Raw genomic sequence first — 72,089 nt, 5'->3', positions numbered from 1 at the left:
TCCACCTAAGACTATAATATGCTGAGAAAATTTTTGTGAAATGTCTTCCAAATTTTCTCACAGTTGTTCTGCCACTAATGCTGCTGAGTCGGGAGGTCGGAAAAAGGATCCAATTATTAACCTAGCTCGGTTGTTGAGTGTAACCTCCACCCATAATAATTCACAGAAACTATCTACTTCTACTTCACTACAGGATAAACTACTGCTAACAGCGACAAACACGCCACCAGCGGTTGCATATGATCTATCCTTTCTAAACACCGTCTGTGCCTTTGTAAAAATTTCGGCTGAATTTATCTCTGACTTCAGCCAGCTTTCTGTACCTATAACGATTTCAGCTTCGGTGCTTTCTATCAGCGCTTGAAGTTCCGGTACTTTAGCAATGCAGCTTCGGCAGTTTACAATTACAATACCGATTGATGCTTGGTCCCCGCATGTCCTGACTTTTCCCCACACCCTTTGAGGCTGTTGCCCTTTATGTACTTGCCCGAGGCCATCTAACCTAAAAAACCGCCCAGTCCACGCCACACAACCCCTGTTACCCATGTAGCCGCTTGCTGCAAGTAGTGGACTCCTGACCTATCCAGCGGAACCCGAAACCTCACCACCCTATGGCGCAAGTCGAGGAATCTGCAGCCCACACGGTCGCAGAACCGTCTCAGCCTCTGATTCAGACCCTCCACTCGGATCTGTACCAAAGGTCCGCAGTCAGTCCTGTCGACGATGCTGCAGATGGTGAGCTCTGCTTTCATCCCGCTAGCGAGACTGGCAGTCTTCACCAAATCATATAGCCACTGGAAGCCAGAGAGTATTTCCTCCGATCCATAGCGACACGCATCATTGGTACCGACATGAGCGATAACCTGCAGATGGATGCACCCTGTACCCTTCATGGCATCTGGAAGGACCCTTTCCACATCTGGAATGATTCCCCTCGGTATGCACACGGAGTGCACATTGGTTTTCTTCCCCTCTCTTGCTGCTATATCTCTAAGGGGCCCCATTACGCTCCTGACATTGGAGCTCCCAACTACCAGTAAGCCCACCCTCTGCGACTGTCCGGATCTTGCAGACTGAGGGGCAACTTCTGGAACAGGACAAGCAGCCATCTCCGGCCGGGATCAGTATCAGCCGGAGACAGAGCCTGAAACCGGTTCGTCAGACAAACTGGAGAGGCCTTCCGTTCAGCCCTCCGGAATGTCTTTCGCCCCCTGCCACACCTCGAGACGGCTTCCCACTCTACCACAGGTGAGGGATCAGCCTCAATGTGGGCAGTATCCTGGGCAGCCACAGTCGTAGTCCGATCGGGGGATGCGTGTAACGAGCTGACCGTCCCCGACAAACTCCCATCCAGACCCCCACAGTGATGCCCTTTGGCAACAGCCTCAAGCTGTGTGACCGAAGCGAACACTGCCTGAAGCTGGGAGCGAAGGGATGCCAACTCAGCCTGCATCCGAACACAGCAGTTGCAGTTATAAGAGTGCATAACGTCATTTTCGATATATCCATTAACTACTGCTATCTGTTTTAAGCTACACTACTGTTCATTAAAACTGCTACACCAACAAGAAATGCAGATGATAAACGGGTATTCATGGGACAAATATATTATACTAGAACTGACATGTCATTAAATTTTCACGCAATTTGAGTGCCTAGATCCTGAGAAATCAATACCCAAAACAACCACTTCTGGCCGTAATAACGGCCTTGATACACCTGAGCATTGAGTCAAACAGAGCTTGGATGGCTTGTACTGGTAGGTACAGCTGCCCATGCAACCTCAACACGTTACCACAGTTCATCAAGAGTAGAGACAGGCGTATTGTGACGAGCCAGTTGCTCGGCCACCATTGACCAAACGTTTTCAGTTGGGGAGAGACGTGGAGAATGTGATGGCCAGGGCAGCAGTCGAACATTTTCAGTAGACAGAAAGGCCGTACAGGACCTGCAACATGCGTACGTGCATTATCCTGGTGAAACGTTGGGTTTCGCGGGGATCGAATGAAGGGTAAAGCCACGTGTCGTAACACATCTGAAATTTAACGTCCAAAGTGCCGTCACTGCGAACAAGAGGCAACCGATACGTGTAACCAATTGCATCCCATACCATCACGACAAATGATATGCCAGTAACTCGATCACGATTATACGCTTCCAATGTGCGTGCATCGCGATGTCGCCAAACACGGATGCGACCATCATGATGCTGTAAACAGAACCTGGATTCAATCGAAAAAATGACGTTTTGTCATTCGTACACCCAGGTTCGTCGTTCAGTAGACCATCGCAGGCGCTCCTGTCTGTGATGCAGCGTCAAGCGTAACCGCAGCAATGGTCTCCGAGCTGATAGTCCATGCTGCAGCAAACGTCGTCGAACTGTTCGTGCAGATGGTTGTTGTCTTGCAAACGTCCCCGTCTGTTGACTCAGGGATCGAGACGTAGCTGCACGACCCGTTATAGCCATGCGGATAAGATGCCTGTCATCTCGACTGCTAGTGATACGAGGCCGTTGGGATCCAGCACGGCGTTCCGTGTTACCCTCCTGAACCCACCAATTCCATATTCTGCTAACAGTCATTGGATCTCGACGAACGCAAGCAGCAATTCGCGATACGATGAGCCGCAGTCGCGAAAGGCTACAATCCCATCTTTATCAAAGTCGGAAACGTGATGGTACGGATTTCTCCTCCTTACACGAGGCATCACAACAACTTTTCACCAGGCAACGCCGGTCAACTGCTGTTTGTGTATGAGAAATCGGTTGGAAACTTCCTCATGACAGCACGTTGTAGGTATCGCCACCGGCGCCAATCTTGTGTGAATGCTCTGAAAAGCTAATCATTTGCATATCATAGCATGTTCTTGCTGTCGGTTAAATTCCGCGTCTGTAGCACGTCATCTTCGTGGTGTAGCAGTTTTAATAGCCAGTATTCTATTTAATTCGTTGCATATTTCCCCTACTGAGACTAAAAGTAAAGGAAGTGATCAATAAATCGTAGAAGTATCGAAGAACTTCTGTAGTGTCGAGCCGGCCGCGGTGGCCGTGCGGTTCTAGGCACTTCAGTCCGGGGCCGCGTGACTGCTACGGTCGCAGGTTCGAATCCTGCCTCGGGCATGGATGTGTGTGATGTCATTAGCTTAGTTAGGTTTAAGTAGTTTTAAGTTCTAGGGTACTGATGACCTCAGATGTTAAGTCCCATAGTGCTCAGAGCCATTTGAACCATTTGAACCATCTGTAGTGTCGCAGAATAGTAAAGAGTTGGAAACGTGGAATATTGTCAAGGTTTCGTTGCCTATGCCGAGAGCCAGAGGCAGTACGTTAGCCAAGAGGTAGGAGGATTGCAGATATAACAGAATGTGTCGTCCTGCAGGGGCAATTTGCCTGGTTACACACAACAGGCGAGAGAGAACTGCTTAGTACGCGGGTTTGTATTAGACGGAGACTTTCGTAGACTGTAAGATAGAGGCAGAGCGTCAGCTGTACTGCATTTCACAACTTCGCGTAAGTCTGTCGTAACAACACGTAATTCTGTCGCAAGAACACCTAAGGGGCGAGTACGACAGATGAATCAGCAGTATAAGTGGAACGGACGCATTCATTAAAAACGAGCATACTGTCAGGATGTCGCTCGTGCTTCCTTAAAATACGCCAGCTTTGATAGCAACAAGGCACTCGCAGTTTTACTTGCAGTTAGATGTGCACTGGGTCACTGCGTAGCACTCAGCTCAGTGACCGACATGTTAATTCTTATTAAGGAGATGTGGCAATAAGTGAGGCACATCCAGCAGCAGACGTGAGGGGACAGTACCAGCACTGGTCCTCTCTGTTGCCACTGTCAATCATTAACCCAGGATTAGCAGGCTGGCCGTTGTGGCCATGCGGTTCTAGGCGCATCAGCCTTAGTTAGGTTTAAGTAGTTCTAGGGGACTGTTGACCACAGATGTTAAGTCCCATAGTACTCTGAGCCATTTGAACCATTTGAACCAATAGCAGACATCGCGGCAGTCTCGCTCTCCGCCAACGCTGACCACATCAGTGAGCCGTCGTCGAGATTGTGCGAGGGTAGGCCCTGTGCATCCGCCATCACAACCGGGTGACCCGACGACGCTGGGGGACTGCAGCCCGTTCGGCCCGTCAACCGCGGACGAGCCACCAGAAGCAGCAGGGAAGAAGACGGGGTGGGAAAGAGTACACTCCGCACTACGAGAACGCCTCTCATGCCGACAGCGTCAGGACTCCAACCCACAGCCTCCACGCGCAGCAGCTTGCTGTCCGCAGCCGAGCCGGGTGCCCAGCCGGGAGCCATCACCCACGCGCGGCCGAAGTAAGGGCATTCCTCCGTTACGTCACAGCACGTGGAGCTGCGCTAGCAAGACTGCACGGCCCGGATCTGGTGTCATCGCTCCAAGTCAGGGAGGACTCGGGGAAGGTCGTTGATATCACCAAGCATCATAGTACTCGGCAGGAATAAAGGCGTTATGAATTAATAATGTTTCTTTGGCGTTTATGACTCTTCTACAGTCATTTCCTAGCATCCTGACAACTGGAGAGGTCACCGCTCGGTCTCCAGTCCACCGTAGGCGAGCGGGACCACCGAGGGGCCTACACTTCTTGTATTTTGATGGTCGGCAACAAGTGAGATTCCTATATTTTGCGAATTTATGCATGTTCCTGAATTTTGTAATAGTAAGATCCCAATAATCAATAGAACTTCCCTCTTCTAGTTCTGTTGCAAAATCTATTTCCAAATGAATGTCGTTTATCATTTGTGAAAAACATGGTGTAAATTAAAATAGTTCCATTTTTTCCTTTATTATTATTTTTATTCCCCACTAATGGGCTTGATAGAGTCCATTAAAACGTATCTTCGGCCAAAAGCTATATCAGTACAAGAATTTCGTCCACATACCGTTTGTAATAGTTGACTTTGTCTTTAACTTGTGTAAATTTCTAGCAAAAGATACATTTTAAATCATTTATGAAAAATCTGCCATCGTTCAAACATCACGATTCCCTGTAACTAAGCCATCTTACTGATATTAATGCCGAGAAAACTATAACGCAGTGGAAATTCCAAGGGCTGGTAGTTTTTCCATTATTGTTGTTTTAATTCCCACGAAGCAGCAGGATGGAGGCGACTGAAATTGATTTTCGGCCAGAAGATGACAAATTGAAAAGATGCTTGGAAATACATCAAAACAGATGCCAAACAGTGATGATGGACAGCATTTGTGATTTTTATATAGTAGCAGATGGCAAACATGAGGGGAAAAACTGCACTGATTGACGATATTACTATATAGATGATTTATAATGCACTTAAAATAAAATTGCTGATCATAAAGTGAATGATATTGTGTAATTGTGATGTTGGTGACACATGAAAGCTGTCATGGCTCTGACGCAGACGGTATGAGTATCAATATATGGCCCTGTGGAACACCAGGAATCGACACAGGTAAGCATTGTGGAGTAAGTAGGAGGAAGGGACTTGAAAGTCTCTTCAGATTTGCTGCTCGATCCTAAAATCAACTTGACTCGATATTTCGGCGATCCAACTGTTCGGCATCTTCAGGAAATGCTGCTTCTGCTGATGAGTCCCGCTGAGAAGGGGATTGGAAGCAAGGTGACAGGTGGAGCGTTGTGGCTGGGGTTGGGAAGAGGGGTATACCACGGGACAGATTTCATCGTCAGAGCATCGAGTTGGTTGATATTCCGGCAGGAGAGGATGTTTATGGCGTGAAGGTGCAAGGCAGGTGGATTATTAATGTAGTAGCGCAGGAGGGTACCTAGACAGGTGATTGGTGGGTAGAAAATTCGGTAACTGGTCTGGGCCTTACGATTAACGCATGGGACCCGAAGGTCGTCCAGGAAGAGTAGGATGCCTGGGAAGAGGATGAGTTGGTACAGTTGTGAGTTGGGGTAGGTAGGCACATGTGCAAGGTGAAGCAGATTGCATGTTTTTCCTGGAGTTTGAGGGGAGGTCCAAACAACTTTAGCGTAGGTGAGGACGGGGCGAAAGGAGATTTATGGGTGAGAACAGGAATAGAAAGATACTGAGATCAGGACCTGCCTGTTAGTAATTTTAGTCGGTTACTGAATTTGTGCAGGATAGAAAGCGGATGTGCATTCCATGTTAGTTATCAGTCAGTTTTTCTCGAAAATACTTTACAATGTTAATCAAGTAGATGGATTGGTTGTGGACAGAGAGATGGAATTGCGAAAGGATTTATAAACGACACCTGTATGGTGCGAAAATAGGCAGTTGAAAATAGATAATAAGTAAAGAAAAGTGTGATGTTATCCACATGACTGCTAAAAGCAGTCCGTTAAACTTCGGTTACACGTTATTTCAGTTAAATCTAAAGGGCGTAAATTCAACAAAATACTTAAATTGGAAAGAACACATAGGGGAAGGAGAACCAAAGACTGAGATTTATTGGCAGAACGCTTAGAAGAATGAACATATCTACTTAACAGCCTGCCTTAACGGAATACGACGAGAAGGCTCAAAGAAAAGCTGCACATTTTGTATGATCCAGAAATAGGGAAGAGGGTGTCACGGAAATTATACAGAATTTGGGCTGAACATCATTAAAACAGAGGTGTTTCTCGTTGCGGTGGATTTTATCACGAAATTTCAGTCCCCACCTTTCTCCTTCGCATTCGAAAATATTTTGTTGACGCCGACTTACGTAGTGACAAACGATCGTCATAATAAAATAAGGGAATGCAGAACATGCACGTAAGGGTATATACGTGTCCGTATCTCCCTCGGGCTGTTCGAGAGTGGAAGAAAGGAAAATTATTGTGAAGGTGGTTCGATGAAATCACTGCCAGGGATTTAAGTGTGATTTGCAGATTATCTTTATGGGTGTAGATGTAGATGGAAACGAATGCTTCGAGTGCTCAGAAAATTGGGTGTCTAGGTTTTTCAGTGGATTTACGAGTACTTGAAGTTCATACGTATTACACAAATCTGCCATCAGATTCAAGTGTTGTTGGAGGGAAACATGGGAGAGTTAAATGGTGTAGTGAGTGGCTAAATAATCAGTGCTGTCTGCATATTGGAGGAAGTGTGTTGATGATGGCGGTTTGCGAATGTTTAAAGTATACAGGTCGTAAAAGAGGGGTGACATAAAAGAGTTTTGAGTTACCCCTGCCATGGGGTGAAGTATTCAGCAGCAGGTGTGGTTTATTGTGACATATGGAGGACTTTGATGCACACATAGGTATGTAGCTTGAAGAGGAGCCCAGAGTGCCACACTTGGTCAAGACTTCATGGATGTGAAGGAAGACACATTTGGTGAGTTTTTGTTTATTGAGGTCATGGTACATAACTTGGATAAGGTAATGAAGTTGGCCGTCGATGTAATAGTTGGGGCGAAATACGCTTTTCGTATTTGAGCTCTATAATCTCTATTGCTTCTGCAGTGCTAACCTTGCCGTGTTGAAATAAGTTAGGCTAATAACGTCAATAGTTTCCTCCTCATTACACTTTATTGTATTTTCTTAATCTCTTTTACATGTATTCGTGCTACACACTATAGTTTTTATAGTATCAGTATAGATAATGATACAGCGGTGTAATATTAGACATACGTTAAAAAAATTCGTTACAAATGATCAATGAGTCATGTTTAGTATCGACGTATTTCGTAAAATGTCTGTAATGTTTCTTTTATTTTTTACTGAGTTCTTGAGCAGTAGTTTTACTTTCACATATCGGGTTAAATTCTCCCGACGTCGTTTCGTAACCAGTTAGTTGCACCTCTTCTTTTGTGAGACCGTGTCTCGTGTTAGTACTACTTAGTAAGAAGTTCCAAAAAAATTTTATACTCTTTTGAACTATTTTAGTGCATATATGAGCACCGGTACATAACAGCTGAAATACTTGTCCATATGGTTGATAAATCAGCTCTTGCTTGTTATCCAGAAAAAAGCTTTTTTTTGAAAAGTGCCACAACGTTAATACGAATATAAAGTTCGTGATACTTCATATGATATCACGTCTTTAACGTGCAATAAGGCAAAATGTAATGTAATTTGAATAATAACTATTCCATGGCTAGGAATATTTACGCTCAAAGCTCTTATAGCGTCTTTTTGGATTTAATAAATGTGAAGATTCAAATATTATTATTTGTTTTCTTTTCTTGCATACTTCTTCCTGACAGCACTTTTAGTGTTCGCCAAACAGAATCACATAATTGTAGACAGCATTCAGCAGGCGCTGTACTTCCGAACGATACACTAAGTGTACTCAAGCCTCCCCACCCCCTCCTATCTGCAGTAGATGTATTGGCGTTTTTATGGATTACGGCAGGTATGTCTATGAATATATATATATATTTACACACACTTACAGAATGACTGCAGTAACTGGTGTCTTACATTTCTGAAAATATCCCTGTCTTTAAATTTTCTCTTCATCTGGTCCAGGGGTAGAGAAATGTTGTATTAGAGACTATTTCGCTGGAAGTATGTGCCTGTTAAAAATCTCTTATGAATGAGGTACTAGAAACAAAAGTTAAAAATGAAGTAAAATACAGATTGGAAAGTGCTAATATTTTCGAGTGTACATTGACATTTCTGAAAGATTCCAACCCCAAATATTCATCACACACATTCTACACAGGGTGTTTAATATAATGTTTATATCATATAAATCTCTTTATTTTAATTCGTAAAGAGTATTGTGGGTTATTGTTGTTCGCGCAATGTTCCCAGATCCCACTGTTGAGCGCAATCTCTCCGCCTACAGTTTATTTGCCTGTATGATGCCAACGGCTACTAACAGTGAACAGTTTACATGGCTTGCTGCCTTATCAACATTAGGAGGGAATATTCCATCCTAAGACGTACGACGTCTTGTGTGGAGTTAGTGAGCCGAAGTGCACCTAAAACATAGCAGAATTATGACTGGTAAGTACTCAAATTACCCTCTTCTAATCAGCTTCATCCGTGTTCAAAAAGCCTCTTAGGACGCGCGTTCGATCGTCATTAGTATGCCGATTACAAGTTTTGAATGACATCTCACTTTTGACTTGATGTTGCACCACATCATTCAAGACATACGCTTTTGTACACGGCATTTGCTTATAACCTATGATCACTTACAACTTTCCTGGCTCATAAACATTGTTTTCATTACAATATACTATACAAAATAAAACATTTACAATAAAGACAGTATTTTCAACACATTCAGGTGCTGGTTTCCCTTTAAAAGTAGACACGCAGAAGAAGTACTAAAATTCTACATCTCACCCCTACAGGCACCAACCCAGTGGTCACATCTGCATGCAGTGTACTGATTGTGGATTCCACAGAAGAATTAACAGACCCATTTGTATCTATTGTATTTACTACAGAGCATACAAAATCCTACGAAGTTCAGTATAAGAGACTACATACTACAAAATTTAGAAAGAATAGAGAGAATTACAGCTTACATTGGAGAATGAATCTATGTTAACATGAAGTCAAATAATATTATCAACCAGGGCTTACCTGACTGTCAACACTTCACACATCCAGGCTCTTCAGCGTCCCCCTGTACTCATGCGATGATTTAATGATTTACATTTGATAAATACGATACATTTTGGTAGTATCAGCACATCAATTAACGTTTCGTAGGCATGATATGCGACATGAGTAATTTCTTGCATCTTTTACATGTGCACATCAGTAGTTAGTTTCTTAATACCTGATTGTCCATATAGGACAAGTTTTTAAACGCAAATGTTTTTCCTGCTATGGGTAACTACTTCTGTTTTAAGTACCAATTCCTTTAGTGTAGTGTCCGGAACGCTACTGATTCATGCGATTTTTGGCTTGTTCACCATTTTCCGCAAAAATAACTAAGACATCTATGCATAATCACTTGTCATAACATTGTACAAGATTCATGTATAAGGGTGTACTTGTATTTATGAATACGTCAAGGTATGTAAGGTTTGAAGTACAGGAATGAAGGCTATGGTAAAATATTCTTTCTCCCTTTAGTTGCGTTCATATTTGTTTTTCCTTTGATACATGAATATTCCGATACACTGCTATTTTGCAATATTATTTTACCATTCACAAAACACTTTTAAACAAAATACTTATAACCACATTGCCAGGAGGGCCCATTATCGGTGTATTTGCCTTAATCACACACTCCCCTAATATAAAGTGGCAAGTGTAAGGCATTATTTCCATCACTTACATTATTAAATATATACTCATACTTAATTAATTATTTAGAGTCTTGTTACCTACAGATCAGCCAGATATATAGACATTCATAGTCATTTGTACGTAGGATTCCTAGTGAAAGAATGCCTGCCAGCAAAATAATGTATTTATCTTGCATTCATTTGGATTAGAAGTATTTAAGTTAGCTTTATATTTCTCGCCTGTCGTCAGCTGAGTGTATCTTTAGTTTAATAATCTATGCAGTTTCTGCTACACACAGCACCCCTAATCATTGGATTTAGAGCATAGTATTATACATCGTTCTCCTCTCAGCGTCTTTTATATTTCGTATAATACAGTGCATTATAGTTATATGTGTTGTATTTACTTAGTTTCAGTGTAGCTATTAACTTAGACTTACAGTGTGCACACTGTATATACTTAGATGTAGTTATTTTATGGGCTGCTGCCTTGTACAAAGCTGTATGTATTTGTAGATTGTTATGGTATATACCTGCATATCCTCACAGATACTCGTATACATCTCGTTGCTAAGTTAATATGTCTTACATATTTTCCTCTTTTACTGAATGGTATCCTCTGTATATAGCCCAAAATAAGCCACATAATTAATATAAATCTATAGCCTCTTATAAAATGTCTCCAACTCTTATAATGGAATAATGCAGTGGTTTTCCTTATACATTTCTTTTATTTAGCACCCACCCCCAGATAATGTGATATCATAGTGAAGTAATGAATTCCATACATACCTTTTCAAGTACGTTCAATAGTAGTGATGAAAAACAGATATCGTGCCATCTTTCAGGACCATGCTTATAATTTAAATGTTTCACCTACCATTTTCATATTTACGCACTTTTACCTTTTCTCCCAGACTTCATGTGTCCACTTGTTCACTGGACAAACTTCTTCATATCTTGGAAGGGTACAGTCCTTTGATCTTTCCTGCTTTAGGAAATGCTAACAAATAGCACTATCAAGTAAAGCCCTGCATGTAATATTTCCCACGTTTTACTCATTCTTTTAACTTTAATAGATTTCAGATGTGCCCACAACAATACCTGATCTCCTGTGTGGAAGATACAAGTTTAATCTAAATTACTGTCGTACTTGGCCTTCCCTTTTTGCACTTGTTCATTCAAAATAACTGCAGCATGTCCTACTTTCCCTTTAAGTGAAGTTTCCTGTACTGGTACACATGGCAAGGATTTTAACCATCTCTGAAGTTCATTTTTCGCAAACATTTCTTCAGTGGCTGTAAATCTCATAGATGGGTGTAATCAATTATTAACAATGTGATGAAATGCAGCAGTGTAGTCTACCCCTTCCGTTTGTTTGTTTAGTACATAATTCCTAATGATGGTATTAAGGTCTGCAAACATATGTGGTACTGGACGTTGTTCTGGATGGAAACAGACCACTGCAATGTTTTTTACTTGTTGTTCATTGAGAAATTCTTCCATTCACAATTTATAAGATACGATGCATTGTTGATTAATATTGTCTTAGGTTAACCTATTCCAGGAAAATAGTCTTAAATTCTCCTAATAATCACGTTAGCTACAATGGTTCTTGAAGCAGACACGCATGTGTATTTTGAAAAGACATTGTACATAGCAATAAGGTGCTTCACAGCTTCCCTTCCTCAAACATAGGGTCTAGTTGTGTCAAGTCACATAAATTATTATGATTCAGTTGTAATGATAAGACGTGACTCCTTCATGCGGGATACATTAGAGTGTTGCTATTGTGACATATGATACACTTTTTTAACACTCTTTGTACCTAGCGGCGCAAATTTGGGGAGTAAGAATACGACATAATCTTCTCACTGCACTCCTTTATTCCATAATGACTCCACATGTGTTGTGTAAACCTAATAAAATCCGTTGCATTATTTTCTGGTATACAGATGCAGGAGTTTGATTCCAGCGCTCGCTGATAAAATAGCACGTCCTTGTATATTGTGCAGTATTTATCTAGTTTTCTTCCTTGCTGTTCAGTTTCTCTTTTATTTTCCTCCAATGACGATCCTTTTCGAATAAAATGCCCAATTTTTGATATGGTGTAAAGTAATATGATTTATAGTTCTCGTTCTTTGTATGAGACTGTGTTTACAAGATTCGTATGCTGATTTAAAGTTCCAGATTCGTATCGCATTGCTTCTACATAGTCTATCATTGATTGTATCAGCGGCGATAAACTCTCACTGTTATCGTCAATTCTAGGCTTAAATTTAATTGTCTTGTTTTAAAATTTTTGAGAACAGCTGGTCTATCCTCGTTCAAAACAATCGCTTTCTAATTTCATTGTGAATTTACGTGAGAAATGGGTTATTTCTGAGGACTTTTGGATGCTTAAAAACTATATTTTTGAAAGTTACGGGCACGGGCGTTTGGATATGTATCTTATGTCGTAGCATATCAGCGTTTGTGATTCACAGTTACCGGCGAGACAACATCACTGCTCAATTTCATTGTGTATCAACGCAAAGAACGTGTGTTTTGATAATTTTTCAGAAGCTAACATTGTTCATTGGGTGATCTATGAGTAATCTGTAGTAAATCGGCGTTTGTGATTTAGTTACTGTATCAGATATTGTAACTAACATATTGTGTCACATCTAGATTTTTATTAAAGAGAAGTATCCCTGTATGTTACCTACATTTGTCGTAAATTAACTCTGTTTTCAAGTTTGAAAACAATAACTAACCTCAAAATGTTTCAGGAAACTAGTAATTTTGAGCACTGATTTTTGTGTTGTCATATTAGAAATATTGTTTTGTTCTTTTGTGTATTGTTGTCAATTCTTATAAGGAATTCTCAATTTTTTAGCTCAACGTATTAATAGATTATCAACCAGCTAAATTTAAAGTTATTTGTTCACTGCCGTGTGATACACAGCATCAGCTGAAATGAAACCCCACTGTGGAGGCTGCTCTCAAACACAGGATGAGATGTTTGACGTTAGAAGAGTTGGAGAGATATTGCCAAAAGTCATACTTTTTTCGAAAATGAGTATTTGCGCTATGACATTCTTAGATACCATCCTCATCTTGGATTGAAGAAGTTCCATCTTTCTCCAACAAAAACATGATTCAAATGGCTCTGAGCACTACGGGACTTAAAATCTGTGGTCATCAGTCCCCTAGAACTAAGAACTACTTAAACCTAAGTAACCTAAGGACATCACACACATCGATACCCGAGGCACGATTCGAAGTTGCGACCGTTGCGGTCACGCGGTTCCAGACTGAAGCGCCTAGAATCGCACAGCCACACAGTCCGGATTTCTCCAACAGGTGGCAAATGATGACATAGTGTAGTTCTATACTCTGCCACTTGTTGTCTTTCTCAGAAGATACTTAGTCACAAGTCACATCACGATGGCTGAATGTTCACATACATCTGAAGGTGCTTTGCCCATTCTAGGCATATCTGGCAGTACCAGCACTTTAAATGAGGATTCTGTCCATCAGGCAACAGTACTAGCTCAGAAGATGTTTCAGTTAGTATACAAAAATATTTCTTTCTGGTGATCATTGTTCAGTGGCTTGTGAGTTTGTTTCTCGTTACATTGCTCTCAGAGTTGATCGTCGTCTTTTGCGTTAATGAGAAATCTTTAGAGTCCAATTTTAATAACCTCTGATTGCTGTAACAATATAGTTTTCATGGCAACAAACTTATAAGAATATTTTTGTTGTCAATGCCATTTCAGCGACATATAATGATTTGTGTGGCTTGTGACTATATCTCACGGAAGTTTTGTGACTATTGTTTTATTCATATTACAGCTTGGAATAAGCAGAGAAAATAAGGTATCGCTCCATAAATCAAGCTCTTCAACAAATAACAAACGTAATATTGATCAGTGGAAACAAATTAAGACCAAATGTCGACGTAACGCCGGTCAGCAGTATGTATCTTTTAAAACTAACAAGACCATTCAGGCAGCATCTTTGGGAAATCCTTGTAGTTGTTCAAATAAGTGCTGTACGAAACTGCTCGGAGAAGTAGTGAATATTTGCCACTCGATTTGTGACATAGGAAATCTTATACCCAAAATACTTACCTAATGTGTTGTATGAAAATGGAACCAGAAAAGCGAAGGTTCATTCCACTTTTCTTAAACACGAATGGACTAATTGTCACAAATTTACTGTATCTTTTTCTGCTTCACATTTCTTTTTTTCACAAATACCCTAATAAGACTACAAAGTAAATTTCACCTACTGCTGTGACATTTTAATAAAACGTGAAAGTAAACGGAATGGAAGTCATGATTTGCAAGCAAGTATTCCTAAGGGTTCGTGGCTTACAAAACCACACAAGAAGAGTGAGGAATTTTCAGCAGCAAATGAAGATGGGTCGCACAGTTCAAAAAAAGTGTAAGAGGTTTGTATATTACATTTTACTATAACGTATCCATTTTAACCAAATAAAATAATGTTGGAGTATAACGATAACACGAAATAATGTATTGACTAATGTGCTCTTCTCTTTCAGGCAGACATGTCAATCACCCACATAAATTACAAGACGAAGCTGTGCAAGGTGCCAGACACTTCCTCAATGCTATATGAAAATATAACAGTCACTACAGCAGGCAGCAGAGCCGCAACAAGGTATATTTTGGATGTGATCTCACAATTTCATCCTTACTTCAGGACAAATACCCTGAATACTGCAAGGTAAAGGGTTTCCCTACTGTATGACAATGAAAATTCAGGACAATTCTCGTGTCTGAATTTAACGTAGGCCGATATGTGACACCTGTTCAACATGTGATGCCTTTCAAACAGCAATGAGTAACCCAGAATTATGTGCAAAAGAAATTACACAAAGGGAAAAACAACAAGAGTGGCATCTAAGAAGGGCTGATAGGGATCAAAATGTGATCGTGTCAGTAACTTCTCTGGCTAAAGAGAATGTTAAAGAGCACCACGTAATAGCAGCGGAAATGCAAAAATGTTTCCCACGCCAAACCCAGCAGTTGCCCAGCGTTCTACAAGAGAAAAATATGGACGTATAACTACGGTATCCACAATTGTGGGTCAACAAAGGATGCTTGTTTCTGTGGAGTGAGAAGGACGGAGGAAGGGGTCCAGATGAAGTTGGGAGCTGCTTGTTAGAATACTTGAAGATAACTAACAATTCTGCAAAGCGTCTCCAGGTAATCACAGATAACTTTGAGGGCCATGCAAAGAATTGGTCTCTTATTGCCTTGGAAAGGACTCTCGTTGCCACCAAACGATATGAATCTGTGCAGCATTTTTTTCCTGTGATAGGTCATAATACTCTTCCTTGGGATTATGATTTTAATCGCGTTGAAATTTATGCAACAGATGTCCAGTAGTATACACGCCAGATGAATGGTCAGAAGTAGTAAAATCTCCTTGTCCAAAACATTTTATTGCGACGAAAATGCACAGACAAGACTTCAGAAGCTTGGGCGATTTGAAGTAATTAATCTCGATACCCACTCTATTCAGATCTGAGATCCCATTCGTTTTAGTGAAGCGACACAATTTAAGTTTGAGTATAAAGATCTCTTCACACTAAGTGTGAAGCACTGCTACTAAGTTATAGGAACCTTCATGTTAGTGGATCTACGTAGCAAGAGGAAAGAAAGATCTACTGAACCAGATCTATTTCAGCTGCCAATAAAATATAGAAAGCTATTTCAAATTAATGTGGAAAAAGACTGATGACATACCGTGTTTATGGCATACATACCTGAAGCAGATCAAAGATTATCCCGATCATGTGCTGGAAATAATGTGAACGATGGTGACGTAGAACCTCCTTGATTTCACATTTACAGTGTAAAATGAAGTATTAGACTGACTTGTCTGATATGTATGTGTGAAAGTGAAAGCGCAAAAATTGTTAAAAGTTACTAGTTGTTATATAATTTTCCAAATAAAACCGTAAAAACGTATTTTGTGTTCTAAATTATTTTCAAAGAGAGACACAGTCATAAGCCATTTTCGACCATATAAAAGTTAAAATGACTCTGAAATTAATATCACATGACAGAAGGAAGATCGTGTACTTTACTCAATGTTTGCAATGTATTAAAGTATAATTGAAAGAAAAAGGGAAGTGTCTATTTTGTCTTCAACATTTTTTTGCTTCCATGAAACTTTAAAGTCGCTGTATGTCAAAACTAGTTGAATGTGGCTTAGGACTATATCTCTCCGATCCCTTCATTTATAAGCAGCTAGAAATTACCCTGGTTAATGTCAAACGATTGGCAAGTGCTCAAAACTGGTGTGTTTGTAGAGCACCTGAGAGTCGTGTATTTGTGATACCAATACCAAGGTATCTCAAATACTACCCTGTCCGGTGCAGAAAGTACAGGGTACGTCGTTAATCCCCCGTCTGACTGCAAGTGCATATGGTAGATCTAAGCATCTTGTAATGAAACAAGTATACGTCACACAGTGTAGGAATTGTTCCATTTCATTTCGTAGAAGTTATCTCTGTATTCTCTGTCATAACTTAAGACAGTTGTAAAAAGCTGTATAAAGCAAGCGGTGAGATGATAGAGCGCTGAGGACTCGTATGCCATCCTACGGCAGCAGGGTAAAGTAAGGCAGCTCGCCGCAAAGTACGTAACCAACAATCTGTTACAGTGTTTTAAATGCATAGCTGTAAGTAGTGTTTTCTTTTTGTTAATTTCTATATATCTTAGTTTTAAAAATGTTATGGAACTGCTGTAACGACTCATGGCCTTAGGCTTAAGTAAAGATCTAAAGGGACCTCCCCGCAGAAGGGTAAGGCTGGAGAAACATTGCGACAGGAAGCTTCAGAGTTCGCGAGTCGGAAGGGTTGTGAAGTAGCGTGTGGTGCGATGCCCACGAACTGTATTGCGTGTTGATTAAAACGAGCGCAATCACTGTTAAACGGTCTTGGATGGACTGGAAATTATTGCTACACTTAATTCTACAGCATTAAGCAGCTATTTTTCAACCAAACAGAAGTGGACGTGGTATTACGAGAGTCAGTGGGATGTCGTTGTTTGCTGTGAATGAGGCAGACATAATGTTGCAGCATTACCCACTGGACCGGCCAAATTTTACTATGGGAATAAAGACTTGGAAGCCACTGTGTAAAAACTGCTAAAACATCCAATGGAAGCAAAATATCGTCAGAGACTGCAATACGTTGCTCAACACCACAAAAGTACTGAAGTATTTATTTCTATGGTGAAGTTCAGTATATTCTATTTTTAATAGTGACTAACATATTGTAAAAGCCACAATTCGTCGTCCTCTTGTAAGTAATACAAGTTAAGTGTTTAAAAGCAACAATGTTTATCACATTGTCATTATTTCAGTACATGTGTAGTGTGTCCTTTTCACATACTGTGATATTTACTCAGCAATATTTTCAGATTATAAGCTCGTTATATGCAGGTCTAAATTAATTGATGAAAATTATTATTGCCATATTAAGCAAAGAATCGGACTGTGTACAAAGTACCAGCTATTTGATTACATTGACAAGCATTTTGAGACCAGTTGCAGAGGAAGATAACAAAAGGTATTGTGCACATTTTCATTACTATAAAAATTGTTACTGTGGCTATCCGACATACGATTTTACTGATTCATAGACTGTGACAAACTAAATTTATGTTTTAAGAAAAGCGCAGGGAAGTGTTTATGCTACGTTGCATTGCAGTATGATCAGTTCAAAAATTCTTCCCGTTGAAAACTATCGGGAAACACCAGTGTAAAAACTCATTCTCAGTCAGTGGTCAATTCTGTGTAAAGATAATGTTAAAGAAAGAGGTTGATTAGTTACAAAAACCACAAAAAAACTCCACCAAAGTAGCTATTCGTTTTCAGTTCCTAGCAGAATCTTTCAATCAACATTTGAGTGTTGTTTTATCTAAAAGTGTCTCAAGTTTAAAATATATTTATTTTGGATTGATGAAAGTTTCTTTTGATGTGGTAACGAAAGTGATACATACATAGTATCTAAATTGTCCATGTGTAGTGTATGCCGCTATTTCAAAGTTGTTATGACTTTTATTGTGTGGTCTCCTCCCCCCTATTTGCTTGTCAAGTTACTATATCGGTTCTAATGACTCAAAATTAACGATTGTGTGGTAAAAGCTTAGCTCTGCAGTGCCTAGGGCGATTAATGAATTCAGCACTGAGGTCCTACTGCACGGGACTGTCCACCATTTTCGCCAACCACGGTCATTTATAGGCTACAACTGGTCCATATAAGGACAGAACTGGGTAGGGTGTTGCAACCTATTTTGAAGAAACCTGTCTCATCTATTGTGAAGAGAGGAAAACACAAAAGGGAAGGAGTCTATTAATCGTCGGCAGTTCATACTTATGGCGAATGATGATACCCCTAAGAGGAATGACAGAAAGGGACAGGAAAGTACAGCAGGTGCACGCATAGTGTATGCGTGTGGGCCTCATTTTACATGTTGAAGAGGCTATTCCAGCAGCCATTGAGGGATCATGGCGCAATCAATTGCACATTGCTGCACAGAATTGAATAAATGATGCCTGTCGTCTGGGCTCCAAGATCACACTTGGGTCATTCCAATTACTGGCAGAGAAGGTTGAGAAGAAGAGCGTTACCCCGAAGTTTCACCGAAGCTCGCAATATACAGCTTTGCTCCCCAGAGCTGATTGTGGACCTTTGGTTCTGAGTCGAGTGGAAGGACTGGAGCAGAAAATTCTAAGGTTCTGCAACAAGTCAGGGGACGACTGGTTGGACTTGTCGCACAGGATTCTTAAGTACAGTGTCGTCCAAAATGGGTCAGGAGTACACTAAACATCACAGGCTGCTTCTCAGGTAGCTGAGGAAAGAGTTATCCAGATTGGACGATCTTGTGCCCCATCCATATAACGATAGTTGTAGGAAACCCAAAGGTATCATTGTAGGATCGAAAAAAGTGTCTCCCAGAGGTGAGAGCATTAAAATCCTGGTGGTAAACTTCGGAAGTATTAGCAACAAACTGCCAAAGTTTGAAGCGGTACCGAAAAGCACTGAGGATCACATAATACTAGGTACAGAATGTTGGTTGAAGCCTGAAGTTGCTAGCAGTGAGATTTTTGGGAACATTTATGTGTATATCGAGAGGATAGGCAAACAATAAATGGAGGTGGTGTATTTGTTGCGCTATACAATGCACTCAACTTCACTGAGATAGTAACTGAGGCTGCTGTTTGAGCAAGACTCGTTATCAGGGGTTGGCTAAAAATTATTGGATCCGTCTATCGCCCACCAGACTCACCTCTTGAGTTAATTGATAACCTTAGAGGAAACCTTACTTGACTTGTACGTAAGTTCCCCAAAACACGGTAGACACTGGTGACGAATTTAATGATCCAAATATTAATTACGAGATCTACAGTTTTTTTGTGGTGAGCGTTATTTAGGAATCACACTTATGATGGGAATATACGGAATGTGATAGCAACATACAGACGTAATCTCGTTGAGGACATCTACACCGAAACTCGTATCAGTGGCCATGATGCTGTGAAGTTAACAATTATTACCAATGTAAAAAGGACTACTAAAACAAGCGGCAAGATAAATATATGTACAGGAAAAAATCTGTAGTGTCATATCTCAATGAGAAACTGGAAACTCAATGCACAGGACAGGAACATGTAGAGGAACTATGGCTCAACTTTAAAAGAATAGTTGACAATGCGCTGGACATATAGGTACCTTGTAGAACGATTCATAATGGGAGGGAGCCGCCATGGTATAAAGTCACCGGAAAGAAACTTCTAAGGAGACAGAGTACTTCATAACAGGTGCAAAACAAAGCGTAGGGCTGTAGATAGAGTGATATTGAATTAAACATGTTTGGCTGTCAAGAAAGCAATCCATGATGCCCTCAATCATTACCACAGCAGAATATTATCAAATGATATTTCACAAAACATAAAGAAAGCAAGGCACTAGAATACTGGTCAAGCGTATGGGACCCATATGAAAGAGAACCAACATAGCATATTGAATTTATATAGAGAAAGGCAGCACAGTGGTCACAGGTTTGTCTGATCTGTGAGGGAGTCTCATAGAGATACTATTTGAATTATACAGGAAAACTCTTGAAGATAGTTGTAAGCTATCCCGAGAAAATGTACTAACAAAATTTCATGAACTAGCTTTAAATGGTGGCTCTAGGAATATACCAGAGCCCAATATATATCGCTCATATATGGATCGTGAGGATAAGACTAAACAATTAGTGCATGCACAGAGGCATTCAAACAATCATTCTTCTTCCACTCCATACATGAATGGAATGGGAGGGAACACTAAGAACTGGTACAAGGAATGTACCCGCTGTCATGAACTTTATGGCAGTTTGCACAGTAAAGATGTATAAGTCTAATAAGATCATAAAATCTCAGTTCTCTTCATTTAGTTACGTAAATTCATGTAATTAATGGATTAAAGTATTAGTTGTAATGTTTTGTTGCCGTTATATATACATTTTTCCGAATGGTATTGTTGTAAGGTTAAGGGCCAGCGAGCAATTCTAATGTGTAACAACTCGCAAGTCAAGAGATAAGGCAAAGCTTGGTTGTCACAATAAAATTCATGTGTTTCACAACAATTATTATTTAAACTTCCAAAACGCCCATACTACAGCCACTGCTTTGAGTTTGGTAGCCAAGTACGACCTTTCGCACTCCCAATGTGTCCAGCTGGAGAAATTTATTATACAACTTGTGCTCTTTCCAGCTATTTTTCTAATTTGAAATAAACAAACCCCAAAATCCTGAAAGGATGCACCTGTGCTTAGGCACACTGATTGCGAAATTTAATACACAAAAATGGTAATTTCGAGTGGGACATACAAATGTTGTGTTTTCTAGTATCTGGATGTAACGATTCTTTTCAGTATGACGGGTGCAAATCCAGTGAAGTTATATACATAACACCACCAAATTTTAAAAGTTTGTCATCGATGTTTTTGAGTCTTTTTCTTAGAGAAACAATGATTTTCTTGATGGATCATGCATAAAGTTCTAATCGAATACTACCATCTACTGTAGTGAGAGCCAACAATGGGCTGCAGTATTCCTCTTTCTACCACCACTGGATTGGGTAAGAATTGTGACAGAAAGTTTGAAGTGTATATATGTCTAACTCGTAAATGCAATCTTTCATAATACCAGATTTTTTTATAAAACACCTGTTCATACTGTATGAGTAACTGGCAGTGTCTCCTTTCTTTGTGCCTAAGATAAATAACCATACTCACCAAGCTGCCATTGATAACATGGTGTGGAATCAAGGTATCCAATAACTCCTCAATATATTGATCATTTGTCAAAAGTAGCTCAGGACATACAAGATGAAAATTCACTTTATTAATACTTCGGTCACGATTTTTCTTCCTCGTAGCAAAATTAATTTATAAAATCTCTTTATCAGCCTACAAGCAGCATTTACCACTACCAGTGTCGAGTTTCACCTTAAACTGACTGAAAAACTCTATTCGTAGAATACAATTTGCTGTTAACTTCTCAACCAAAAAAATTGCATTTGATTGTGGTATCACGTAAGATACTAGGAATGCATGCTTGCTGCTTCATATTTTGCGTCTTATTTCCTAAAGCTGTTAATATATTCGAATTCTGTGTAGGGAAAGTGTGTGAGTGCAATTGCTTTGCCATCACATGTACAACATTACATATACAACATGTTCGTACATGCACCAGTACCCAGAATTTTATGTACTGGTACACTGCCTAAATGTAGGTGTATTTATGCATTTAACATCCCCTCTTCGTCCTTCATTGTATTGTCAGAAAGTGGTTCCTATCTGAAGTTATGTTCCTCACCATATCTCAAAAAGTGTATTGTTGCCGCATGTGCCCCACTAAAAATGGGATCTAGCAAGCAAGCATATTCCGATGGTGTCATCAAGACACTCTTATTACTGTTAACGACTTCAATGAACTAGATACTCATGTGAAATTTCAAAAATCAGGTCCTCTTCTCTGACTTGATTACTTGAGACAAGGTTTACGTGATCATTTGAGTTCCCTTGATATCCATTTCTGTGGTTTAGATCCCATTAGAGGGTACGCAACACAGTTTTTTTGTCTGTTCAGCTTCCCACTATAACCTTGTATGTTTGGTTCAAAAATGGTTCAAATGGCGCTGAGCACTATGGGTACAAACATCTGTGGTCATCAGTCCCCTAGAACTTAGAACAACTTAAACCTAACTAACCTAAGGACATCACACATATCCATGCCTGAGGCAGGATTCGAACCTGCGACCGCAGCAGTCGCGCGGTTCCGGACTGAGCGCCTAGAACCGGTAGACCACTGTATGTTTGGGTAACCAAGATTAAATCTGCTACATCTCCTTTTCTATGCGTTCCCATTTTTTTTAAATTTACACCTGTCGGGTCTATTGTCCAGTGTTATGGGCTGTTGTAATCCCAGTTGGTATTTAGTATTATTGTTTTGAGCTACCATAGCACTACTATGAAAACCATGTGGCGATTCTATGTTTCTTGTTTCCAAACCTCTTCCATGTAAATGAGGTCAGTGGCATCGACTACGGAAAGAAAATACTCTGAATTGTTTCCAGGTATAGTGTCCAGCTGCCCTCTATTGTATGCAGATAGCCTACCCTATAAAATTTTATGAACATCTGCATGTGACATGGGCTTACCGCTTTAAAAAGTGTTATTCAGATATTTTTCAAAATATTTACTTAGTCTACCCCCTCTGTTGTTAAATAGTTCTGGGTCAAAAACTTCTTTGCTGAGTCGTTCTTGTACGCCAGGTGACCGAAGCTTTTCAACAAAAACCCGCTGAAATGCTCGTCTATGTTCGCAGCTTACAGCAAAGCGTCCCTTTGCATTTATCCGAATGTGTAACGAATCTTTTATTGCTATTCCAGCTATCACAAAAAATCTAATTAATATTATCAGGTGTTCCTTTTTTGTTTCCGTAAGGAATATCTGTAACTGTTTATGTTTTAATAGGCTTGCATCCGTCAGAACTGTCGGCAGGCAAGATCTGTTAGCATGCACATGCCGTAGATGCCAGTGTCACATGTAGATAGTTTCTCACTGTAAATAAGGTACTGAGAAATGGCCACATGACCCGCACTCTCCTTTGCTTAAATTACACTCCTGGAAATTGAAATAAGAACACCGTGAATTCATTGTTCCAGGAAGGGGAAACTTTATTGACACATTCCTGGGGTTAGATACATCACATGATCACACTGACAGAACCACAGGCACATAGACACAGGCAACAGAGCATGCACAATGTCGGCACTAGTACAGTATATATCCACTTTTGGCAGCAATGCAGGCTGCTATTCTCCCATGGAGACGATCGTAGAGATGCTGGATGTAGTCCTGTGGAACGGCTTGCCATGCCATTTCCGCCTGGCGCCTCAGTTGGATCACCAGAGGTGTACAGCCAGTGTAGGAGATCGCTCCCCACACCATGATGCCGGGTGTTGGCCCTGTGTGCCTCGGTCGTATGTAGTCCTGATTGTGGCGCACACCTGCACGGCGCCAAACACGCATACGACCATCATTGGCACCAAGGCAGAAGCGACTCTCAACGCTGAAGACGACACGTCCCCATTCGTCCCCCCATTCACACCTGTCGCGACACCGCTGGAGGCGGGCTGCACGATGTTAAGGCGTGAGCAGAAGACGGCCTAACAGTGTGCGGGACCGTAGCCCAGCTTCATGGAGACGGTTGCGAATGGTCCTCGCCGATACTCCAGGAGCATCAGTGTCCCTAATTTGCTGGGAAGTGGCGGTGCGGTCCCCTACGGCACTGCGTAGGATCCTACGGTCTTGGCGTGCATCCGTGCGTCGCTGCGATCCGGTCCCAGGTGGATGGGCACGTTCACCTTCCGCCGACCACTGGCGACAACATCGATGTACTGTGGAGACCTCACGCCCCACGTGTCGAGCAATTCGGCGGTACGTCCACCCGGCCTCCCGCATACCCACTATACGCCCTCGCTCAAAGTCCGTCAACTGCACATACGGTTCACGTCCACGCTGTTGCGGCATGCTACCAGTGTTAAAGACTGCGATGGAGCTCCGTATGCCACGGCAAACTGGCTGACACTGACGGCGGCGGTGCACAAATACTACGCAGCTAGCGCCATTCGACGGCCAACAGCGCGGTTCCTGGTGTGTCCGCTGTGCCGTGCGTGTGGTCATTGCTTGTACTTCCCTCTCGCAGTGTCTGGAGCAAGTATGGTGGGTCTGACACACCGGTGTCAATGTGTTCTTTTTTCCATTTCCAGGAGTGTATGTGGGGTAACGCGTGAAAAACTTTTGTTCTTATTATTTACTGTTTATCATCTTCTTGTTGTTATTGGCACCAAACAGTTCACTTGAACCCAAGCTTTCTACGCCTATTTCATTCCGGATTTGTTGAATTGCGTTCTTTGAATCCGCATCAACTTTGTTGACAACGTTATCTTCCTTCCAGTAACTGTCCTTTCTGTCCTAGCAACATGAGTGCGGTGTTACTCTATCACCCTTTCTGAAAGTATAGAATTACTATCAAATAACCCAATATTAGCAATATAGTTTATTTTTTCACTTCTTTACTGATGCGTTTCCTTTCTAATTTAAGAAATTCGATATCCTCCGATATCCTTGTACATGAACCTGTAAGTCACCGTCACAGTTGTCTAAATCTGACATGCTATCTTGTTCCACAGGTACCACCTGTGCTAAGCTGATTTACTTTGTTTTAGGGTAAGCTCATCTAAACGGCGAGTAGTTTTCTTCTGCTCATCTACAATTCCGCAAAATGATTCGTCACACTTGTGGTCTGACTTCTCCTTAAAACTCTAAAATTCAGTTTACAAACTCGAAAATTTCTGTTCAAAGTTAATCGACATTTGTTCCAACTGCTTAGACGATATTTGTTCAGACTGGTTATATGTCTGCTCAATATGTTGTTGGACTAGTTAGGTGTCGTCAAGACTGGATTTCCTACTCTTTGCTGTCATTCCCTTTCAGTGGAAACTTACTGTTATACTATTTGTGAACTAGGAAGGATATGTGCTTCACGTAAAACGTTACGATAAAAAATGTCGCACAAGAACGCTATTGCGGGTTTCGTTCCAGACGACCACATATCAAAAGTTATCTTTTTATGATATATCCTCGACAATCTATTGTTCGTTATCTGTGTTGAGTTTAAGATCCGGTTCTCATAATTAAGGAAAATTACAATCGCACGGAATAAGAAGCAAATAATCAGAATTTTCCGTTAGAGAGCATTAACGTTTTCACCAGCTCTCGATAACCGATATCGGTAATCTGTGTTACCACCTTCAGATCTCGACGGACAGGATATCGCCCATTCACTAAAACAGCAGTAAAAGCGGTCCTTATCGTCAACTGGTAGGTAAGTAGCAGACTAGAAAACTGTTGGATTTTCTAATCTGCTACGTGGCTGCCAATTTATGAGTGAGATCACTTTTACAGTTATTTTGATAAATATGCAATAATGTGTTCGTCCAGACCTCAATATGGTAACATTGATCACAGAAACAGATTACTGAGAATAAAGTTATTATTAGAGGTCTTGGTAAAGACATTTATCTTCTCTAATGTATTATCATAGATCGAGCCGCGCAGCTCAAAATGAGTAAACTAAAAAATAAAATTGAAATTTTATACATTTCCTGCCAAGCCAGGCGCCATTATACTGTATTCAATTACGAAACCGTATAGATAATGATACAGCGGTGTGAGTAACCTCGGAAGGTTAGATATATGTAACAGTAGTCGTTACAATTGCTCAGTGAGTCATGTTTAGAATTTATGTAATTCGTCAAATGTCTGTAAATTTTCATTTGCTGTCTTACCAAGTTCTTGAGCAGTAGATTTGCTTTCACGAATAGCGTAATATTCTCTCGACATCGTTTTGTAACCACTTAGTTGTATCTTTCCTTTCCTTGGACCGTGCCACCTAGATTTGTAAACAAGAACTTTTCTTCTAAATACTGGTGAATAAGAAGTACCAACGCCATATTCTATTCAGATGCAACTGTGTGTTTGATAAACAGGCACAGCGGTGCATTACAACTGACGTACTGGTTCATATTTGTAATAAAGAAACTTCTGTTTATTATTCAGGAAATAGCTGTTATATAGTAAGTTCCATAATGTTCGTGAGAAGAAGTTCAATTCGTATAATACGAAGTTCATATTACTTCACATCACACTACATTTTTAATGTGCAGTATGCTACAGTCTAATGTAATACTAATAATAAATATTATACGAAACAGAATGTTTATGTTCAAAGGAAATCTTTTAGATTTAATGGAATTAAATTTTCAAATATTATAATTTATTTCGTTTTCATGCACACATCTTCCTGATCGACATTCTAGTGTTCGTCAAAAGGAATGATATGATTTTAGAAGTTAACCTTCAGCATTTGTTTTATGTTCGAATAACACGCTTTTCTATGTCATGTTGAAATGATATTGTACATTTACGTTGTTTCTATTGAAATAATGCAAATCGATGAGTATCAGCAACATCGCCTGTGGCAGGATGCAGGAAAGTTACTCGTCGCTGCATGGCAGTATAGCTTTTTTCCTCATGGTGTCGACATATGTGTGCTTAGGGTATTCAAATATTTTGTCTTCGTGAGAAAGCTTGTGTGGCCTATCATTTGAGAGTACCATCCCTATATGTAGCGGCACATTATGTTTAGTATGGAAAACTTTCTGGGTTGTTTCAAGCGATTTCTTATACTAGATTTGTGTAATTCGGAAATATTTGTGCCTTGAGCTACGTGTATATGTATATTTAGAAGCGTGAATTATAATAAAAGAAACAATTTAAGGTAATTCTTCAAGTTTTCGACAAGTAAGACGTCAAAGACATAGAAGTTTTATTGAGTGACACTATACTTAAACCAAGCCCATAATTCTTATGAACACTGTTGCAATCGACATGTAATCCGTCACTGCAGTGTTCAAAGTCTCAAACATTCCTTAAAGCTGACGAGGGTGATATGATGCAAAGAACACCAGCAAAGGAAGCGTCACGAGGCGTAAGTAACTAAGGAGTACTCAAGAACTCTCACTGCCGTGTATCTAACCCTTTTAACAACAGTGATAAATTTATAAAATGTTTTAAAGGAATAAATATCTTTTACCAGCTACGCTTAACGATATTTATATCACCTGTACCGAAGAGGAAACCTTGATTTCGCATGATTCGCTAACCTTGTTGCGATTATTGGAAAATGTTAATGGTGTGAACAGTTTAATACATCTCAAATGTAGCGTAGTGCACATACTTAGAAGAAATGTAACTAAATACAAAGTTGTATGAACCACAAATTCACACATAAAAAGTCAAATAAGCGAGTTTAAATTTGTGGCACTCATGCATCAGCCTGGAAACAGCCTAGGTAGATTGCTTCGTGTGGGCGCGTTGCTAATCTCCATTTATTGGAAAGCGTTCTGCTGTCGAGAACTCATATTCAATCTCTTTTACATTTCTGGAACGGCCATAAAATGAGAAATATGAGCGTTCTATTTAATTTACTGACATAGTGCTTACTTCAGTGGAAATTATCCTGTGAGGAGTAATGTGATGAAAACTGAAATTTTATTCCAACCGTGAAATGTGGTTGTTCCGCTTGCAGATATGGACAGCGAACATCAAAGCTATGAAGTTAGTTAGTAGTTTGTTACAACAGAGTTTCGGATCTCTGACAGAGTATGCTCCTGCTTTCTAATTGAAGAACTTTAAAATTTAATAAACATTAAATGGTTATATTCTCTGCACTTCTTGGAGTCACTTGTATAAAGTACTTTTATACCATTTGCTGAATTTCAATGCTTACTACTTTCAGAAGACTCTGTCAGCGAGAAAAGTAGAAAAAAAGTTTTACAACTACAGACAAAGTTTTTGGCCTGTTTTCCGGCGTGTGCTTGGCAATTACAATGAAGTTTCTCGGCAACCGACATAAATTGCCGTTAGTAGGAATAACTGAATCTGTTTTTACGATTGCGAAACACCCCGTTTTTTGTCAAACGATTTGTTACACCTCGAGAGGATCATGTGACATTCTCTGTTAACCTTGTAATTGTTACGTAATCATCTTGCTACATAGTTTTTATAGAAGTAATGAACAAATTTTAATAGAGGTGATCTTATGAATATGTTCCAATGAAGAAATCCCACTAATATCATTGTTCATATTACCACATTTATATTTACTTTCGCAATGTGTTCTTCATTTCTTTTACCTAATGTGAGTCGTATTACATTTATTTAGGACAAAGACGAAGTTGAAATAAATAGTTAGTACCAAACACACCAAATTATATATTGTATAGAACCGTGATTAATATACTAATATGACTACAGGCATTACATGTAGGAAAATAAATTATTGCCAAATGACAAGAGAAGTCAGATTAGCAATGGAGAAAAAAGGCCATCTCCATTATATACGAACACTGAACGAGATGATTCTACCGTTAAAGCATTGGACTTGCATTAACATAGAGACTCAAATCACTGGACACCCATGCTTGCCCGAAATCGCCCAAGATTCACAAACCGTAGTCAGCATACCGCTTGATGCGTGTATAATGATCTCGCCATAGAAGAGATGTTATTCTCTTGACCTTCTTGGTTTTGTCTGCAGTGTTTGACGATTCACTGGAATAACCGATTACTATGTCTTTAATTAGAGGTACACCATTATTATGTTTAACTAACAGCAGAGGCAGTGCTGTTCCAGTTGCAACTTAACGCTACCGAAATTCCCGTCTGGCTATAGATTACTACATGGTGTATCTACCATTTTATCAACGAGTACATCTACACCTACAATCACTACTAATAGAAATTTCCTAATGACAAAGTCACGCATAAATAACTAAAATATGTATCAACGTATAAACAAACGTGCATGTGGTGCCTGCATTATTATGTATGGCTCCAATCTTATCTGTATCAGCACTGTATATGACAGTAATGGTAACTTCTGTTTTAAGGGGCACAGTGTGCCATGTGAGGACATGTATCGGGAAAACTACACTAAAGGTTGCACATTTAGGCGTCAAACACATCTTTGACAAGATTACAATAAGTGTCAGTGCTTAAGTGATATGGGAGTACATATGGCACAATTTCTACACTACTGGAAATTGAAATAAGAACACCGTGAATTCATTGTCCCAGGAAGGGGAAACTTTATTGACACATTCCTGGGGTCAGATACATCACATGATCACACTGACAGAACCACAGGCACATAGACACAGGCAACAGAGCATGCACAATGTTGGCACTAGTACAGTGTATATCCACGTTTCGCAGCAATGCAGGCTGCTATTCTCCCATGGAGACGATTGTAGAGATGCTGGATGTAGTCCTGTGGAAAGGCTTGCCATGCCATTTCAACCTGGCGCCTCAGTTGGACCAGCGTTCGTACTGGACATGCAGACCGCGTGAGACGACGCTTCATCCAGTCCCAAACATGCTCAATGGGGGACAGATCCGGAGATCTTGCTGGCCAGGGTAGTTGACTTACACCTTCTACAGCACGTTGGGTGGCACAGGATACATGCGGACGTGCATTGTCCTGTTGGAACAGCAAGTTCCCTTGCCGGTCTAGGAATGGTAGAACGATGGGTTCGATGACGGTTTGGATGTACCGTGCACTATTCAGTGTCCCCTCGACGATCACCAGAGGTGTACGGCCAGTGTAGGAGATCGCTCCCCACACCATGATGCCGGGTGTTGGCCCTGTGTGCCTGATTGTGGCGCTCACCTGCACGGCGCCAAACACGCATACGACCATCATTGGCACCAAGGCAGAAGCGACTCTCATCGCTGAACACGACACGTCTCCATTCGTCCCTCGATTCACGCCTGTCGCGACACCACTGGAGGCGGGCTGCACGATTTTGGGGCGTGAGCGGAAGACGGCCTAACGGTGTGCGGGACCGTAGCCCAGCTTCATGGAGACGGTTGCGAATGGTCCTCGCCGATACCCCAGGGGCAACAGTGTCCCTAATTTGCTGGGAAGTGGCGGTGCGGTCCCCTACGGCACTGCGTAGGATCCTACGATCTTGGCGTGCATCCGTGCGTCGCTGCGGTCATGTCCCAGGTCGACGGGCACGTGCACCTTCCGCCGACCACTGGCGACAACATCGATGTACTGTGGAGACCTCACGCCCCACGTGTTGAGCAATTCGGCGGTACGTCCACCCGGCCTCCCGCATGCCCACTATACGCCCTCGCTCAAAGTCCGTCAACTGCACATACGGTTCACGTCCACGCTGTCGCGGCATGCTACCAGTGTTAAAGACTGCGATGGAGCTCCGTATGCCCCGTCAAACTGGCTGACACTGACGGCGGCGGTGCACAAATGCTGCGCAGCTAGCGCCATTCGACGGCCAACACCGCGGTTCCTGGTGTGTCCGCTTGCCGTGCGTGTGATCATTGCTTGTACAGCCCTCTCGCTGTGTCCGGAGCAAGTATGGTGGGTCTGACACACCGGTGTCGTTGTATTCTTTTTTCCATTTCCAGGAGTGTATGTTAAAGCGAAAATCAAATAGCTGTTAGTTTTTGAAACAACCATACATATCCATTCAACCATTTCTGAAATATGTTTTACAGTGATGAGAAAAATGTGATTTAAAATTATTTTTGTAATCATCTCTGCAATGATTAATTTTCCGTGTCAGAAACACACATAAAAGACAGCGCATATAACTGTTGAAAAATCAACACTGTTTATATATTTGACCAAACTTTGGCCACTTCTAGTGCATTTTCCGTAGCCTGGTGAAGGTCGACACTGAAGTATATGTCGAACAGTCTTATCTTCCCCGCAGACAAACTGGATTTTGTTTTCTTCGCTATATCTGCATTTTTCGGAATTAACCTGCGATACGCCCACTCGTAACCTCACCCCACTCAAGGACTTCCAGTCTGGCCAGTTCTCATCATGAGCAGGGAGTAAAGATTCTGAAAATCTTTCCCAACAAGGAGGGCGGGATATCTCAGCCTTCCATAACTGCACCATGGCTTCTTTATTATTGATTGTTAGTTTTTTCGAAGTTCTGAGGAAACTTTTTCTCGACCTTTGCAGTTGTGAGTTGGTTGTTGCCCATGTGTGAGATGCGATCCTTCCTCCTCTAGTTTCGTTATTTCCCTGTTTGCTGCTATTGGCTGTCTTCGAACAGGGAGGGGTGCAGTTCCTGCAGGGTGGTAGAGCCATTCGACTGGAGTTGACTTCAAGCAGCCTCTTATAAACGCATGCATCTTTTATGGCAACATCCACCTGTATGGCATATGATGACTTGTATCAGTCTGGACATGCTTTTTCTGCAGCTGAGTAGCATAATGCCATTGCAGGAAACCGGATGGTTTCAGGTTGACTGCCCCTAGGTTGTTCCTAGTGGAGACTTTTGATTTAAATTTCTTGCAGTGTTTTTTGAACTTTATAGATACGTCCGGTGTTATTCCTAGGTATTATGGGGTGTCACAGTGTTCCAATTTAACCCCTGACCATTCTATCTTCAACTTGCTAGTGGTTTACCTATTTCTCAAGTGGAAAGCACACACCTGTGTCTGTGATGGGTTTGGTTTAAACTAGTTTATTCTGTAGTATTCTGACAGATCTTCAAGAGCACTCTTTAGAGTGATTTCTATTGAATCGACTTTCGTGTTTTGGATTGCCAGAAATGATAATGAAATGACCAAATATTAATACAACAATATTCTTCCCCGTAAGCAGCACCTGAAGAATAATCGGTAGAGTTCTAAATACATTAGGCATTAAGGATAATAAACAAGAGTCCTTTATACAATAAATAAATAATAAAATTATAAGACCTAGAAATGGATGCCGAAAACTCATGCAAACATATTACAACAGATACCATTACGTCAGTGCAGAAAGATACCCACGGAACCGCATTATAACAGTGCTTACAGTTACTTCATTAATCTGTGTAACTGTTATAAGCTAAAAAGTTAAGAAATATTGAAAGGCATATATGAACTAGCGTCCATTCAAAACAGAACCTGAAAAAAATAATGTCCGACCGAGACTAATTTTGGGCCATGCTGTACTCCAAAGTTAATATTTGTAGACACCATCTCGTACTACACGAAATGTTAAAATATTTTTGAAATTAGACACAGATTTGCTTTACCTTTCCAATTTAGTACATTACTGTATGTATATACTTAAAAGTACAATGAAAATATTAGATCCTTTACAATAACATTTTTGTTTTTACTTTTATAACTGTAACTGTTCTGAGAATTCTTCTGTATACCACCAAACACAAGCATGAAAACACGAAATGAAAATACCAATATTCCCGCAGTTACTCGACCGCTGGGTTTGGGGATCCAATAAGTCGTGACTGAAAGATCTTTTAACCCCTCAGCGAAATAAACTTAGCTAAAGCTGATAATATGTGTTTAAAGTTAGCCGTAAAATGTTAGAAAAAATTATGTATACGTTTTTGGTTGTTAGAAGGTGTCATACTTGAATCAACTGAAAGCTGGGAACACCGTCATGGAAAAGTAAATTGATCAATACTGGACCGCAAAGAATTTCAATTTTGACCTTTCAGCAATAACTTACGCTACGTCGACCTCTTGATGATCTACTATCGAAACTAGTTGCAAATTAATTACTACTCCAATAGCGGTAAATTCTTATTCTGCAACGGAGTGAGCGCAGATGTGAAAGTAGAGCAGCAAACAGTACAAAAGCTGTGGGTAAGCTGTGGCGAAGTCAGTTCTCCACACAATCATTTCTATAAAATGACTATTTACATCTACATCTACATCTACATGACTACTCTGCAATTCACATTTAAGTGCTTGGCAGAGGGTTCATCGAACCACAATCATACTATCTCTCTACTATTCCACTCCCGAACAGCGAGTGGGAAAAACGAACACCTAAACCTTTCTGTTCGAGCTCTGATTTCTCTTATTTTATTTTGATGATCAGTCCTACCTATGTAGGTTGGGCTCAACAAAATATTTTCGCATTCGGAAGAGAAAGTTGGTGACTGAAATTTCGTAAAAAGGTCTCGCCGCGACGAAAAACGTCTATGCTGTAATGACTTCCATCCCAACTCGTGTATCATATCTGCCACACTCTCTCCCCTATAACGCGATAATACAAAACGAGCTGCCCTTCTTTGCACCCTCTCGATGTCCTCCGTCAATCCCACCTGATAAGGATCCCACACCGCGCAACAATATTCTAACAGAGGACGAACGAGTGTAGTGTAAGCTGTCTCTTTAGTGGACTTGTTGCATCTTGTAAGTGTCCTGCCACTGAAACGCAACCTTTGGCTCGCCTTCCCGACAATATTATCTATGTGGTCCTTCCAACTGAAGTTGTTCGTAATTTTAACACCCAGGTACTTAGTTGAATTGACAGCCTTGAGAATTGTACTATTTATCGAGTAATCGAATTCCAACGGATTTCTTTTGGAACTCATGTGGATCATCTCACACTTTTCGTTATTTAGCGTCAACTCCCACCTGACACACCATACAGCAATCTTTTCTAAATCGCTTTGAAACTGATACTGGTCTTCGGTTGACATTACTAGACGGTAAATTACAGCATCATCTGCGAACAGTCTAAGAGAACTGCTCAGATTGTCACCCAGGTCATTTATATAGATCAGGAACAGTAGAGGTCCCAGGACGCTTCCCTGGGGAACACCTGATATCACTTCAGTTTTACTCGATGATTTGCCGTCTATTACTACGAACTGCGACCTTCCTGACAGGAAATCACGAATCCAGTCGCACAACTGAGACGATACCCCATAGCTCCGCAGCTTGATTAGAAGTCGCTTGTGAGGAACGGTGTCAAAATCTTTCCGGAAATCTAGAAATACGGAATCAACTTGAGATCCCCTGTCGATAGCAGCCATTACTTCGTGCGAATAAAGAGCTAGCTGCGTTGCACAAGAGCGATGTTTTCTAAAGCCATGCTGATTACGTGTCAATAGATCGTTCCCTTCGAGGTGATTCATAATGTTTGTATACAGTATATGCTCCAAAACCCTACTGCAAACCGACGTCAATGATATAGGTCTGTAGTTAAATGGATTACTCCTACTACCCTTCTTGAACACTGGTGCGACCTGCGCAATTTTCCAATCTGTAGGTACAGATCTATCGGTGAGCGAGCGGTTGTATATGAGTGCTAAGTAGGGAGCTATAGTATCAGCGTAATCTGAAAGGGACCTAATCGGTATACAATCTGGACCTGAAGACTTGCCCGTATTAAGCGATTTGAGTTGCTTCGCAACCCCTAAGGTATCTACTTCTAAGAAACTCATGCTAGCAGATGTTCGTGTTTCAAATACTGGAATATTCCATTCGTCTTCCCTGGTGAAGGAATTTCGGAAAACTGCGTTCAATAACTCCGCTTTAGCGGCACAGTCGTCGATAACAGTACCATCGGCACTGCGCAGCGAAGGTATTGACTGCGTCTTGCCGCTTGTGTACTTTACATACGACCAGAATTTCTTCGGATTTTCTACCAAATTTCGAGACAATGTTTCGTTGTCGAACCTATTAAGGGCATCTCGCATCGAAGTACGTGCCAAATTTCGCGCGTCTGTAAATTTTAGCCCATCTTCAGGATTTCGCATTCTTCTGAACTTCGCATGCTTTTTCCGTTGCCTCTGCAACAACTTTCGGACCTTTTTTGTGTACCTGCAAATTATGCCGGAGCACTATGCACTCTGGAAGATGTGGGACGTGTACTGTCAGAAATAGAGCTGTGAGGGCGTGAGTCGTTTCTGGGTAGCGTAGTCGGTAAAAATAAAGGTTCGTGTTTCAATTTCCGGTCCGGTACACTCTCTTAATGTGCCAGGAACGTTTTCGTAATATAATGGCTTATCTTTCACCAAATATAATTTGTTAGATTTGCAAGTGGAAGATATTAACGTTACGTTCTGTGTTTCTCAACCTGTTTCACTGTCCTTTATTATTATCTACATAAATCACATACAGAACGCAGTAATAACAAACTGTAGTCAAATGTTTGGACATATTAAGACTTTGTGATGTACGGAGACACGAGACATTAAGGCAGTGTTTTTGCGAGCTGTGCTTTCTACGGTATGAGCTATTCAGACTGGAATTACAACACAGCATCTGTTCTTCCTTCCGTGTTTCAAATTGTATATTAATTTGTTTTTATTATGTTTAGTGTATAATTCTACGTATTCCGGTTTCTGTGAAGTGTGTAACTAATGCGATATTCAGAAACAGTAGTAAAATGTGAGACCTGAGTGTCTCCTGGAGTATACAACATTCAAATAACTTCCGGGAATTCAGCCAGGTAACACTTTCAGGGAGGCAGGAGTGGCCGAACGATTCTAGGCGCTACAGTCTGGAGCCGCGAGACCGCTAAGGTCGCAGGTTCGAATCCTGCCTCGGGCATGGATGTGTGTGATGTCCTTAGGTTAGTTAGTTTTAAGTAGTTCTAAGTCCTAGGGGACTGATGACCACAATAGTTAAGTCCCATAGTGCTCAGATCCATTTTTTTAGCCAACACTTTCAGCGCCTGCCGATATTTCGGCGGAAGAACACCCCGCCATTTTCAAGGCAAACTGCAACGGACAGGCGGCGTACATGCAAATTTAAAACCTCGGTTGTCGGGCTGAAGCAGGATAGATAACACACACACTGAAGACTAGTGCCACCAAAGATGACCAAAGTCAGAGCTATCGATAGTGAGACTATGAATTCGTAGGTGAGGTAGCATTGACTTTGTCCCTCTGTATTTTGACAAGGGAGAGAGCCGGATTCCAAGCCTTGCGCTATCACCCAACTGTACATAGGGTGATAGATGATAATTCTGAGTCAACACCTAAGTCTACTGCCTTTTGGCCTTACGCAGGAAACACGTCCAACAAGATCGGTGGTATTTTACGGAAATACGATCAGAAATGTGCTTTCCGACCTCCATCTAAAATTAGAGCACTTTTGAGTTCCGTTAAGGAAGATCTTGGACTGCGTAAGGCGGGTGTGTATCGTATTCCGTGTAGCTGCGGCATATTGGTCAAACTATCAGGACCGTGGAGGACCGATGTACTGAGCATAAACGGCACACACGATTACAGCAGCCAAATAGATCTGCTACTGCCGAACATTGCTTGGATACTGGTCACCCTTGTTATATAATAACACCGAGATATTGGCATGCACGTCCAGCTATTGGGCCAGTGTTATTAGGGAGGCAGTTGAGATTAAATTAGCGAGCAACCTCGTTAACAGGGATGGAGGTTTCTGTTTAAACTCTGTTTGGAATCCGGCTCTATCCCCTGTCAAAAAACAGAGGGACAGAGTCAATGCCACCTTACCTGCGAATTCATAGTCTCACTATCGATAGCTCTGACTTTGGTCATCTTTGGTGGCACTAGTCTTCAGTGTGTGTATTATCCCTCCTGCTTCAGCCCGAGAACCGAGGTTTTAAATTTGCATGTACGCCGCCTGTCCGTTGTAGTTTGCCTTGAAAATGGCGGGGTGTTCTCTCGCTGAAATATCGGCGGTCGCTGAAAGTGTTACCTGGCTTAATTCCCGGAAGTTATTTGAGAGTAGTAAAATGTATTCACACGTAAAAATTAGTCGACTATTTTCTGGAGTCTTTTGGCAGGTTAACAGATATTGACTCCATATTCTGTTCGTAGAGTCAACCCGTTACGTCCTTCAAAGGGAAATCGTGTTACCGTGGCTGCTGATGGAAGTTCCTTGTCAATGTAGTTTACAACTCGTCTATAAAGCACTGTAGCCATTGTGTTACAGAAGCTGAATTTTCATTCTATAATCAACGTAACGTGCAGTGAACAACCTCATTGTAATGTGATCGAGTATAACTACTAGTTCTTTTGTAGTCACAGTGTGACTGATAACTAGTTTTAATTTTTCGTAGGTTATCTAGGCGGAAAACATGTCCAGGACATAACGTTTCGCAGAAAAATATCGTAAATTCTGTGGAAAAGCTTCTGTACCATACAAATTACTGAAATATTCGGTAAAGTTAACGTCCAGTACAGCCTCACTGTTTTTGTTGGAGTGAACAAGTTGAAGAACTGAAGGCGACAATTTGTTCTGTGTACTGATGACGTTCATAAATTTTGAGTGAACAGTTCCAACCTACATAGGTAGGAATGATCATCAAAATAAAATAAGAGAAATCAGAGCTCGAACAGAAAGGTTTAGGTGTTCGTTTTTCCCGCTCGCTGTTCGGGAGTGGAATAGTAGAGAGATAGTATGATTGTGGTTCGATGAACCCTCTGCCAAGCACTTAAATGTGAATTGCAGAGTAGTCATGTAGATGTAGATGTAGATGTAGAAGATGCCATGCTAATCTACAATCTAGAAGCCTAAAGGGGTACAGGATGACGGTGTAGGGGAGAGCGGGGCAATACTCTTCAACGAGGTCATACCATGCACCACTTTTTCCATTTTTCTAGAGGGAGTAAAGAACGCTGCATATCGCTGGCTCATAGCGGATGGAATTACAATCAGATCGAGAGAAGTTGTGAGTTTTAACGGCACAGTCGTTTTAGAAAATTGGTTTCATTTCATTTCGACTCTTTTGTTAACAAATCAGCAGATACTGAGTGTGGAGTTAAGTGAACTGTGTAAATATTAACAATATTTAAAGTAGCTCACTTTAATTTCCCATTTCTTGAATTTAATTCAAACATCAAATAATGACAGTTAAATATCGTAATCGTTGAGTTAGTATTAAAATGCTGGTTCATGTTGTCACCGGGCAATACTCCGCAGGATGCACGATGTTGCCCGATAGTGAACGCCGTTGCCCATATGGTAATTTGTTTTAGTATTTCCGTGAATAATATTTTTGGAAGTGTGTGCCACCTTACAAGCTGTTTTTTATCACAGATGTCGAGAAAAAGAGTCAGAACGACTGATGGGGAAAAGGGTGGACGGAACATGAAATGCACTGAGCACTCGACGATGTTATAAAAAATGAAACGTCACAGAGAGGATCTGCTAGATTTTATAGAATACCTTTTTCTACTTTCAGAGATAGGATAAAAACAGGAGACCGTGCTAAAGCAAGTTTAGGAAGGAAATCTACATTTTATAGATAACAGTAAGATGACATGTCTAAGCACGTGGTTTTATTAACAAAGACATTTCATGAACTATCTTCAGTGGAGTTGAGAAGATTGGAATATGCCGAGGCAAATGATATTCGGCGCGATCTTAATAAAACGTCCAAAATAGCTAGAAAGTATTGGCTCTCAGGGTTTCGTACAAGACATCCGTCAGTTAGCATTCGGAAACCTGAGGCTACCTGTCCTAATCGGATTTCACCTTTTAACGCAAGTGAAATTAGCCTCACCGCTGTGTTGGACATCCATAAGTTCTAGAATTTACAATTTTGAAGAAACGGATATATCAACATTTTAGAAGCCACGAAAGTCTTAGCACCCAAAGGAGCTACACAAGTTTTCTCAGCGAAAATCTGGGAGCGTGGGAAGAACATTGTGTTGTGTATTGAGTGCCAGTGGGTCATATGTTCTACGTTTATTTTTCCTCAGCTTAAGATGACTCCTGTTCTACAGAGGGGCAGAGGAGGGGGAGGGGGGAGGTACAATATATGAATGTAGCAAGAATGGTTGAACCACCGAGGATCTCTTTCCAAAGTGGCTCAAGCTTTTTGCTAATTTCACCAAGGCGTCTAAGAACCATAGCAGTCTTTTGACTTCATATAGACACACTACCCATGTGTCCGTAGAAGTCTACAACTTTTGCAAGGACAATGGAGTGGTAGTGGTAACAGTACCTTCTCACTGCTCTCACAGGCTAAAACCTTCAGATGGGCCTTTATCAGCAGCTGGAAGGCTTCATTTAATCAATAATGTCACCATTTTAATAAGGGTTGCAAATATTGAAAAGGGTATCTCTGCTTCCGCAAAACAGGTCTTTTCCCTCTAAATCCTACCAAATTTGGCGACTGAACAGTTACGCAGCCGACAGAACGCGCCACTGTCTCTAGTAGTATATGTTTGCCTTATGACGACATGGTTCGTCAGGAAATCGGAGACGCGCGGGCAGCGACAGTGAGACGGGAAAGGGAAACCATTCAGGACGCTATATTTAACATTAGTTTTGTCTGGTAATTTCTTTTGCGTGCCTTGCGCACCTCCATTATCCGACGGTATAGTAATTTTCTTATGTGGCGCTCATTTGCGAAGCATACTTCTATTTTATACTATAAATCTTAATGTTTCTTTCTAGAAAGAACTTTTAGCTCTCTTATTCTACTGCTACACTTATTATTATTATTGTATTTAATATGTTTGATGTTAATCAGTACGGGATAGTTTTATGGCGGTAAATTATTCTATTGCTTGGTAGTTAATACCAACGGAGGTGTTTTCCAGTAGATGTTAAATAAATCTAACTTCGTGTTTTCTGTTAAAATAAAGAGAAAGTTCACAACACGAATGATGGTCATTTTTCCTTTGGCCCTGTTCTTTCAGCCACAGACAATTTGACACAGGTAATGGGTACCAGCTTCGACTACTTCATGTTTTTGCACCCAAAAGAAGAGACAGCCTTAAGATCACCAATTGTTGAGGATGCCAACGCTAAAACTGATAAAAGTAATGGGATAGTTATGCTTTGATCTTCAAAGACATCTATTAGTAGCCTCGATAATGTAGACAAGGACTTACAAGTTCATCCTTCTGTTGGGTTACAGTTCAAAGAAATTTCTCCATTAACAGGCCCTCTTAAATTGGAGAATAGTGCATTCCTTAGTTTTCACTTCGAGTCATAACAAAGTTAGTTAGAAAAAGCGATAGACAGTAAAAAAGCAAAATTTAGAGAAGTAACTAAATAAGGTGCATTATACTAAGAAACCAAAGAGGAAAAGCAAGTTCAGAAAGTTTGTATCAAACGTAAGAGCTCAGCAACCTAGCACAATGAAATGTCGAAGGAACATTTCTTTTGAGGCTTCATCTGACGATAATTTAGACCAACCGTTGTAAAAACTCTGTAGACAGGCTGAGACGGATGACTCTGATTCTTTCAGAGAATCTGCTGTTACGCGAAACATTGGAACATTTACTGACAACTATTCTGTTTGCGTATACTGTGAACTGTTTGGCAAAAACAGGGAGCTGTGGTTTCGAAGTGTAAGTTGCTTTGGATGCGTTCATTCAGAGGGTAGTGGACGTGACACTTCTAAGACTATGTTTGTGACGACTGCCATTGAAATAGGCGCTAAAAGTGAAGAGTGTCCAGTAGAGCACATAATGTTATAACGTTATTTTACCAGAAAAAGTGTTTTAATTTTTTCTCTCTGTGTGATCTTTAATAAGTTACGAAATTTACGCTTTTGATTTGTAAATAAATTCTAAAGTACGAATATTTTCTATTGTTTAGTGTTTACAGAATTTTTGCCGTTTTATGTGCTAAATTGTATTATACCTTACTCTTCGGGTAATACCATGCCGTGCAACATTTTTGTAAAACACTTGCATAAATATAAAGAAGTTTAATACGCCAAATATGGAACCATAAACGTGTAGGGAATTGATTACTTGACAAAATAAGGTGTTCACCTTTTCCGTTGAGTTCGAAAAATAAGAAATATTTGAAAAAGACTGAAGTGCACGGTATTTTCCGGCTCTCCCATCCTATTTCAGTGTTATCAAGATTGAAATCATACAGTTATTCGAAGTGGGTGCTTCAGATTATTACGAGAAATTTATCTGTGTTCTATGATAAAGATTTGACACAGACTGTAACGATGAAGAATGATGGTGGTGACTACGATGACGACGATGGATTGCGAGTGTTGAACGGCATGATGATAAACGTCCTTACTGAATATCACCATACACATCTACTAGTTTTAAATTTAAAACATCATTCAGCCAAAGTCGTACAGAAATACCACCGTTTTACTGTCGAGCAAATTCCCATGTAGAGTCCTAGAAATAGGTATTTATGGTGTTTAGAAGCAAATGAAATACACTCCTGGAAATGGAAAAAAGAACACATTGACACCGGTGTGTCACACCCACCATACTTGCTCCGGACATTGCGAGAGGGCTGTGCAAGCAATGATCACACGCACGGCACACCGGACACACCAGGAACCGCGGTGTTGGCCGTCGAATGGCGCTAGCTGCGCAGCATTTGTGCACCGCCGCCGTCAGTGTCAGCCAGTTTGCCGTGGCATACGGAGCTCCATCGCAGTCTTTAACACTGGTAGCATGCCGCGACAGCATGGACGTGAACCGTATGTGCAGTTGACGGACTTTGAGCGAGGGCGTATAGTGGGCATGCGGGAGGCCGGGTGGACGTACCGCCGAATTGCTCAACACGTGGGGCGTGAGGTCTCCACAGTACATCGATGTTGTCGCCAGTGGTCGGCGGAAGGTGCACGTGCCCGTCGACCTGGGACCGGACAGCAGCGACAAACGGATGCACACCAAGACCGTAGGATCCTACGCAGTGCCGTAGGGGACCGCACCGCCACTTCCCAGCAAATTAGGGACACTGTTGCTCCTGGGGTATCGGCGAGGACCATTCGCAACCGTCTCCATGAAGCTGGGCTACGGTCCCGCACACCGTTAGGCCGTCTTCCGCTCACGCCCCAACATCGTGCAGCCCGCCTCCAGTGGTGTCGCGACAGGCGTGATTGGAGGGACGAATGGAGACGTGTCGTCTTCAGCGATGAGAGTCGCTCCTGCCTTGGTGCCAATGATGGTCGTATGCGTATTTGGCGCCGTGCAGGTGAGCGCCACAATCAGGACTGCATACGACCGAGGCACACAGGGCCACCACCCGGCATCATGTTGTGGGGAGCGATCTCCTACAATGGCCGTACACCTCTGGTGATCGTCGAGGGGACACTGAATAGTGCACGGTACATCCAAACCGTCATCGAACCCATCGTTCTACCATTCCTAGACCGGCAAGGGAACTTGCTGTTCCAACAGGACAATGCACGTCCGCATGTATCCCGTGCCACCCAACGTGCTCTAGAAGGTGTAAGTCAACTTCCCTGGCCAGCAAGATCTCCGGATCTGTCCCCCATTGAGCATGTTTGGGACTGGATGAAGCGTCGTCTCACGCGGTCTACACGTCCAACACGAACGCTGGTCCAACTGAGGCGCCAGGTTGAAATGGCATTGCAAGCCGTTGCACAGGACTACATCCAGCATCTCTACGATCGTATCCATGGGAGAATAGCAGCCTGCATTGCTGCGAAAGGTGGATATACACTGTACTAGTGCCGACATTGTGCATGCTCTGTTGCCTGTGTCTATGTGCCTGTGTTTCTGTCAGTGTGATCATGTGATGTATCTGACCCCAGGAATGTGTCAATAAAGTTTCCCCTTCCTGGGACAATGAATTCACGGTGTTCTTATTTCAATTTCCAGGAGTGTAGTTGAAAGCTAATTAAATCACAAGGTCCGCGTGAAATCCCTATTCTGTTTTACACAGACTAAACTTGTTTCTGTCGCGCAGCACAAAATCCCAAGTGACTGGTAAAAAGTGTAGGTGACTCTCGAATATAAGGAAGTATATAGGAAGGAGCAGCATAGTTGCATACCAGTATAAATAACGTCAGTTTACTACAGAATTCTTGGGCATGTTCCAAGTTCGAATACAGTAAAGGTCATATTCTAAATTAGAATACAACACATTACCCTGTTCTTCTCCACACAAATCAGCACTTCCTGGCAGATTAAAACTGTGTGCCGGACCGAGACTCGAACTCGGGACCTTTGCCTTTCGCAGGCAAGTGCTCTTCCAACTGAGCTACCCTAGCACGACTCACTCCCCGTCCTCACAGCTTCACTTCTGCCAGGAAGTTTCAAGTCACTTGCCCGCGAAAGGCAAAGGTCCTGAGTTCGAGTCTCGGTCCGACACACAGTTTTAATCTGCCAGGAAGTTTCATATCAGCGCACACTCCGCTGCAGAGTGAAAATCTCATTTTGGAAACATTCCCCAGGTTGTGGCTAAGCCATGTCTCCGCAATATCCTTTGTTTCAGGAGTGCTAGTTCTGCTAGGTTCGCAGTAGAGCTTCTGTTAAGTTTGGAAGGTAGGAGACGAGGTACTGGCAGAAGTGAAGCTGTGAGGACGGGGTGTGAGTCGTGTTTGGGTAGCTCAGTCGGTAGAGCACTTGCCCGCGAAAGACAAAGGTCCCGAGTTCGAGTCTCGGTCCGGCACACAGTATTAATCTGCGAGAAAGTTTCAAGCCACCCTGATTTTGCCAAAGGCCTTGTCAAAGAGGGCGGAGAAGCGGACAGAGGTTCAGGGCATTTTCTTGCTCTTGGTGTGGGAAACTGCTACTAAAGGCAGAAGATTCAGCAACGATTAGCGGCACGACGATTCAGAAGGCAATGGACACAACTGCAATGAAGATACATAATTTGTATCCGCAGGAAATGAGGTTTGTAACTGAAAGAACTGTGTTGATGATCTCTCCATTGGCTAAAGATTCCGGACTACCCCCCCACTCGGATCCCCGCAAAGGCATTGGTGTGGGGAGGAGGTGACCATGAGAAAACAGACTGTATAATCAATAAAGGATAACGTCGGGACGTGAATGTTTGAAGTTTGAACATGGTAGGGAAGCTAGAAAATCTGAGAAGTGAATGCACAGCTCAGTCTAGATATAGTGCGGACCGATGAAGTGATATGGAAAGAATACATGAGTCTGTGGTCAGACGAGCAAAGCAGTAGTATTTTTTATGATCAGGAGGGCAGGGCAGAGAGTGTGTTGCTGTGAACAGTTCAGTGACAGGGTCGTTGTCATGTGAATCAACAGCAAACCAACAGCGACACTGATACTTCAAGTGTACTTGGCGTTGCAAGCTGAAGACGAAGAGATGGAGATAGAGAAAGCATATGATGATACTGAACGGATAATTCGGTGTATGAAGTGCGATGAAAATCTAATACTATGGGCGACTGGAATGCAGCTGTAGGGGAAGGAGTGAAAAAAAGGTTACAGGAAAATATGGCCTTCGAGCAAGGAATGAGAGAGAAAAAAAGACTAATTGATTTCTGCAATAAATTTCAGTTTGTAAAGCGAATACTCTGTTCAAGAGTCACAAGAGGAAATTGTGTACTTGTAAAATGCCGCGTGATACGGAAAGATTTCCCTAAGATTACGTCATGGTTAGACAGCGATTCGGAAATCAGATACTGGATTGTAAGGCTTACCCGGTAGCACATATAGACTCAGATCACAATATAGTAGTGACGAAGTGTAGGGTGAAGCATAAGAGATTAGCCAGGAAGAACCAAGGCGCAAACAACTGGAAGACGCAACTACTAAGGAATGACCAGTTACGATTGAAGTTAAGGTTTAAGGTACAGCAAGAATGAGTAGCTCATTAGGCAGTATAGATGCAGAGGAATGGACATCTCTATGGAGGACTGTTACAGAAGTTGGAAAGAAAAACATGGGTAGAAAGAAGGTAACTGCGAAAAAACCGAAGGTAATAGAAGAAATACTTTAGTTGATCGGTGAAAGAAGGAAATAAAAAAAAAACGTTTAGGGAAATTCAGGAATACAAAAATACAAATCCCTTACGAGTGAGGTACATAGAAAGTGTAGGGAAGCTAAGGCGAAAAGGCTGCATTAAAAATTTGAAGAAATCAGGGTGAAATTAAAAGCAAGGGTGGCAATATTAATAGTGCAATGCAGAGTAGATATCGGATAGATGGAGAGAGCACAGGAGCAAATTGAAGGCCTCTAGAAGGGGGAGACTTGTCTGGCTCGAAGAAACGGGAGTCGATGTAGAAGAGGTAGGAAATGCAGTATTAGAATCAGAATTTAATGAGCTTCGAAAGACTTAAGATCAAATAAGGAAAGTGGGAACAAAACGATTACTCGCGTTGGTGTGTAGAATGTATGAAATCGGCGATGTACCATCAGATTTGTTGAAAAACATCGTTCCATGTTGCTGACAAGAGTAACATTTTGAAGAATGGAAAAGAGAATTGAGAATGTGTTAAATGATGACAACTTTGTAATGGAAGTAAGACTAAAGAAATATCAAGAAACGTTCAATGGACTTTTGGACCAAGAAAATGCGCTCGAAAATGTCAACTGGTACCAGATGTTCGAAGTTCGGAGGAAAATAGAGGTAAGCTATAGGGATACGGGTAATATACATCATATAGAATAGGTAAGAGGGAATTATAAGAGTGACTCGGATTAGTAAGCTTGTAAGATAGGGATGTAGTCTTTCGCCCTTGTTTTTCGGTCCATACGGCGAAGAAACAGTGATGGAAATAGGTGAAAGTTTCAAGAGTGGAATGTAAATTTAGGCTGATAGGACATCGATTATGAAATTTACTGATGACCTTGCTATCCTCAGGAAGAATTACAGGACGTGCTGAATTGAATGAACAGTCTAATGGGTACGAAATGCGTATTGATAGTAAATCGTAGGAGAGATGAAAGTAATGAGAAGCAGGGGAAATGAGAACCGCAAAAAGCAACATTAAAATGTACAGTCACGAAGAAGCGGAAGTTAAAGAATTCTGCTACCTAGGTAGCAAAATAACTCATGACGAACGGAGTAAGGATGACATGAAAAGCAGACTATAACTGGCAAACAGGGCATTCCTGGCCCAGAGAAATCTGCTAGTATCAAACATAAGCCTTAATTTGAGGAAGAAATTTCTCAGAATGCATGTTTGGAGCAAAGCCTTGTATGGCAGTGAAAGGCGGAGTGGTGAAAAACTAGAGCATAAGAGATGAATCACTTGAGATGTGTTGCTACAGACGAATGTTGGAAATTAGGTGGACTAATAAGGTAGGGTATGAGGAGGTTCGGTGCAGAGTCGGAGAGGTGACGGATATATGGAAAACATTGATAAGAACAAGATACTGAATGATAGGACACATGTTAAGACATGAGGGGATACGTTCCATAGTACTAGAGGGAGGTGTAGAGGGTGAAAAATATAGAGGAAGACATCCAGCATGTAGCTAAGCACATAGGTTGAGAAGAAGAGGTTGGCTCAGGAAGGGAATTCGTAGGGGTCGCATCAAAACAGTCATCAGACTGATGAAAAAAAAGTAAATAAAAATAAAAAACAAACAAACCAGGTGCTCCGTAATACAGCGCAACAGAGATAAACCTAAGATATGTACGACCCCCGTAAGATAAGATATCCGCACATGAATGCTCACAAATGCACTGGATACTGTCAGAAAAAGAACCCTAGTGTTCATCTGCTACCTTGCCGGCACTCGTATTTTAGTGTTCGATACTTACTTGGTACTGGCTCTAAGTACACGGCTGAAATAAGACAGCTCTACCTGCATGGTCCTCGGGAAGATTCGCACCGCGGCACACCGAGCCGTCTACCAGGTTTTCACGGGTGACTGCACGTATCATCTCACAACCTGTCATCCAATCCGTACAGATTTCTACAACAATTAAGACGCCTATGTGAATGGGTACACTAAGACACCAGCGTAAAACAGTAAACTGACAAGCTAAAATGTCGTAAGGAGGCGCTTGCACACGGTTGGTGGATTTGAATTCACGATAAATTGTTCTGCCAGTGAAAACGACGCATCCGTGTCGACATAGCTAGATATTATGAGAAAAAAAGAAACAGGTTATAATGAACTTGAATAAAAGTATGGATACACGGCGAGAAATACTTGCCTGAAAAGTAATGCAGGTTGCGTTCTTGTTTCTGATCCGGAATGGGAACTGAGCAATGTTCACAGTATGTTGTGAGTGTCAGTCGTGATTAAAATAGTGTTACGTGTAGCTGTGAGTGAGCCGCGCGGGATTAGCCAAGCGGTCAAAGGCGCTGCAGTCATGGACTGTGCGGCTGGTCTCGGCGGAGATTCGAGTCCTCCCTCGGACATGAGTGTGTGTGTGTCTGTCCTTAGGATAATTTAGATTAAGTAATGTGTAAACTTAGGGACTTATGACCTTAGCATTTACGTCCCGTAAGATTTCACATATATTTGAGTTGTGAGTGCATTATTTCGATCCTAAGTGAATTCGAGCGTGTCCAAATCGCTGTTGCTCGTACGATGCGTGCTTCTTTAATCAAGATAATCCAAGTACTTGATGTTTCGAGAAACACAGCATCGACGAAGTGTAATGCTTACAAGGAAAGCGGAAAAACATCATCCGATAACTCACAACGCGGCCGGAAGTGTTTGTCGAGTGATCGTGTGGGACGCTCATTGAAGAAGATTGTGACGAGAGGGCAGTGCAGAAAGCAATGTCGTGAAGTAAGTTAGCAACAAGCCAAAACAAAGAGAGCTTCACATGCAGGAAACTGCTGGACGAGCTGGAATATCTTAAACACTCATCAGGATGAAAATGCGCACAAAGTAAAGACGTAGTGTTCAAGCCATAAAATCTGGATTATGGAGCAATGAAAGATTGTCATTTTGTCGGATGAATCTTTTTTCACACTAACCCCTACATATGACCGCGTATAAGACATAAAAGTGAACAATGGCGGGAGTTCAGTTGATGATGGTGTAAGGTTTGAGGGGCGCTCAACTGCGCTGTCATCAGGGCCCGTACAAGTCCCAATTTTTCCACACTACATATTCTTTTTACAATCCAATCTAGTCACATGATGATGATGACGAAATGATGAGGACAACACAAACACCCAGCCCTTTGGCAGATAAAATCCCCAGCCCGGCAGGAAATCGAACCTGAGACCCCGTGATCCAGAGGCAAAATTGATAGCCTCTAGACCACGAGCTTCGGGCGGAGAGGTCGGTGATAATTTGGGCAGCCGTACTGCCATAATCCATGGGCATCATCATTACTCGGTAATATCGGTTTACACCCAAGGAATGTGTAAGCATTTTGGTTGATCAGGTCCATGCTATGGTACAATGTCTGTTACCCACTGCTGATGCTGTGCTCCAAGATGGCAGGTCCCCCGTTCACATAGCTCGCATATAGCAGGACTAGTTTTTGAGCAGGGGGATGAGTCGTAGCGTCTTCCCTAGCCACCACAGTCACTGGATCTGAATATTACTGAGCCACTGTGGCCGGCCGAAGTGGCCGTGCGGTTCTAGGCGCTACAGTCTGGAACCGCGAGACCGCTACGTTCGCAGGTTCGAATCCTGACTCGGGTATGGATGTGTGTCGTCCTTAAGTTATTTAGGTTTAAGTAGTTCTAAGTTCTAGTGGACTGATGAGCTCAGAAGTTTTGTCCCATAGTGCTCAGAGCCATCTGAACCATTTTTTTGAGCCACTGTGGTCTACTTTTAAGGGAAGGTTGCATGGTCTCTACTCAGCTCCATCACCGTTACCTGAACTTGCCACTATCTGCAGGAAGAGTGGTGTAGATATTCCCATGACACCCAGTCCGTCGAGTAGAAGCCGGTTTCAATGCCTACAGGTTTCGTACGCCATATTAGACGTGATATAATATCTTAAGTCGTTAGTGTTATCGTATTTTTGTCCACACCCTGCATGTGCCCTTGGAAAATTGCAGCAGCAATGTAACTTGTGAGAACAGACATCTTACTACAGCTACATCTCCGTACATACTTCGCAAGTTACCACACGGGCCATGGTGGAAAGTATACTGTAACACAACTACACCTTCACTTTCTTGTAGCACTTGCATTTGGAGTAAGAGAAAACGAACTGACTGTATGCTTCCGTACGAACCTTGTCTTCCTTTATCTTGTTTTCGTGTTACTTAGGCGAGATGTATCATGATGGAAGTAGGACGGTCTGCCGTCTTCCATAAATGAAAGTTCTCTAAATTCTGTCAATAGTGCTTTGCGAAAAGAGCATCTTCTTCCTCCAGGGAAGAACCATTTTCGTAATTCTCGCGTGTTAATTGATACCAATGGTAACAAATCCTGCAGCGTTTATCTAAGTATCCTCGATGTCTTCGCATAATTTGGCCTGGGGAATCCGGAACACTTTAAAAGTACTCAAAGGTAGGTACAGTAGTGAAACTTCGTGGAAGATCAAAACTGTGTGGCTGACCGACACTCGAAATACAGACCTTTGCCTTTTGCGGGCAAGTGCTCTACTGACTGAGCTACACAAGCACGACTCACGACCTGTCCTCACAGCTTTAATTCTGTCAGTACCTCGTCTCCTATCTTCCAAACTTCACAGAAGCACTTCTGCATACCTTGCACAGCGCACACTCCGCTGCAGGGCGAAAATTTCATTCTGGAAACATACCCCAGGCTGTGGCTGAGCCATGTCTCCGCAATATCCTTTCTTACAGGAGTGCTATAGAGCACCTAATTTACGATGAGGACCGAGTTTAGGTTCGTTCTGCCCATCTGACGTCACAAAACACAGTCAGCCAATGAACAGAGAACGACGTTGCCAGAGCTCGACTGCAATGCAGAGCATGGACGAGTGTTTTCAGTTTTAGAAATGTTCAGTCATTAATAAGTAATTGAACAAAAGCAGTGTCTTGATAGCACTTTCTTTTATAGAAAGTTTGGAAAAAGCTTTCTTTATACCAATTGCTTCATATGCTAATAATTAATTAAACCAAACAAGCAATAAGCCTTCTAATTCAGGTGAAAGCAAGGAAAGTTGTTTGTATCATTCTCACAAACCGCTTCTCGCAATAATGAACAGCAGTAACTGTTTGTTTCCTATTGTAGTTCGACGAAACGTGAATAATTCATAGTGATACCAACAGCGTTTGTCGGTATTTTGCGTGATGTCTTAATACCCACCAGGAGATCTGTTGAATGACGAGCTGTGTTAGTATGATCGTTCAGATGTTTGGCTGTTAAGTCAGAGGTTATGAGTTCAAATCTTGATCGGTGTTTAATATTTTCTTTATTTAAAAACAATATCGAAGGGTTTTACTTCATGAATTTTATTCACTTTAGTGTAATTTTTTGAAATTTCTAGTGCTTTGTCTCTTCGTTATAATCACAAGTTTTCGGTTTTTCTAATTTTGAACTTCAATATCTCTTTTCACAGCAGTTAAAAACAATGAAAAGGCACACACACTAGTCATGTTACCAGTTTTGTTTGTATATCTTCTCTTCCGCAGTCGCTGTTTTACTATTCATATTGAGATATATTCCTTTTCGACAGTATTAAAAGTATTATCTAGAGAAGAATTTCGGCTTGTACGTTGCCGGGATACTTTATTGTCTGACGCAATTCTTTCTTTCGTTGCTTTGGCAACATCATATTCAATGTTTTCGTCGACTGATCTATGTTTTGGCGAGTATTTGCTGTCCCGTGTGATAGACACAAATCGTTTCCACACTGTGCCTCACTGACAATATATTTTAGTTTCTATGTTTTATTACGTCAACAATTCAGTTTTTTGTACTTCGCCAACTTTGGTGTAATCAGAACGTTTTTGAAAAAAACGAAACGACTCTAGTATAAATAAAAGTTTTATTACAGTTGCTAAAGGTGGAATATTTCCCCATATTACACACGACACCTATCTAGTACTTAAATTAAATGAGACATTGTTATACAGTAAATTTTATATGATATTTAGGTATCTCGTCCACATTTCATTCTCAACATTGTGGCAACTAAAGTCGACCATTCGGAAAGTAGACGCTATGGACTTTTACCTCTGCAAGCTCTTCAGAATTTCGTGCAATGGCTTACTACATTCAATGCCGCACAATAGCTGCGTTGAACATCTAAACAAAATTAAGTAATTTATGGGGGTAAGGTATCACTCAAGAAGATATGTAAAAATCACATTTTTGGGCCAAATAGTTTTCGTGAGATCGAATGATACGTGTGTCAAAGTAGTCGATACACCATGTGTCTGCACAGACGAGCAGTGCCGTGATGACAAAATCGCGCACAGCGCGGAATGCGGGGAACACGTCTCTGTAGCAGCGAAAGGGTTAATGCGGCCTTGGTGGCTTTACTTCATAAACTGCGTGCTCCCCACTAAGCGTAAGTTTGCGAGCTGTAATATACTATTGCGTTCGTCGTTTGCAACTCGCAACGCAGCAATCTCCCGCATCTGGGCGGGCATGCGCCAGCCGCCAAGATAAAAGAATTGAACTATAGTTCTGCAAGGTATGTAGAAGAGCTTCTGTGAAGTTTAGGAGGTAGGAGACGAGGTACTGGCGGAATTAAAGGTGTGAGGACGGGTCGTCAGACGTGCTTGGGTAGCTCAGTCGGTAGAGCACTTTCCCGCGAAAAGCAAAGGTCCCGAGATAGAGTCTCGGTCCGGCACACAGTTTTGATCTGCCAGGAAGTTTCATATCAGCGCACACGCCGCTGCAGGGTGAAAATTTCATTCTAGGTATAGTAGTGATCGACACGCAGTCTCCTTCATAGATGAGCTTCACATTGATAAACTGTGACAGTTTGCTAACGACGCCATAGTGTTTCCGTTTTATGTGCAGTTTCATCACTGATAGTGTTTTTGGAATTCCAGGTCACCCAGTAGTTCCCTGCTTATGGAGCTCCCCTTGCTTTAGTGTGTTGCTAACAGAGTTCACGAGTGTGACATTGGTTTCTGCGGAAACCTCTGCAGCTGTAGACCTCTTATTTTTCGTCACAATCCTCTTCAATGATCGTCTGTCAGGGTAGCTAAACATGCATTTCAGTCTGTGTTGTGACTTACCGCATGATGTATTTCTGCTTCTCTTGTATGCGGTCTAAATCGTCGATGCGATGCTTCTCGAAACACCAAATACTTAGACCACCTTGGTTACAGAAACAGCCACGGTATGAGTACCAAACGTCTGATCACGTTCGAATTCGCTTAGCTCCGACAAAATCCACTCATAACTACAGAGAACATGTCTGAGCACTACTGACACATGCAGCGTATTGAGGATATTGCGCAGGTGCCGCTTGTGCTCATATACATCAGCGCCATCTGGAGGCTTGGCTTGCATCTCTTTATTCCAGAGTCAACTATACAAACGTACACTGAAGCAACAAAGAAACTGATATAGGCATGGGTATTCAAATACAGAAATATGTAATCAGGCAAACGCCTAAAAAATACAAAAAAGTGTCTGGTGCAGTTGTTAGTCGGTCATTGTTGCTACAATGGCAGGTTGTGAAGAGTTAAGTGAATTTGAACGTGGTGGTATAGTTGGCTCACAGCGATGGGGCACAGCATCTCCAAGGTAGCGATGAAGTAGGGATTTTCCCGTACAACCATTTCACGAATGTACCGTGAATATCAGATATCCGGAAAAATATCAAATCCCCGACATCGCTGCGGCCGGAAAAAGGTTCTGCAAAATCGGATCAACGACGACTGAAGAGAATCGTTCAACGCGACAAAAATTTAACCCTTCCGCAAACTGCGGAAAGTGTCAGTGTGCGAACCATTAAACGAAATGTAATCGATATGGGCTTTCGGAACCTAAGGCCCACTAGTGTGCCCATGATGACTGGATGACACAAAGCTTTATGCCTTGTCTGGGGCCGTCAACACTGACACTGGACGGCTGTGGATGACTGAAAATATATCAGCTGGTCGGACGAGCTCGATTCAAATCCTATCGCGAGGATTGACGTAAACGGGTATGGAGACAACCTCATGAATCCATGGACCCTGCATGTCATCAGGGGCTGTTCAAGCTTGTGGAGGTTCTGTAATGACGTGGGGCGTGTGCTGTTGTAGTGATATGGTACCCAAGATGTGTCTAGATACGACTCTGACAGGTGACACATATGTAAGCATCCAGTCTGATCATCTGCATCCATTCATGCCTATTCCGACGGACTTGGGTAATTTCAGCAGGACAATGCGACACCCCCACATATCTAGAATCGCTACGGAGTGGTTCCAGGAACAATCTTCTGAGTTTAAACACTTCCACCGGCCACCTTACTCCCCAGACATGTATAATATTGAGCACATGTGAGATGCCTTGAAACGCGCTGTCCAGAAGAGATCTCCACCCTCTAGTACTCTTACGGATTTATGAGCAGCACTGCAGGATTCGTGGTGTCAGTTCCTTCCAGCACTACTTCAGACATTAATCAAGTCAATGCCACGTCGTCTTTCGTCACTTCCTCGTGATCGCGGGGGCGCTAAACGATATTCGGCAAGTATACCAGTTTCTTTGGATCTTCAGTGTATATGCTCCTCACTACTTGCATCACAATAGAAATTGTGTGTATATCGCGTGATATGTTCCAAATACCAGTACTGAGGAAGCAGGATGTGTTGGTGTCCCTAACGGGTTTGTCAGTATCATATTATGTACGGAAGTAACCTATACATTCATTGGATATTAAACGTTCACACTAAAAACATAAAAATGTACGTTTCCTATGACATATTTATTATTTTAAAAGTAGAGTCGAGATGCCCATTTTACTTATAGGCTACACCCCACGCTGAAAAAGACGTCCCTGAAGAAAAAAAAATCCATTTGAAGGCAGTGCATGGCGTCATTGCAGTAAAGGTGGAAACCGGAGCGAGGCGTCTTTATAATGCTGTTTTATTATTGTGACGGACATGAAGTAAGTCTGCAGCTAGCCCCATTTATCTCTTTCACATGGTGATGTTCCCACTTACATAAGAAAGTTACACTACCGTTTTTGGCAAAAGGAGTGCATCACCATACGGAAGAGAAAAATGAAGCTGAGGAAATATGTCTAAGTTCACGCCCGCTGGGTGGAATAGTGTATTAAATGGAGACGTTGTTATATGCAGAGCTATTTTTAGTCATTAAAAATTAATAGCGATAGTATCAAAACGAAGTATCTAGTGACGGTGCTTGATCAGCTCTTTCGAAAGACTGTACCAGATTATGTTTTCAACGAACTACAATTTGAATGACGAACGAGAAATCTGATTTCCATAATTGATAACTAAGTAAGGTAAACAGTAACTATCAAGGCAGCACGAAATAAAAAATTCAATATAGAATTTATACAGATATAGAATTTCCCTTAGATATCAATAGCTAATTTACCTTGTTATTGATTCTCACTGATTAATCAGAACAATACGAAAATAAACCAAATAAACCACAATCTGGCTCTGAGCAGTATGGGACTCAACATCTGAGGTCATCAGTCCCCTAGAACTTAGAACTACTTAAACCTAATCAACCTAAGGACATGGCACATATCCATGCCGAAGGCAGGATTCGAAACTGCGACTGTAGCGGTCGCGCGGTTCCAGACTGAAGCGCCTAGAACTGAGCCACATTGGCCGGCGTCATGTAAAAGGAGGTGAAATTATCACCCAGATTAATATACTATTAATACAGTACCAGTAATGTGTCGTATTATTGTTAATCATTCGAAAGTCCGCTCGCGACGGGTGGGTCATCATATCCAACGATAACCAGGTAATCTGAGTGAAATTTGCATATCGTCACTTGACAGAAGAATCAGTCTGTATGAACTATTTGTGTGGCAAATTCAGATGTCACTTTTGAAAAACGGTGCGGACTGAGGATTTGTAATTAACGTGGTCAGTAATAAATGCTTGACTCGAAAACTCGCACTCAACGTTCATTTGCTATATACCCTTATGTATTACCCATATCTTCTAGCATGCCCGCCTAATTTTACGTGCGGGTCATGGCCAATGAAAGAAGAAGTAAGGCTCGGTATTATACGGCCGCGTGCTGCTCTTCTGCCCTTCTGTGGAAGCGCGGCTAACGAGCTGCCATTGAGCTAACATTTCAGAGAAGTTTGGCTGCCGTCCCAATTAGCGACAGCGCCGCCGTGTTATCACCACGCGACGGCCTGTCGTTGCTATGCGTGCTCCGTAGACGCTCGAATACCCTAAACCCGCTGTGCGATAAAGCCTAGCTGTTGGTTCGGAATTAACACAACTGAAAACTAAAGCGTACTCTCGAGAATGTATGGGGTGGTTGTTTGAGCGAGAATGCAGATTAGCGGAGGATTAAGAAAGAGATTAAGTTTCAGAACTGAGCGTCTGTAGGGTACCTTGTTTCAACAGATAGACAAGCACTCTGGAAGCAAATAAGACCATTATACTCCACTTGCGAAAAAATAGAAAAAGGGGGAAAATTAGATTTTCTTCATATAAATCGAGGTGAGTATGCTTTAGATAAGAATTTCTATCTTGAAGGTTATTTCTGTATTTGCATGAAGGGTGTCAGCTTTAATAATCCAAAGCAAGATTCTGAAATTTGTGTTAGAGAAGGCATCAGACGGTAACGACCAGGAATTTAGATGTAGTATGCAACATCGATTATACATTTATTACTCTCATTTAGCTACCGTGAAGACAGTGTGACTACGAGACTAAGGATTGGTCAGAACTTACATTGTGATGGAAATCAAGAGCTCTAAGTAAGTTTATAGTTTCAAATTTCATTTACGACAAAGCAAAAGAGAGGAAATGTTTCAGTACTGAAAAAAGGATTTCACGGATTGCGTTCTTGTTGTTTCTCTTTTATATCGAGGAACCATTCTAAAATTTAAAAAAAAGTTTCCTTCACTGAAGCTGCGTTTCTTTGTAAAAGTCATCAATGAATATCTTAACTGGGGTTAAATAATATAGGTTAAGTCTCTTTTTAGTAATCACCATTGCGATCTTCATTCCTTGTCTGTTGCGTACACTCTCAAACATATCCTATAAAGTACCAATAAATCTGTTATCGTGGATCGCTTGTGTATTCCACTTCCAGCAATAACCCTTATTTGAGTGTTAACACCGCACGTTTAAGATATTAAAACTTATAATGAGTAAAGAGATTTACACGTCTATTAAGCAATATCTGGGAACAGACGTATTTATGAAGAATGCAGGTGGTTAAAATTACAAGAAGACGCGAAAGGCGAACCGAAAAGTTGTGAATATTACTCAAGAACACTACGGGGGAGCATGGAGATTGGAATATATCGAGCAACTAATAAAGGCCGTTGAATATGAGTTCTACCCTTAGGTGAAGAGGTTCAAACTGGCGGGAAGAACTATTTGGAAGACTGATGATATAAAAAATTGCAAGTCACTTTCGAATACTGCCTACTGACACAGTTAAATTTGTTGCAGAAATAATACAGGAAGGAGAGTGTGAAATCATAACAGAAAGCTCCTACGCGGATGCAATATTTATTATTAAGGAATTTGTGGACGAAGTGCAATGTTCCTTTTTTCAAAATGTTGTAAGACACTTTGCGACAGGCTCAAGAGACGAAAATCTTGATAAATTTTGGAGCATTATAACACTCCAAGGAATTTATTACGTAATATGCAGTCAGTTTGGATAACACAGTCACAGTACTTAAAAATCGAAGGCTTAAATAATGACGTGTGCAATCTTTCATACTTTTGGAAATTTATACTAGAATGCCATCAGAAGTGAAAATCTTGTCTGAAATGAAATAGTAAATGCCTTATTTGCAGGTGATGAAGCACTAACGGTGATTTAGAAAATACCTACAAGGAAAAAAAAATTACGTAGTTGTCAGGCACAGATTACATAGTTACATATTAGATGTTAAGGCGCGCCTAGGATAAGCTACAGACACAGATCACAATTTAGTAATGATGAAAAGCAGACTGAAACTTAATATAATCTTCCGGATGAATCAATGTGTAAACAAGTGGGAATATAAAGCACTGGCGAATAATTATGTGTGTTTGAATTTCTCTAAGGCTGCAGATACTGCGATAATGAATATCTCAGCAGGCAGTTCCGTAGAAGAAGAATATTCACCTCTAAACAGCATTATCAGGGAAGCTAGAAAGACAAATATTGTTTCAATTCATAACGAAAGAAGGAAATTGAAAATTGTTCAGGAGAATAAAGAAATACAACAACATAATTCACTTAGGAACGAAATAAATAGAAAGTTGAGGGAAGGAATTGTCATCATATGTAGAATTCAGCATGTAGAAAAGTCGTAACAATTTTCGGTGGAGTGAAAACAAAGACGTGAAGAGCAACAGTAATCCACAGTAATCCACAGACGATAGAGCGAGGAGGTGGACAGAATACAATGAAGATCTCAACGAGGGAAGGGACTATCAGGTGACGAGATAGAAGAAGAAATGAGTAACGATTTGGAGGATGTGTGGAATCCAGTTAGAGCTTAACAGACATCTGAAATGCTTATGATCAGATAATGAGGAAGTTGTAAGCAACATTGACTCGGCATTTTTAATATCCTTGGGGATATAATGAACTAAACCACTACTTACGGTGGTATTCTGTAGGATCTATGAGACTGGAGACATACTGAAGCATTCCGTTTCCAGAACGGTGGGCGAGACTGCAGCTACCGTTCTACATTAAAGAGACATAGCCAGGATCTAGAAATTAGCAGGCTGTTGCCAATTGGAGGAACGAATGGTCGGCATGTAACGAATCCATTACTGCGAAATGACTGATTAAAATTGTCTTTGCTTGGAATGTATTCTCTCACTCGAGTTAATTAATAGTTGTAATCGTAAATTGCCAGAACATCAAATCACCTGACTGAAATGCCCCCCCCCCCCGACCTCTTCTGCTTTTCTCTAATTAAGTGCGACATCAATGGCAAGTTTATTTAAGTCGACGCTAATGCTGCAAAGAAAGACACGAAAGTGGTTACAGTCTTGTTGTATTATTAAAAACGGCGTCAATTTCGGCCGTTAGGTCGAGAGATCGCACTATTCCCGACAGCATGTTGTGAATTCCGTAACGTGGTTTGCGTGACTGCTGCTTTCAACAGTATGTGGTATCATCTTTTCAGTAGCTGTGTGAGGTGCTTGCCCCGGGCTGTGGCGAAAAACGCCGGTGAGCTGTACTTCAGGCCACCCCTCTTTAGCTGGCATCTGGAGCCAGGTGGTGGGAAACCTGGCGTATGGGAAAATTTTAACGGAGACGCTATAATGCCGCCAGAGTGTCTTTAAAATGTTAGCTATTCAGTCGTCCCATGGCTCCTTCCATCGACGCCGACAAGCCTACATGTGAGCAGTTTCTCGATGAGATGTTTCATCCTAATCACTACTTTCCTTTGCTGCATACTCCATCCTTCGCGTTCTGGTTAGGTCCTGTGAGGTTTTCTGGTGTGTGTGTGTGTGTGTGTGTGTGTGTGTGTGTGTGTGTTTGGGTGTGCGTGTGCGCATGTTTGTTCCAGTGTAGTATTCCACTTAATTTCAGCTCACTCTTTGCTCACAAATAGGTGCTAGCTTCAATCTAATGAGCACGGTTGTGGTAGGCGCCAGTGAGAAAATGCACTTCTGAAATCATTGTTAAATTCCTTTTAATTGTTTTCCTGAAATTCACCTTCCTCCTGTGCTGAGTGACGACAGCAGGAACGAAAAATACACATTCCTTACGAGACACAGTAAATAGGAAATCCACTGTAGCAACATTACGAGACAAGGAAGTCTGCATTTCTTATGCAAGGGATGAATTATATACTCATCCTCGTTGCGTGTGAATTAATTGCATTTGCACGCCAATATTTCTCCGAAAGTCTATCATGCTTTCCCCTTCATATGAGAATGTTTCGATTTTACCTAAGTTGCTTCCATTATCAATCTTAACATCAGATGTTCCTCTACTGTACCGTCACCCTCATATAACAAGTCCCCGTATTTCTCTATCCTTATTTTTGTAATTACATTACACATACAAGTAAAATGCACAAAATGTCCACCTAATCGAGTGACAATAACGGCATTCATCCACCTTTGCTATCTTCTGGATTATGTGGGTGACATTTGTCTGAATTTCTCATGAAATATCTCTAGTACCATTGATTCTATGCACGACATGGCACTGTGGCTACCACTTCTATAATAACATTATAAATTACGCAAAATTTTATTTATTCCTTCTATCTTGTTTGATTGCAATTATGTCAAAGCTCTGTCACTTTCTGAGTCGAACATTGAATCACAGAACATCAGCAGGACCAAAACATGTTTCGCTGTCGGTGCTTTTGCCTACAGGAAAGTGTCATCGTTGGATTAACGTAAGGAAATATAGAAAGAGATTAACAACACTATAACTTTGCATAGTCACTTGCACCTTTATTCTATATGTTATTAATGCAGCTTAAAAAGAGGTTGAACATGATTGTATCCGATTATATGGTTGGTGGTAAGCATCTGGAGCTTCTGACATCGTGTAAATATTTACGTGTAACACTAAAAAAATGATATGATAATGGTCGGTCACGTATTGACGGTATTATGGAAGGTGAGTTGAAACAATTCTAGGAACGTGCTGTGCGTTTATAAGGATAACACGTAAAAGAATCCAGTGTGTAAATCCTAGGGTGCTTATCACGGGATGTAGTCCTTATTAAGAACACAAACAGATCAAACGAATTCAGAGGCAAGCTGCAAGGATTGTAGCAGGTCGTAATAGCGCATAAGACTGTGTAACATAAATGCGCGGTGAAGGTAAATCGATGTATTTGGAAGAACTGTGAAGCAGACTGAAAGCTCCTTACTCCTTTTTAAGGTAAATTGACCACATATCTTACACAATCCCTACGAAAATATCCCGAATATATTGTGCTTTGTACATAAAATTTTGAGCCAAGAGTGAGTATTAACGTGATCTTACTTCGATATGATTGATACACTTAGAAGCAGCAAGAGCTTTGATTACGAAACGACCAATATAAGTGGTGCTTCAATATATGCTTGTATTTAAGTGAAATTATTTATAAGCAGCCTTCTAATTTCACGTCCAAATTTATGACTCTTTGTATTCTCCTTTACAGAAAGAAATGTGACTTTAGTCAACAAGATGTCACTTCTTAAATCCTAGAATGTGTTCACAAATTGACCTGAAATATAATCACTCCAAACATATTTGGGATCAGCTTGAAGTCATGATGGAGGCACTGTCATACCTTACAATGTTGTGAAATGCATGACGGCAGCTTCTGCCAAAAGCAGAAAAATTGAATTTAATATCTTCTGAGTAGGGGGACGAATTATGTAGGTCTTGACTCTATAGGCACACACGTTCGCTGTTAGTGTTACGCTTTCATGCACAAATGCTATCCGAAATGCTGGCCACAATTTGGAATCAAGCCTATCCATTCAACCACATATTTGCTTTGGAACCTGTAGAGAAGTATTTAATGATTACAGATACTGGTGAATCGTTGTTTTCTTTATACCTTTCTGCTAAGGACTTCATTCACCAAGAACTCCACCGCTGTTTTTAGACAGTCTCTCTGCATCTTGTAACTGCGCCTAAGTCTCTGCTCCACGCTCCCTGCAGCTTACTCCATGTGATAGCAACAATGTAAGTCTGAACTGTATGGAAGTCGGAGAGCGCTATATCTAATACCTTGTGCAACCTAACGTACAGTTAGTCCGAAGGACATTTGTGTCTCATTCATGACTATTACTCAAACATATGTGGTGATCCTACTAAATATATAGGTAGCGGTTCACTGGAGCAGGTGCTTCGTGTGTTAGATGTAGCTTCTTCAGACTGGCGTAAAGTTTCATGGTCTATAGGGTGACCATATCCAAGAAACTGTTATTCACGAGAGGGTTCCTGTATAATTTTTTTTTTGGTTGTACCAGGCCCAATCAGTGTACACAGCCCTCCATACAGTTTGCATTTTCTATAACGACGTAGAGACTCTTGTCAGCTGCTGCTAAACCGACATTAACACGTTTCGATCCTCTGGCTCTCACAGAAAACCGAATATCACATGGTATAAAACTATACAGCTACCAAACTACCTCACAAACACTGTCACTAACTTAGAATCACCGTAGTAATGAAAGTGAAGACTCGATTCTATGCCCAACATTCGGCATCAGAATGGAGTACGTCGCCTAAATCTTCGGTCGTCAAGAGAAATGTGCCGAATCAGGATGGACGTCCTCTGATGACCGAGAGTTTAGCTGTTAACGATGTTATCTTCCACATCTTGGTCGATGACAAACATCGTGTCTGTGATTTATTTCTACCTGCCTGTACTGTGGTAGCTGTATAGTTTATGCCATAGGATGTTCGGTTTTCTGTGAGAGCCGGAGGATCGAAACGTGTTAATGTCGGTTTAGCTGCGGCTGACATGAGTCTCTACGCCGTGATAAAAAAAGCAAACTGTATAGAGGGCGGTGTACACTGATTGGGCCTGGTACAACCGAATAAAATGAATACAGGAACCCTCTCCAGCTTTTTCTTGGTTATGGTCACCCTACATGTCATGAAACTTTACACCAGTCTGTGGAAGCTACTTCGATCACGAACCACCTGCTCCAGTGAACCACTACCTATATATTTAGTAGTATCACAACATATGTTTGAGTCTATATTTACTAAGATGGTATCTGTTCTTTCGGACATGTCCGAAAGAACAGATACCATCTTAGTGAATATATAGTGAAGGCTCACCGGTCACTTGAACATCTTCTTCTTCTGTGCGAATGCACAAACAGTGCCCGAACTCTTACGGGAATCGGCAACGCGCCGCGAGTAATGAGTATAATGGACGGGGACACTATGAATGTAATGCGGGACAATACGTTGAGAATGTGGGTTTCGCGGGAGGAGTGCCAGAGATAAATCCCTGCAGTCGCGCTATCCTCTGTGTCCTCGGTGGCTCAGATGGATAGAGCGTCTGCCATGTAGGCAAGAGATCCCGGGTTCGAGTCCCAGTCGGGGCACACATTTTCATGTGGCCCCATTGACGTATTTCAACGCCTATAAGCAGCTAAGGGTGCTCATTTCATTGACATATGTTTGAGTGATAGTCATGAATGAGACACAGATGTCCTTCGGACTAACTGTACATTAGGTTACACAAGGTCTTAGATATAGCGCTCTCCGACTTCCATACAGTTCAGACTTAAATTGTTGGGATCACATGGAGTAAGCTGCAGGGAGGGTCTGGGTCGATCAGAGACTTAGGAGCAGTTACAAGATGCAGAGAGACGGTCTAAAAACAGCGGTGGATTTCTTGGTGAATGGAATCCTTAGCAGATAGGTTAAAAAAAAAAAAAAAGAAGAAGGTAACTTGCTTAGAGATACCAGAGTGGCGCGAATATGATTAACCAGTATCTGTAATCATTAAAAGACCTCTCTACAAGATCCAAAGCAAGTATGTGGTTGAATGGTTAGACTTGATTTCAAATTGTGGACAATATTTCACACAGCAATTATGCATGAAAGCGTGACACTATCAGCGATCGTGTGTGGGTTGTAGAATAAGTCTGTGGTCAGCTTAAGATGTCATTTCTCAATGGTGTTCCTCAAAAGGAACTTCGTGTTCCTCCCATGGATTCCCAGTTGTCCGCCTTGGCGGGTGTAATCTGACTGCTGAAAAAGATATTACTCGCGATACAAAGTAACTCTCATGATCAATTTAATTAATTTGCTTATGAAACTGATATCAATGACGTGTCAACTGGCTGGTGGAAGAGATGACTAGGGTACCACGGAATGATTCTTGACAATCGTTTCTTTTTTTTGTTTTCGTTGCAGCGGCATCTTTTAGCGGATTTTCAATCTCGCACCTGCACATGGCGAGACGGGATCTCACGGCCTGTTTCGTAAACGCTAGTATGATATAGCGTCGCGCTGGTAAAAGGGAACTTATCATAGTGTACGAAACAGCTACGTTTTCCTAAATTATAGCTTCTCGTTGTCAAACGCTAAATGAATATTATTTTTTCTTACAGGTGTGCCAATGGCGTGAAAGATTGTCTGAAATTTTTGTACTACACACGTGCATGAGAGTTTATTTGCAGACACTGAACGCGAGAGACGCTCTCAGGTCGTGTAATTTGTTCAATAAGCTGGAAGAAATTGCTTAATATAGTTTTCTTCTTTGGATTTTTAATTTCCACTTTTCTTTACTCTGATGACGGTTTCCAAATAACGAGCACATTCTGCGGTGATCAGTAGTTCTCGCATCAAAATAGTCGAAAAATTTTTTTCATGATTTTACGCAGGTTTGGCATGTCTGCTGATCATTTGTGATCGGTGGCGGTACACTTCGCTGGCCGTCACAAAATAATGAGATTCGTAAAAACTACATCGATTTTAATCATAAAACTAAGTAAAAATGGACTTTACCTATTTTCGTGGAAAGAGAACATTTATTTTGGTCGCCAATATGATTTGCTTTTTTAAAATAGACGCTTGATTATAGATGCATTCTCCATCGCCAAACGCCGGGCTGCTGCAGGCGACGAGAAAGGGAGGGGGGAGGGGCGTGTCTGCTGTAGTGGTCATTGGACACAGCTGTCTCTGTCCAGGGGGTGGCGTGTGGGGGCTCTGTCGCTATATTTTAGATGAAGAAGTTGCACTTGATTCGGTCGTCCTCTAATCTCCTATTGTTTAGTTGACTATACACTCTACTGCGTTGTCGTAGGACCGTCGCCTTAAGGCGGCAGCCAGATGGTGGAAAGTCGTGTTTCGTGGGCCATTTAGCGATTCTCTAGATAGGCGGGATTATTGTACTTAATTCCCCATTTGCGTTGTCTAGGACTGCCGGCCAAAATGTATGCCTATATCGCGAGTGGCACAAAGGGGTGGCAGTGGAAAAAAAATGGTTCAAATGGCTCTGAGCCCTATGGGACTTAACTTCTGAGGTCATCAGTCTCCTAGAACGTAGAACTACTTAAACCTAACTAATCTATGGACATCACACACAGCCGGTCTCCGCCTAGGAGGCAGTGCGTGGGGTCTCTGTCGCTATATTTTAGATGAAGATGTTGCGCTTTATCGTGGTGGCGTAGGAGCATCGCTCCAAGGTGGCATCCAGATTGTGGAAAGCCGAGTGCGAGCAGCCAGCTGGACCGTTCTCAGGAACTTCGTTGTTGTCCCAAAGGCCTCGGTCTTTCCGAGAAATAGTTTTAAAGCGTTGCTGACATTAAATAAAATTGTTTTTCGTCTTAGGACGAGAGGCTTATTGGATGCATTGGGATCCTGCCTAGTCTGTGTCAGGTCACTTCCACAGGTGCACCCTTCACATCGAGGAGAATGCACGTTCAGTTACCGCCTCGTCTGCAGTCTTTTACGATGACGATTTTCCCCATTACATGTGCTGCATTATTACCCTTTCATCATGATTGCTTTTTCTTTTCACGATAATTTCGAAGTGTAATTAGAACTATGACGCATTTTCTTTCTATAAGTTGTAGCATCGTGTATTGGTATTGGTTTCCTGGGCTGTAGGTGGTTTCTGAGCTGGCCTCTGTAGCGTACTGTGACGTCAATCCACGATAGATACTGTAGGTGTAAGGTAGAGTCTGAGTGTGTCTGTTGCTAGTTCCGTGTGGTATAGCGAAATTTTTTCCCAACAGGGTAACACCAGTTGTATATTATCAGTTTTTGCGTTGTACTGTGATTTTATGTCATCCTTGTGTAGCACTAAGTTTGTGGTTGTGTAATTGGGTCCGAACTTTGTGACTAATTACGTAACTAGAATCGAGCTTTACGTCAGTTTTCTGATCAACATAAATAAAGTACACTAACCTAACCTTCCTCTCCCGCACCTGGACAATTTCCATGTCTTAGGGGGTGTACTTGAGCATATCCTCTAGAATCAGGTTTCGAGTCCCGCAGCCGGCCGAAGTGGCCGTGCGGTTCTAGGCGCTGCATTCTGGAACCGCGACACCGCTAGGGTCGCAGGTTCGAATCCTGCCTCGGGAATGGATGTGTGTGATGTCCTTAGGTTAGTTACGTTTAAGTAATTCTACGTTCTAGAGGACTAATGATCTCAGAAGTTGAGTCCCATAGTGCTCAGAGCCATTTCACCCATTTTTTTTTCTTGAGTCCCGCAAAGGGCATAGCCAATTTTAATTTCCCTTCAATTCCAAGCGCCTCTGGTAGTTGAATTGTGTTTTTTTGGGGGGGGGGAGGGGTATACATTGGCTTTCCGCCCAGCAGGACCAGGGTTTGAGTCCCAGAAAGGGTACTGACAATTTTAAGTTCCCATCAGTTCCTATTTGGCCCATGGGGTGGGATGTCAGCACAGCCCTGGCACAAAGAAATTCCCACCAAAATTCTAAGTTCACGCCAAAACCCAAAATTTCTGCCAATAGGCTAGGTTGGCTGGGAGAGGGAGATGAGGAAGAGGCAGGGGGAGGAAGGGGTGGGGGCACACGAGTAGACTGAGAAAAACACGTGGTGTCATCCGGGGGCGGGTGTGGGCTTGGCTGGGGGTGGGGGTGGGCGCATGTTGCCAGGGATGGAGATGATTAAATGATCAATTTCATTAATGTGCATATCAGTTTGATATCAAAATTAGTGTCGTGCCACCGACGCCCTGCTACTCACAGTTCCATGAACATTATACATACTGAGAGCATAACTGAATCCTACAGAATCTAACACTCCTGGAATAATGTCAAATTGTTTGGAATGTAATATACGCAATGACTTACAGTCATGGATGAATAAATAAAATAGCAGCATCGATCCTTGAACGTAGAACAAAGTCCCACTTAGTCTTCGATACAAAAGAAGGTAGGTCTATGAAACTTAGATATCTGCAACGAAAAATTGCGCTAAGTGTTGTCTGCTAGCAAATTCCTGTATGTTACAGCATAAAAATAGGCATCATGTGATACAAATCACCAAATGCGTAGGGCCAGCGTCCTTTCAATGTGTGTAGTCTCAAGGACTCTACATCTACATCTACATACACAGTCCGCAATCCATCATACGATGCGTGGCGGAGGGCACCTCGTACCACAACTAGCATCTTCTCTCCTTGTTCCACTCCCAAACAGAACGAGGGAAAAATGACTGCCTATATGCTTCTGTACGAGCTCTAATCTCTCTTATCTTATCTTTGTGGTGTTTCCGCGAAATGTAAGTTGGCGGCAGTAAAACTCTGCAGCAGACAGCCTCAAATGTTGGTTTGCTAAATTTCCTCAGCAGCGATTCACGAAAATAACGCCTCCTTTCCTCTAGCGATTCCCACCCGAGTTCCTGAAGCATGTCCGTAACACTCGCGTGATGATCGAACCTACCAGTAACAAATCTAGCAGGCCGCTTCTGAATTGCTTGTATGTCCTCACTCAATCCGACCTGATAGTGATCCCAAACGCTGGACCAGTACTCAAGAATAGGTCGTATTAGTGTTTTATAAGCAGTCTCCTTTACAGATAAACCACATCTTCCCAAAATTCTACCAATGAACCGAAGACGACTATCCGCCTTCCCCACAACTGCCATTACATGCATGTCCCACTTCATATCGCTCTGAAAACCGGAAACAAAACAAAATTAAGAAGCGAAAATGAATAAGTAGCCGAAAACTGTAGCCCGTTTTATAAAACGAGAATCAGAGCGCAGACTGCCTGTACACCTCGACAGCGCATGTAACTCAAGTAAAAATAAGGATTTGAAAGAAATTTAATGCACAGTCTTCACGTTCTTCACAAAACTTATTACATGGATTTAGAGAATCTGTTTTCGAAGTATTCGGTGTGTCCTTCATGTTCTCCTATCGTATACCTCGCTTAGAGATTATGCGAATAAGGTAAGAGAGATTACGGTGAGCACAGTGTCATGCAGGCAATTTTCTTTCTGCAATTCAGAAATGGAATATAAGAGAAAATTTCTAAGATCGGTGAAAATGTCCTCCGACATACTGTACATGCAGTGTACCATGGCGAGCTGTGTATATACTAACGTGAAGATGTAGTATCTGTTTTATCCTCGAACTTAACGCTCATTTCAGTACATGCCATGTTAACAGTCAACTCCGTCCCTTCATAGAGTCCTTCAGTGTACTTAACCACTGCTCTGTTCTCTTGTTTGTGTTCAACAGCACAATTCTTTTTTCACTTGCAACATTGACGCAATTGGTTTCAAATTTCTCATTAGTTATTTTGACTTTTCTATTTGTTGAATCTGTCTGACTACTTCACGTTTCCCTGCAGTCAATTAGCTTCACACTCCTTGCAATTTCTATTGGTTTCATTCCTAACCGACTTACATTATGGTAGCTTTCCCAATATTTTTTCCAAACTTCAAGCTATTTCCTATCGTTACCAAATTCTGATCTCTGTCTATGTCAGGTCCTGGATACGTCGTGTCTTCCTGTGTCTGTTGGCCTTTTCCATGTATACCTCTCACTCTTCCAAGTGTCAGTGTTTCTGCTGCTGGCAACTAACATTCCTTGTAGAACTCAAGGAGTCCTCTTCCTCTCTCACTGCTGTTACCTAGCCCATATTCCCGTGTAGTTCTGTCTTCTGTTGAAACATTCCCCTACTATGGCGTTCTAATTCTCAATGGTTATTAAATTTTTGTCTCCCTAGACATTCTGTAACAGCCATTGGATTTCTTGGTATACTCTCTTGATACGTTCTGTTGGTGTCGACATATATACCTGAACTACAACTGATGGTGTTACTTTAATTTTGATGGCGATTAGAATAATGGTATCGATTTATAAAAACTTTCTCTTCACCTTACCTCCAAAGTCACAAGAATAATGTTTCGTTGTACATTCACCTGATGTCGTTGTTAATATCAATATTCATGAGATACTAGAAAATCTTTTATCTTTCGATTTCACAACATTGATCGCTAACATTTCCCATTTCGGTTTTATAGCTTCCTTCCAGTTGCAGACGTCAGACATTCTTCTCTCCGAATTACTGAAAGTTACTCTTTAATTGATATTTCCAAGTGCTCCTGATGGTGACTACCCCTTTCATAACGAACTGGGAGCAATTCTTCTGTGTCTTATCAAAAGGGAGGTAATATTAATAAATAGTTACAGACAGTATTTTCTGTTTCTATCTGTTATGTGTGTTTAATACAGTTCTTTAGCTTTATTTCCATATCCTCATGTTGTTCATCATGGCTGGTTGTCCCACCTTTAAGGGGAGCTTACCATATGAAGGATAATATGGTTCATGAACGTCTATTCAACCCTGCACTCTCTTTTAACAAGACCATTCGACGAATAAGAGCGGCTCCTTATGTATCCACCCTTCAGTTGTCACACCTGAAATTGTTACTCAGAATGGGAGCTGCGGCTGGAATTCCATCGGGACTCAGAACTATTAAACCAATGGACAAATATACTAGCCCAGATTAAACTGACACGTTTACGAAAGTAATATGCTGCTTTTTATGTGTACTAGTGCAGTATTGAGGACACTGGGGCTGATGTGACATAGTGACGCAGAGAAATTATGTGTTCTAATTTCCTCCCGGCTTTATATCCACAAAAGGCATGAACACAGGGGACAAGTATGACCAGGAAACAGATCCGTCTTCTTCGGTTACAAAGGCTGGGATTATCTGCAGTATACTACTGCGCACCATAGCGTAAGGTTAAGTCAGCGAAAAGAGCATGTGAATTTGTCAGTCAAGGAACCAGGTGCTTTAAATACTGTGATTCGGCGTGCTATTGGCCAAATCTTATTCCTATTAATTGCAGTCGCGTTTTACTAGGAGGTTCATATTTATCAACCGGCTTGATAGCAGTGGACTATTTTTCACGGTAAATGGTCTCCGTCCATTATTTGTACTTGTCATTATACACTGGAATACGACTTTTGACTTATCGTCTGAAATGTCCAATTATCAGTTTGTGGCGCAGGGTGCATCGCGAGAATAGTTCGTGTACTTCATTTTGTCTGATATTGCTTAGTGAGTTCATTTGGTCGTAAGCTTAATAAAGAAATTTACTGTAACATGTCTTCATTGACCCTTTGGTTTGCTTACATTTATTTGCCAAGCCTCCACTCATTAGCACTGTGCTTGCAACTTTCAAGTTAGTTGTATCATTCTGGTACTAGCTTTGATAGGATTTACTGTCTAACTATTCAGTAGTATGCAATTGTTGCCGTAATTTACAGGTGCTATTGAATTAACTTGTTTTTGTGTTTATTTGTGGGGTTTAAATCAGTTAAGGATTGATGGTTGTCACGAACTGTCGTGAAACTCCAAAGCTGTTGCAATCTGTCCTCGGTTTAATTTGTCGGATTTAAATTAGTCATGTTTTTTTTTTTGGTACTCTGCCATTGTGTTAACAGCTACTGCCCTAACATACAAGCACTGTTGTTTCATGATTATTCTGAAATGTTTCTGATTAGAGACAATGTAATCGGTAATTTTGGCGAACTTTAACGTGGGTATTCGCCCTGTGAAGAGGTTACTATGTATTTGCTAAACGTATTTTACTTCTGTATTTTGGAAGAACCAGTCACTGTGTTGCTTGGTTAGATACTGCAGAACAGTGCAGGCAGTCTTATGAATTAGTCCAGCGTTTGAGTCATGCCTACACTGAAATCATTCTAAAGGCAAATTAACTGCGTGTCAGCTGGCATTTCATTGTACTGTAGTTGTTATTTCGCGAAGCACTGGTTTGCAAAAACTGTTGTGATGGTGTCAATGATGTTTATTAGAAGGCCTCACTTCACCACACCCCAAGCATCGTACTGCAAGATCAATTCAATGGTATGATTTTTTGGTGTAATTCCTTAGTTGTACCATTTGTTGGATGGAAGAAAGTCTATAATTTAATTACACTGATTGAATGATTCATTATGTTAGTCTTATCTGAGTCGTAAATCAGCCAAACATTACTATGACATTGTTTTGGATTTTATTCCTTAGATCAATTAGGATCTCAGATGTTTATTTCACTATCCAAAATTTTGTGTTGTGCATGACTGGGTATGAGTCATCAAGTGAATGAGAATGAAAATGGGAAACATTTATTTTGATTTTATGTGAGCTTGCATTGTATATGTATTCATATTTTACCTGTATGAACCTAATTCGTCACGGACTATGTAAATACACAAAAATACATACGAGGACACATGCAAACATTTGTTTCCGTGTAACAATTGAATCCATTTGTGTGTGTGTGTGTGTGTTTGTGTGTATGTGAGTGTGTGTGTGTGTGTATGTATGTGTGTGTGTGTGTGTGTGTGCGTGTGTGTGTGTGTGTGTGTGTGTGTGTGTGTGTGTTTTGTGTGTACAAACACACACACCACACGCACACACATTCACTCGCACACACACAAACACACACACACACACACACACACACACACACACACACACACACACACACACACACATGGCATGTACCGTTACACTAAAATTTGAGTTGAATAAACCATTTATGCAAATGTACCTGTTCAATTAAATCATCAGTTGATAGTGCCTGTACATGTTGTAAATAATATAGAAACCGCTGATTACCAAATAATACTCGCCATTCCATGTAGTGAACCTTACTTTTTGGTAGATGCCTTAAAGTAACACTATAGTAATCTCAAATATTATGATGGTTTACATTTTCTAGCCGCTACGTCCTCGTCTTTCTAGGCAGCCTACAGACGTAAATTAGACTCTGAAGTATCTTGTACTGTCAAAAGATGACGATCACAGTGCTTAAAACGGAGAGTGATGACACTATTACCAAATGCTAATCTTTATGTCAAGTAGGCAACCGCCAACTACATACTGACATCAAAAAATTACATAAAAATAGAATATTCACCGTCAAAAGAGAACAGAATAACAAAATTAATTTACTGGATGTAACAATAGAAAAACAAGAGAATAAGCACACGTTTGAATTTTACCAAAAATCCACAGCAACTGACATTATCATTCCCCAATCCTCGAACCACCCACATTCAGAAAAGAAAGCTGCACTCAACAGCCTCAAGACAGCGCCATTTATCAAAGAAAACTATCAAAAGAAACTTGACGTAACAATGCAGATAGTCAGAAACAATGATTACAATCGTAACATAGTCACAAAGTTAAACAACCCAATTAAAAATAAAATAAAACCAGAAATCGCAAAATCATAGACAACACAGCAGAACGAAACACAAGCACTGAGCGAGGTGGCGCAGTGGTAGGACATTGGACTCTCATTCGGGAGGACCACGGTTCAATCCCGCGTCCGGCCATTCTGATTTAGGTTTTCCGTGATTTCCCTAGATCACTCTAGGCAAATGCCGGGATGGTTCCTTTGAAAGGGCACGGCCGACTTCCTTCCCCATCCTTCCCTAATCCGAGCTTGTGCTCCGTCTCTAATGACCACGTTGTCGACGGGACGTTAAACATCAATATCCTCCTCCTCCAAACACAGGTAGAAACACTCAATAGTATAACAATCACACAAATAATCAGTAAAATATAAGAGAAAACAGGAGATGGTACACAGTGAATACAGACATACACATAAAATTAGGATTTTCAAAAGACAGGAGATAAACATAGCATACATGAGAGAAAGTCTATCCATGAATACACACCAAAAAACCTGACTAAAAACAAAGACGTATAGCAGAAAGTATATATGTATTACAGTGTAAAACGTGTCATGGTAGATACATGGGACAAACAGACAGAACATTTGATGTCAGATGCGAAGAACAATAGAGAGCTGGAAGTATGAGAACACCTAAGAGAGCGCAACCACAAAACAACTACTAGAGAAGAAGAAATGAGAGTAGTTAGAATCAATAATAAACAATTGTATTTAATAATGAAGTACACATGCCAAACAACTCATTGTTTACTCTAATAGATAATATAATAGAGTAACACTCCAACACAGAACTATTATCAGAATAGTAATGATACCACTCAATCCCTTTCCACTCACTTGTCCATGGAGCTCTCCAAAAAACATTTAAACCAAAACTAAAACCAGCTGAACACCGAAATGTTCGATAATCATTCCATGACTCCAACACATACCAACCCCCAACTCCTGAAACACATACACAAAAAAGGCCACACATAAACTATCTTTCTCTCTCTTGCACACACACACACACACACACACACACACACACACACAAAATACTAATCCATACGCATACACACTCTTTCTCCATACACACATACAAACACACAGAGCCTCATACATAAACATAAC

The sequence above is a fragment of the Schistocerca gregaria genome, chromosome 3 (genome assembly GCF_023897955.1).
Source record: "Schistocerca gregaria isolate iqSchGreg1 chromosome 3, iqSchGreg1.2, whole genome shotgun sequence".
NCBI lineage: Eukaryota > Metazoa > Arthropoda > Insecta > Orthoptera > Acrididae > Schistocerca > Schistocerca gregaria.
This window is presented reverse-complemented; position numbering follows the sequence as displayed.